The following is a 58,838-nucleotide window of genomic DNA, read 5'->3' as shown; positions in this document are numbered from 1 at the left end:
TCAGTTCTCCAAGTCAATCCCGATATAACTCGCTGTGTTTCCCCTGTAGTAACACACTCTGCACTGGGTCATGATTGTTGGCCTCTTCATCTCTCCTCCTCCTCATCCTCCTCCTCCTCTGTCCAGACAGGCCCAGACCTGCACATGGACCTGTTGGTGAGCAGCAGGTGCTTGGGAGAGGTTTTATCTTTGCAGCATTAAAACAGCAACAGCAACAAATCACACTCATAGATTCATACTTGAGGATGCAAATTCTTTCACACATTTTAACAGAATTAGTACCAATAAAGATACGTAATGCATACTGGACTTAAATGAGATTTATTCAGATAATGATATTTATAAACAAAAAAATAAGTGTTATTAAGTGGCAACAAGTCAGATATGAAGATGAGGATTGGACAGATATGTATTGCTTTGACTCAGGGTGGAGGTTGTAACATTGAGCCCTGCTCTGTAACCTTCAGCTGTATTCAAATCCTGTTGGTCAGTGATCCTCGACAGCACTTAGCTCATAGACCTGCTCTCAGATGCAGTGTTCGGGGTCTCACTGCCTGCAGATGGTCACAGACCAGTGGTCACAGCAGCAGCAGCAGCAGCAGGAGCAGCAGCATCATTTCACACTTGTGTTCCTCGAAGGTCGCATCCTTGCGTTGGCATTAGAGTCATCATTCACTGTGACCCCGGAAGGTCATCTCCGTGGTTAGTGTGATGTCAGTGTGCTGCAGACATCAGGCATACTGTGTGGTGGGGGGGTCCTCGTTTGATTCAGGAACTGATCGATCACAGAGATTACTTAACTGACTTAGATGTGTTGACCTGACACCTTCGCCTTTCAGATCCCGGTCCTTCAGAGTCAGAGTGGGGTATACGATCACGCTCTTTTTTATTTTGACAGATTTTCAGAGCTGTGATGGCCGAGTGGTTAAGGCGTTGGACTCGAAATCCAATGGGGTTTCCCCGCGCAGGTTCAAATCCTGCTCACAGCGAAAACCTTCAAATGTGGAAGAATAGCTATGTACACGAGTAGTGAGGTAGATGTGAAGTCTGACCCTGGTCAGTCAGAGTAGCTTTATGATATTTGGGAGTTGTATCAGGGAGAGGATCTAGGATTTCAAATCTCAAATCCTCCCCACAACGAGCAAGTCTGTCAGATGGCCTGTATCAAATTCATATTCTCAACATGCATCTCAATATTGCTGCTCTTTCCTGAAATGATACAAGCTGTAGTGAGTGTTCATCAGTCCTGATTTATATTTGAACAGCATCTACTGTGGATCTTTACTGGTTGGTATCATCTCAGTTGGTGCTGCAGGAACCAGGTGTGATGGGACATCTGGTTTAATGCCGGAACCCACTGTCTGACTGACGACTGACTGAAACCATCACACATTCCCCAAACTGACCTATTGGACCTGACATTTTTATCTTATGCAGCACGGTCCTTCAAATTCAACACAACTTAGTTTGTCCCCAGAGGGCAATCCTATAAGGCACAAAGAGCATGTTAAGACAACAAGTAAAAACAAGAAAGAAAACAACAATGACATCAGTGCAATATCCATGGACAGTTTAAAATCAGTGCAGTATACTAATTATATAAATAAAATGTATAAACTAAGACTATAAAGAAAGAGTAGTCTATGTGACTGATTGTAAGAACGTAGATAAATACTGAATGATTAAAGTGGTCGCGGTGCATTGAGGTAAGTAATACAGACATACATTCTGTACAGTTAAAGTGAATGAAGAATATATGTAGAGGACCAGGAAGCAGCAGATGAATCACAACTGTAGCATATGAATAAATATATATATACAGTTTCAGATGGGTTATTTTTTCCCTTATCAACCTCAGAATTGCCCAGATTTTTACCAAGTACAGTTACAGCCAGATCATTGTACTGTATTCAGAGCTGTGATGGCCGAGTGGTTAAGGCGTTGGACTTGAAATCCAATGGGGATTCCCCGCGCAGGTTCAAATCCTGCTCACAGCGACAATGTCTGCATCAGACAGTCTTTATTATGAATCAGACTCTGAAGTCAGCTGTTATTTGGTAGGAAAATAATGTGTATTACACGACTTGAGATAAACACAGGGTGGATACATACAGTCGAATATGAATGTTAAACACAGCGTAAGTTTGACAAGAGGTTGAACATCAATGTTGCAACTGTTTGGTTTCTCTGTTGTAAATTCCGTGCTACAAAGATAACCTTGAGATAACCTATGTAGTGATTTGGTGCTATTTCAATACATTTTTAACTGAGGAGCACTACATTAAAACAAGATCCCACCTGTCTTATCCGACCCGCCCGGACCAGTTGTAACGTCTATATAAGAACAAGAAGGCTCTTCCCATCCATTCTGAAAAATTCTTCATGATACATGAACCTACTTTAAATACTTTGACCATTTCCTCTCTTCATTTGTTGTCTTTATATATCTAAATATATAAATATATATATATATATATATACACACACAGGTAAGGAGTTATACTGGTAATGAGAGAAACAAGGGGGAGGCTCTGACTTGACAAGATATATTTATGTATGGATATTCAAATAATATGAATAATAACACTAATACCTTTATTTGTATGGCATTTTATAACCCAGGTTACAAAGGTCTTCATAGAACTCACTGGCAAAAAATGAGCTAAAATAAAAGGTATTCAATTCAGTTCAGTTTTAAGCGCCAAAGCATGAACCTATTATGGTGCAGACCTTAAAATATATAATGAAACGCAAAAGTTCCCACATACACATTTACTTGGTGGAAAGTAGTTTTAAATATAAATTATATATAGTTGAGATTCGTTTTTTCACTTCTTGCAGTCGTCCAGCAGATGGTGCAATTGCCGTCTCGCGTTAGCTTGATTAGACCCCGCCCCATTCCGCAGAGGTAATTAAAAGCTGCGTCGACATGTGGTGAGAACAGTTGAACAGTTGACGACCATCAAGTCCATCGTGATGACAGAATGAGTCATTACTTGAGCGTAAGTCACACTTTTCCTCTGAATCAGCGTTTATGTGGTGGGATGATCATTAAAATTTCAATCTTTAACCCACAATTATTGTTCTTTGGATATTATTTTTTTTATCTACAAATTTACAGATGTGTGGGAACCCCAGTTCAGTATAAGATTTAATTAACTCTTAAAAAATAAATAAAGGTTGGTATATTGTCCAATTAGACTAAATACAGTGTCTTTTTGCCTTTTTGTAGATTTATGCGTTTCTGCACCTACCATTAAATGTATAATTTTCAGTCTACCAACCTACAACTTTTTAATATTTGACTTATATTCACGGTCTATTGGTCTGAGCTCAAGGTGTTGAAAAATAAGAATGAATGACATGCCACCAGCCAAATTCCCAGCAGTTTCTTTTTATTTTGTAAATTTTTACATATGGAAACAATGAGAGCAATGCAGTTCAACCACCCACGGCCAAGGGCCTGGTCATATCTGGAAAGCAGCTTCACGGTTACTATGGCAACACGCTGTCCCACCTGAATAACTACACACCAGTCAAAAAGGATCTACTGGTGTGCCATCAGCAGCATAAACCCCTGATTTCACAGGTTATCAGTGAACTGTTACCTTTCTTGACGATGACCAAGTTGAGAACGCTGAGGTTTGGCGTCTGAAGAACCGATGAAGTTCACAGCGAAAAATTTAAACATTTTAGCAGGTATTTTTTGAATATTTTATCTCCAAATTTCCAGGATGTGTGAGATGAGATCTGACTAACTCTTTATACAAAAATAAAACAGAGGGTGCACTATTTTCCAGTTGTTTAAATAGTGTCTTTTAACTTTTTTGTAGATTAATGCGTTTCTGCACCTACCATTAAATGTATCATTTTCAGTCTGCCAACTTACCTTCAATATTAATATTCACCGTCTATTGGTCTGAACTCAAGGTGTTGAAAAATGAGAATAAATGACATAACAGCCAAATTTTCAGCAATTTCTCCTTTTATTTTTGGAAATTTTTACATATTTTGGAAATGAGAGAGCAATGCAGTTCAACCACCCACGGTCAAGGGCCTGGTCATATCTGGAAAGCAGCTTCACAGTTACTCTGGCAACACGCTGTCCCACCTTAATGACTACAGACCAGTCATAAAGGATCTACTGGTGTGCCATCAGCCACACTAACACCTGGTTTCACAGGCAACACGTTACCTTTCTTGACGATGACCCCGTTGAGGTTGGCGTCCGAAGAACCGATGTTTCTGAAATTTCCAGGATGTGTGGGAATCCCAATGTCGTATGAGATCTCGCTAACTCTCGATACAAAAACACATTGAGATTGGGAGATTGTTAAATTACTTCAAATACGCTGTCTTTTTGCTCTAGTATAGATTTGTGCATTTCGGCTCCTACCATACAGTAAATGTATCATTTTCAGTCTAGACTAAGTGGTCTATTGGTCTGAACTCACGGTGTTGAAAGGTGAGAATGAATCACAGGACAGCCAAATTTTCAGCAAAACATTGTTTTATTTGTCTGTGTGATTTCACTTCTGGCTGGACTCTGACTTGGATGTGGATGCCCTCAGAGAAGAAAGACGGCGCCTCTTGGCAATCTGTTCTTGGCGCTTCTCCTTGGCCTCCTGTTCACAGGAACAAACGTGTGTAAGCAAAAGGTTTCAACACAGAAGTTGTTTGCACCCAAACAATATAAAAATATTCCAAGCATAACTAAACATTTGAATTATAAAAGAAATTAACCGTGCAAGATTTAAAACCAGTCTCTCACAAAATGTGATTTAGATTTAGTGCAGTAGTTGCAATGTTGTGTAAACAATAATTTCAGTTTCTTATCAGAGCATTTCAGCTTCAAGTTCTGGCAGCGTCGAACATGAATTCCAGCTGGACTCAGTAGAACAGATGTTTTTTTGAAGAAATATTTACTAGATCTGTTTGTGTTTTCACTGATATTTACATAGTGGATACAAGCAGTGCTAATAAATTAACAGTGACATACCTTCATCCTCTTGGCCAGCAGCTTGGCGTACTCGGATGCCTCCTCCTTGTTTTTCTGGGTGCGCTGTCTCTTGAGGGAAATGCGGCGACGCTTGTGCTGCAGCACACGAGGTGTCACCAGCCTCTGGATCCTGGGAGCCTTAGTTCTGGGCTTCTTGCCTGAAGAGGATATGGAACATGCAGTTAATCAATGGTGCAGTAAATGCCTGGTGTGGTGATGGGGTTTGGGCAAAATGGAAGAATGTTCACACATCTCTCCAACAGCTGAAGTGATCTTACTAACACAGGCAATGTGAAATACAGAATGTCACTGTTTAATTTTTATTTTATCCAATAACACTGAACTTGTTTCCACAAACTTTGGCCATCATAAAATCTGGTCAGCAGTGACAATTTAACTTAACACATAAGTACAGGAAGACTTCCTATTAACAAAGCGTCCAGTGTTCTATCAGTTTGCACGACCATGAATATCCCCAAGGGAGAAAACATTTGTCACCACTGTACATAATATTAGTACAGGGCTTTTATCACACTAACCATGTATTGTCATAAATGACTAGAGTTTATTTAATATGAATGAATGCTAAGAAGTTGGGGTGCAGTATAAGTAGGTTTAACGACCTTGGATTGTATCAACATGCAAAAACTGATTCAAGTATTTTGGACTTCGTAATAAAAAGGTCAAAACACCTACAATTTATAAATGCAAGATTTATATTTTAAACTTAAAAATTGTATACAACTTCAAAAAAGGCAAACACTTTCTATTACCATTACCACACATTGCTCACTTTTTTACATCCTTCAGTTCAATTTGGTCTCTTTTTAAAATTGCATCCTCTGGTCAAAACACTCTACGTGGCACAAAATGGCCACAAGCTTCAGTTATAGTCCAATCCAGAATCGTACGGTCTAACATCAGTGATCCAAAAGTATTACACTTGTAGGTAGAATTAGAACAACCACCGAACTCTTACCTTCTTTGGAAAGGGGTCTCCTCACAACATACTGCCTCACATCATCCTCCTTAGCCAGGTTGAAGAGCTTGCGGATCTTGCTGGCCCTTTTAGGACCCAGACGGCGAGGGACAGTGCTGTCGGTCAGACCGGGAATCTCCTTCTCACCTGAGAACAAGCAGGTGAAGGGCACGTTGAGTCCATCACGTTGATAACAGACAAGATAACTGCTAATTTTACCGTTGACAGCTCGAGTATGTATTAATAATAAGTGTAATGTTCACTTTAGATTATCAACTGTAAACTTAATACTCATAATACTTTGCTATGCTTTTGGAAACAATGAGAGAGCAATGCAGTACAACCACCCACGGTCAAGGGCCTGGTCGTATCTGGAAAGCAGCTTCACAGTTACTCTGGCAACACGCTGTCCCACCTTAATGACTACAGACCAGTCATAAAGGATCTACTGGTGTGCCATCAGCCGCACAAACACCTGGTTTCACAGGTTTACAGTGAACTCTTACCTTTCCTGACGATGACCAAGTTGAGAACGCTGAGGTTGGCATCAACGATGCAACCACGGACAGACTTGCGCTTACGCTCGCCAGTCCTGCGGGGACGGTAGCAGGAGTGGCCCTTGCTGAGCAGCAGGCGCACACGGCCATGGGTCAGCACACCCTGCTTCATGGGGAAGCCCTGCTTGTCGTTGCCTCCGCTGATGCGAACCATGTAACCCTGAAAAAGTACAGAAAACATATTCTTAATTCTCCACTTTTGCAATTTGGCTGACCTGGACACAAACGCTGATTTCAGACAAGCACTGAACTCTGTATTATCTGGAGGGGCTGAAAGTAAAAACGTAAATGTCTAGTAAAATCTCTGGAGAATCTGAGTGAGCATATTGATAATGTTTCTAACACACACGGATGCAAAAACGGATTTGTTCCCGAGTACTGTATTCAACACCAATGAAGATCAGTTTTGAGGATTAAGGTCAAGGTGTTTTAAGCTAAATCACGTGAATTCTGCAGCAAAATGTATACCTAATGTCTGCCTCCTTCATGCTCTACCCGGGAACCACCTCAGATTGATTTTCCCATGTCTAAAAGACAAACCCAATTTGGCAGAGATGTCTGAAAATGGCCGCAGACTCTGAGAAAACCTACCAAATTAACAATATAGGTTTATGTCAAGATACAGGCTGGGAAGTAAAAATCCAGTTAAATGATCAAATATCAATTATTATTAAGTGACTAAAAGAAACATGAAATTGACAGCACTGCAACTTTGACCGAGTTGCCCTAAAATTACAGGAACGGTGGTTTGATTCCCAGCTCCACCTGGTAAAATCCAGAGAGTTGACTGCAGAGATTACTCAGGTTTGTTTTTGAAAAAGACGCATTCACAACAGCATCAAATCCATAGTATTTCTCAGGTGGGAGATGGAGCAGCGGGCAGAGAGTGACGTACTGTGCTGCAGAGATCACACGATTCTCCTAACACGCACCCCAGTGTCAGCTCTAATCACCACAAACTCTTGGCATCTTCCATTATTTAGGGTCTTCCCAGTCATCTCCAGTTCACCACTTTTTGAACCAGATATATTTGTTTTCTTTTAGCATCTGTCACATGTTAGAATCTCCATCAACTTGCTCACAGTGAATCACACATCGACCCTTCCTAGGTTTCTACAGACATTAAACAAGGAGGCCAGGTAGAGAAAGTCAGCAGAGAGGGTAGAGCGTCTTACTCTGACACGAGGGTTCACTCACGCACTTCCTCTGGAGAAAATACTGAGGCACTGCAGAGTTCAGTGCAGTTCTTAAAGCAGCTTAGATTTGAACGTACAAGGGTAACTAGACATCTAATGACAGGAGGAAGGCAATCGAAAGAGCCATGCTGTTGTGATCAGTCAGATAAAAAGTCGACTGGTCACATCTGGAGCAGCTCCACCGGTTTCTTCAGCAATTTCTCCTTTTAGTTAGTTAATTTTTACATATTTTGGAAATGAGAGAGCAATGCAGTTCAACCACCCACGGGCAAGGGCCTGGTCGTATCTGGAAAGCAGCTTCACAGTTACTCTGGCAACACGCTGTCCCACCTTGTTGACTACTGTGCAGTCAGAAGGGTCTACTGGTGTGCCATGCTGGGTTACACAGGTACAAGATGATGTGCAGCTACACATCTGTGAAGCTTCTCACTGATGCAGATACCATGAACCTGGACAACATCTGACTCTTCCCAGGTCTGACTGGCAGTTTGAAGACCACCATGCACCAGTGCTCACCTTCCACTCATCTCCCAGGGGGTCAGCAGCCACCTCGGTAGCCATACGCTTCTCGTAGAAGGTACGAAGCTTGCGCTCATCGTCCACTTCGATCAGCTTCTGGCAGCCAGTAGCGGGGAAAGAGATGTTCAGCTGGAGAGGAAGAGAGATAAATCAGAGGAGGTGAGGTTATTGGAAACAAACTTCCATTAAACTAAAGCTCCACGTCGGCCATGACAGGTCACCATGCAGGTGGCTAAAGTTAGCAGAGTTAAACGTGTAATTACAGGAAGTTAAAGTGGAGCTAGTGGCTGATTTGTGAGTAAAATAAAACCTACAATGTATTGATACATATGCATGACGTATGGGTTAGTTTGAATCAAAGGAGGGATATACAGGCTAGCGGAGGCCTGCTAGCTCCTCTACCGGCTACTAGCTAAAAGCCGGCTAACGTTAGCTCTTACGTCTGCTAATAATAATACAAGTTTGCCGACATATTACAACTCAACCGCGGAGACTTGATCTGCTGTTCAGCCCCTGAGCTCAGAGTTATCGCGGTAAAGTGAGACTTGAGCTCCGGGCACATTTCTCTCCGCGCTCCGCCATGTTTTCCACCGCTCGCTCGCGTTAGCCCTCATCTCAATCAAAGCTCATCCTCGGTGCCACAGCCCGGGCTGCTCCATCACACGGATCCGATTCAGAGCTCACAAGCACGGCTTTAATCACACGGGAATATTTCAGATAAAGTAGCAGTGGGTAGATAAATAGAGATGGAGAAACGCTGTACCTTCATGTTGCCAAACCGACCCTACAACGGTCCGCCACGAAAAAGAGGCCGGATATCCGCCCCGAGCTCTCACATAGGCCCGACGAGTTCTCGCGATAACTGGCTACTTGTAGTTTTCTGCTCATACTCGAGATGAAGGTTATAGGATAAATTATAAAGCTCTAAAAATGAGTGAATGAACGATTATTGTCTGTGTATTATTATTCATAAAAGCAGGAAGAATATTGAGATTTTTTATGCATGTGCCAAATTATCAGGTTAATTAGATATATAGACAGATGATAGATAGAGAGATAGATAGATAGATAGATATACAGATAGATATACAGATAGATATACAGATAGATAGATAGATAGATAGATAGATAGATAGATAGATAGATAGATAGATAGATAGATAGATAGATAGATAGATAGATAGATAGATAGATAGATAGATAGATAGATAGATAGATAGATAGATAGATAGTAAAAGTATGACTGCTAATAGGAAAATATTAAATGTTCCTTACCACTATGGGGAGATTTGCGAATATGGATTGTCAAAAAATAGACCCTGGTAAATGTAATAAATAAGTAAACCAGCAATATAAGAGCAAGGAAGTATGAAATGTAAATATAATATAAATTATATACAGAATTTAAACAGAATTTATACGGTAGAATGTTATTGTCACATTAGCCATTAGATTCCACGGAGAGGAGTGAGTATTAAATAGATAATAAATATAGTTAAAAAGTCAATAACAAAGACAGAAAGTCTCCAATCTTTCCTTTCAACACTTTGTAATTGATGTGTGAATCATACGGAAGAGTAGAAGTCATGATGGCGCCTCCCTGTGGAGAGATGGCCGCACAGCAGCTGGTCCAGTAGGAGCTCTGTCTCCAAACAGCTGATCTCAGACTCTGTCCTCGTGTGAACATTCGCTGAGTCTAACTGTCACTTTACTTCTTGTTCTTCTAGACATTTGTTTAAGAAGATGTTTAACTACTGGAGGAAATCTTTGTGTGTTGTTTTTTTTTGTTTGTTTGTATTGTTTTGTATTGGAAAAAGGGGTTCACTCTGCTCAAAGTCTGAGAAATAGAATGTGTTGAACTGATTAGTCTTTTGTTGTTTATCCCTGAAAGTGGTATCATCTTGTTTGTTAGTGGATCTCTGGAATCGATTGTATTATTCAGACTTTGTCTTTTTCTCACTACTTTATATTGTAATTCCTGGTGTTTACTGACAGAAATGTTTGGTTATTCAACATGACAAGTTTATTTGTGGTTGTAGTTCATTCAATGTTAAAGAAAAGTTTCTACAGCATCTTCACATGTTGAAAAATAGTCACTGAATCACTAAGGGTCATGTTTTATACTGAAGTATCATGAAGTACATGTTGTGGGACTAGGCCGACAGGCTGCTGTCACAACCAAGGATTTTGAACTCAATGAGGATTTTAAGGTCAATGAGGATTGAACAACCATTGTTGAAGAAGTGAACTCTTGTATTTTCCATGAAGCAATAAATTAAATGTTTTAAGTGACTGTCGTTGACAATGTTTGTATTTCCAGAGTCCAAAGTCCATTTCGAGATAAAATGTGTGATGAATTACAAGTTGTGGATTCTGATAGATCATTATTTTTAATGTTTTGAATGTATCCGTGTTGATTCAGGCTGATGAAATGATTGATGTAATGATTCAATATCTTTCTAAATGAAAAATATGAAACCTTGTCTCCTTGTTCTCATTCTTCAGGTATGTGACTCCAGAGCTGCACAATCCAGATTTTCTACTGTGCCATTTTTATACATAATTATTATTATTGTAACTTTTTACTTAATGATGCTGTTTTCATTGCTTCTGTCGAATTATGTGCGGTTCTGAATCTTTTATTGTACGGGTGATATAGTGCTTAAATACAACAGTTAACTCTCCCTGTCAAATGTCAGCAAGGGTTCATTGAAATAATTAATGTGATGCCATAAAAATAAAATGCAATTAAACTGAGTGCTTGGAATGTGTTTATTACAACAACAACACCACTGGCGCAACATGGCTGTATACTGTGGCCGGTCTCTCAGGCCTCCCCCGTAAGTATGATAAATAATGCACTATAAAAAAGGATTTATATATCTTTCATCACAGTTGCGGAAAGGGCTCACATAAAAAAATGTGCCCAAAGACTAAATAGATAAATATTGCATAAGCAAAACTCACTTTTACACAATTTGACGATTGTTTGTATTATCTCAAAACCTAAACCAAGTAGATTCCAAACTTCCAGCATACAAATGACATACTAAATCATTATTTTAAGATAATTACTCACTTTAACACATATTGACTATTGTTTGTATTATCTCAAAGCCTAAACCAAGTAGATTCCAAACTTCCAGAATACAAATGACATACTAAATCATTATTTTAAGATAATAACTCACTTTAACACATTTTGACTATTGTTTGTATTATCTCAAAACCTAAACCAAGTAGATTCCAAACTTCCAGCATACAAATGACATACTAAATCATTATTTTAAGATAATAACTCCTTCGTTTTGAGAAACGTTTCTCCCTATAATGACTTTGAGGATCTTTACTTCCCTCCTCACAGTGGTGGACACGGTCTTCCATACATTCAACAAGACGTTATATAAAGAGAACTAATCTACAACGTGACATCAGCGGCAGCGTGGACACGTGTGTGTGTGCTGGGAACACGGAAGCGGGGAACCATCTCGCTGTGGCTGTGCACTCTTTGCTCAGCTGACAGAGCGGAGCGTCACGGTAACGACTCCCGGAGACTGTCCGGAGACACGGCTGCTGCACTGAGCTGCTCAGCCTCGGTCCCTGCGGAGCTTCGCGTTGTCCAGTGCACGATACGTGTCGGCTCTTGCACCATCAGGTTTATCCGGAGCTCCACCACCAGCAGCTCCCACAGACAGACAGACACTGGGAGGATTCTCTCCGGTGCTTTTTTTTAATTTGCTCATCTCCACGGCGGACGGAGGACCGCTGTCTCCAGTGCACGGTCCCTCCGACACAACTCGTCCGGACATGAGTACCGTTAATCTGATTTTCTGGGACCAGTTGCAGGCTGGCAGCTCCGACGTGGACTGGTGCGAAGGAAATTACCTGATTTACCCGAGCATCGCTGAGTTTTACAACACGGTCGGTTCTGACAAGACAAAGCCAACGATGTTTGTGTTGTTGTTGTTGTTGTGTTTTGACAGTTTTGTTTACAGCTTCTTTGTTTTCCTTTGTGCCGCACTGCTGCCTCGCTGTTATTCACAGACGAGCTTTAATAAGGCTCACTGACTAAAACATGTTATGATGCTTCTCAGATTCAGAATCACACTGTTCGCATCAGGTTACACATTTTTCCTTTTCTGCATTTCAGCTGCACACACACTCACGCACACACGCACACGCACGCGCACACACTGGTCAACTCTTCTGACCAGCATGTTGTCACGTGTGAGCAACATGTATGAGATGTGTTTATGTTTTTTCTGCTCATTGCTTTCCTTTGTTTATCATTTCAGATCAGCAACATTTTGTTTTTTGTTTTGCCGCCCATACTAATGTGCTTGTTCCGCCAATATGCAACACATTTCAACAGTGGGATTTACCTCATATGGATTCTGCTTGTTGTGGTCGGTAAGTGGACTGACTGTGTTTATTGTGTGGTGACCTATCGATCTTATAGTGTGCAACTGTATCCTGTACTCCTTCTGCTTCATTTCCAATGAGTAGCTATTAAATGTATTTGTTCTGGTTTACAGAAACATTTAATAACATATATGGTACCGAACTATCATATGCAAGCGTACACTCATGAAGTTCAACCAATCTGCTCAACTTAATGACACAACTAAGCCCGAAATTCTCCTTTTGCAAAGTTTCTTATGTTAAAGGTTCCTTGTGTAGGATTTAGTGAAACCTAGGGGTGAAGTTGCATATTGCAGCTGAATACCACTCGCCTCACCCTCCCCTTCCAAAGAGAACCCGTGGCGGCCTGCAGTTATCATAAAACCTCAAAAGGTGTTTAGTTTGTCTAGTTTGGGATACTGTCAAAAACATGCCTCCGTAAAGACGACCCGCTCCTGATGTAAATATACAGTATTTAAATATAAAGGGTCCATTGTTTGGTAAAGAAAACAAGTTGTACAATTTAGATGAACCACACGATAGAAAATATCACTAGGATTATTTTATATTCAATTTCTGCCAATAGATCCTTTCACCACAATCTCATTGAGAATAAATATATTTACTAGAACCTGACAGATAAGGATTTCAGGGGAATGATGCCAATACCAACAATAGGGAGTAAACAAATTCCAATACAGAAATATAGGCAGATGTTATTTTAAAAAAGTCTGTATATATATATATATACATATATAGGTGTTCTGGCTGCAGGCTATGCAGTCATATATAAACTAACTTTAACGAGGAGCTTTTACAGCCCTTATACTCTAACCAAAATGTTTTCAGCGCTGAATGTAAATATTTGTGGTATGCAACAAGATCAGTAAGACTTCAAATGGACGTGAACAAACCTGAACTTGTTTTATTCCTTCTCAGTGTGATAACAGTTCTTGGGCCTAGATGTTAAACAGGATTTGAAAGCAGACATGTGTGGGCCCACGCAACATAAAGTTACAAAGACTGGGTTCAACTCAATACTCTATTTGACATCTCAGCTACAGATCAAGTGCCTGCGACCAAGTCAGCATGCAAATTCTGTTCAGCTGCCGCTCAGTATTTTGCCAACATCCACCAAGGTCAGCTCTCAGGAGCAGTTGAAAAGGATTAGCATTTAACTGATTAAGCCACACTTAAACTGCCACAGACACTTAAACTGAGGATGTGTGTGGGCACATTAATAAAACATTTGAGATTAGATGCACTATGTTCCATCAGTACTCGTGGATGAGTCCGTTATGCAAATTCTATTCAACTGCGGCTGAGTCCCCCCCCCCCCCCCAACATTCACTGAGGTCACGTCTCAGGAGCAGGGGGACGTGTGTCAGGTTATCTTTGCTGACTCTGTGTTTTCCAAACAGTGCCAGGGGAATAAGGCAGTGTAATCTCGCTGTGCTGCTGTTTATTTACATCTGAGCTGCGAAAACCTCCATCAGGCTGATGCATGATCCAACCGTACTTCAACACAAGAAAACCTGCACATGCCCAGACATGTTGAAAGGCTGAAAATAATGATTATTTAATTAAATAATGATTATTATTATCGGATTTGGTAATGACTTCTTAGGAATCCTTGCAGAATTTTAGTATAAATATTGCTCGATATATATATAATATATATATATATATATATATATTTTTTTTTTACTCTAAATCTGCCATCAAAAACTTGTGTAGCTTGGGAGCGCAAAGACATTTGTGTTTTTACATAAACATATTTACATGCGAGAAGTCAGGACAAATGATCTTTGTCATTCAAGTAACAAAAAGTTATAGTAAATACTTCTGTATACTTCTGTCTGGGATAAGAAGTGGAAATGTGTGACTATGCTGTAGTGGAGCCTGTTATGAAAACAGATACTGCTGATAGTAAGACGACTGTTGGACAGTGATAAGAGAGAGGCAGTGACGGCTCTGTCCCTCCACAGCATTTTTCACAGTTATACTAATGCTAAGGTCCAAGTGACTAGTTGAGATAAGTTGTTTACTTTGTGTCTCTTAGTTTTAAACAGCAGACATTTCTCAGGATTCACTCTGAGCTGCTTTTGTTCAGAGGATGACCCGCTGCCCGTGAACTCAGTTTTCTTCCTTAAACATTTAATCTCCATGATGTACGTTGTTTTAAAGCTGTACTCTGTTGAACTACTTTGGTTTACAGATGACATTTATAAAATCTCCACTGGATTGGTTACTTTCCCATTAGATTAGTGGAATTAGAAACATTTCAGCTGCAACTTGGGTAAAAACACAAAGGTTAATAAAGGTCATAGAGGTTTTTCGGTTACCTTTTCAAAGGATGTTGTTAAATCTCATTTATCAAGGCTCATTAACACACTGAACAACTGTCATTGTTCTGATTAACGCTTGTTTGTTTCTGCGTCCCTTTCCCCCAGGTATTGGATCGACATATTTTCACGCCACCCTCAGCTTCCTGGGCCAGATGCTGGACGAGCTGGCCATCTTATGGGTGCTCATGTGCGCCATTGGCATGTGGTTCCCCAAGAGATACCTACCTCGGATGTTCAGGAGGGATCGGTATGTCGAGTCGTATGATCTTGCCTCAAAATAACCATCTTTAGAAGCTTGACACTGGCATTTAAGTGTGTAAACGTGTCATCAGAGGAGGGAGAATTCAAGGACAATGTCTGTCTTCACCAATTCGTGTGCTAATGTGTTGTATATTTACTCTCAAACTTAGCACAACAGCAGCTGATTTACACGGATTAAAGCGAATTCAGATGACTGCTGGAAAATTTTGCTTAGAACTCTGATGCCGAATTTCACGTCATATTCTTCCACATTTGACCTTCAATTCACTGTCACCTTTAATATCAGTTTGAGCAGATCCACTGGGATTGGGTTGAGCAGGTTGATCTGCAGGAGTTCCTTGTTGGCCTCCACTTTGTCATATGATGTGTCCACTGCTGTGACTCTGCTGTTTAATAATAGGCCTGTCTAAGATAGCTGACACCAGAAAAAGCTGCATCACATGTCTTTACTTCTCTTTCCATTGTCGCGCCCATGTCTGCTCTCTCACTTCAGACAGTCACTGAAATGTTCCACAGTCTCTTGTAGCTGCAGTGATTCTCGTCTATTATCTGGATGAGTGTGTCAAAGGGCTTTTTGAGTCAACACTCCTTCTGTTGCACAATGCTCTTCATATCAATGTTGATAGAAGTGCAAAACTGCTGCAGATTCAGATTTCTTTTGCTTCTCCATCTAGGTCAAGGTTCAAGGTGGTCATCGGCATCTTGTCAGGGATCACCACAGGGTTGGCCTTCGTCAAACCTGTCATCAACTCGGTGTCACTCATGACTCTGGGCATCCCCTGCACTGCACTGCTCATCACTGAGCTGAGAAGGTTGGTGAAACAACCTCCATCAAATATACCACCTATCCTTCAAGGGCCACAGGGGGTTGGAGCCTATGTTGGTGAAAATGTTTTTTTAACAGCAGAAGAGGGTTTGAGATGGTGAGGGTTTAATCCGGATCAGGGACATCATATAACAGAGTGGTCATCATCTCTAATTTTACATGGTTTACAATGACTTAAATGATTTTTAATGTTTTTGTAAGTTTATGGTTACAAAGTTTGTTGATTAAGTACTTCCTAGTTTCAAATAAATATTTTAGTGAATAGATATACACATAATGTAATAAATATCAGTTACCTGAACATCTGAGAGTGCATCATAAATGTTATGCTTTCTTTCACTTATATCTACATACATGGAGATGTGTTTAAGCAGCAGTATTATTCATGCACTTTAGAATGAGTGGGATATTTCAGATTAAGCTGATGTAACTATTGTAATAGTCTTTTATTCAAATACAGTTGGTTATTTAAAAAAACATTTTCAGATCCTCCAGTGTTCTCCATTATGACACAGACGTATGACCTTGACTCCTCATTGTGACCAGGTCATATTTATCAAGTTCATAACAGTTCAGTCAGTTCAGTTCACAAAAGTTAAATTACAACTAAACTCTATGTAAGAGTGAAACCCTATTTGATTTGGTTAGACTTAACATTTAAAGCACAACAGCAGCAAGTTTCTGAGTCTGTTTTTTCAAGTTGTCTAATCAGCCCAAACATCGGCTGCTCTTGATGTATTTGTTACTCTAACATGCGTCAACATGTAAATGTGTCTACGGAATATTAACGGTCATTTGGGGGCTTTTGCACTGACATGGCCTAATGACATGCCCTCTGTCCCAAGCTAATTATAGGGCTGCAGGAATGTGCCTGAAAACACATAAGACATTCCTGCCTATGATTGTGTTTGTGAGCGTGTGTGCGTCCAACACTCTCCTCCATCCCGGCAATGCGTAGCCATGCTCTGTTGTTTCCGTTTCCCACAACCCTTACTCACCACCACCGGTCTTCTAACCTGAAGTCATCCATTGTTTGACCTGCTAGTGACTCTTGACGTTGCTGCCGGTGCCACTTGGCTATTGTTGTTTTTGTTCTGCTAAGTGGGAGAGAATTCCTGTGGCCCTGGCTGATGGACTTTTGCCATCAGAGCGGACCGGCTATTCTGTTTCTGTTTGCTTTTTCTCTTACTGTTGGCCCCTGTTCAAGGTTCTTCCAGCTGGACAAAAACAACTTGTGTTTCGGACATCCATCAGAAATATTACATTCAACTGAAGTGTTGAAGCAATTAAACCAGTCAATGCTCGGCTGCAATAGATGAGTTATTCATAAAGGAAAAATATGAAACAAAACCAAGTCATTATGTCTGAAAAAAGTTTTGTAAACATGACAGCAAAGTTTATTTTTACATTGGCATGCATGACCTTGGGTTTTCATGAAGCTGCCGTGGGTTCAGCTCTGACCTCCTGTGTGTCCTTCCCCATTCTCTTCCATTTGCACGCTTGTTCTCCTGTCAGATAAGATGAAATAGCTGAGAAGATATCTCTAGAATATTTTATAGCAACCAATGAAATAACTATTGCATTCTTTGCATAATTTACCCTCTGCAGTTTTGCATGGCTCCTAAAAGGCTAATAAACTAATAACCTCAAAGTACAACCAAATAAAAAAATGCTGTATTTATAATCTTGTCTAATTTGACTTACAGTTATCCATTCATATTTACACACGTCTTCATGTGTACATTCTGGCAAATATACATGCTTTCTTTTAAAATATTATTTATATTCATACTACCTATTAATATCCTCAGGTTTAATATAAAAAAACAACCCTTTTCTGTATTTTTAAGTGTTTAAAAGGTGATATCAGTTTTCAACTTTGAAAAGACCCAATTTTTACTTAAGTTGAAACTCAAAATAGGCACCTGATGGCCTTTTGTAATTATAAAAGGTCAAATTTGTTCAGTTTTGGTTTTTACCACAAAGGAAATTGTCTTAGACCTTGTGGCTTGTTACAGCAGTTCGTTGAGTGACGTTAGCCTAACCAACGGAAATGGGTACCGCAACTATGTCACTTAAGTTTTAACAAGGTATAATTACACTGTAAAAGTTTTCCTCTAGCTTCTCATCTGCATTTTTTATTTCACCATCACAAGGTATCACTTCACTTTCTGACACAACATATAAATTTGCCAGTAAAGAGCTGCTGCGTCTTCAGTTTCTTTGATAAGTTTGAGACACAGATTTTATGGAGCTTCTTCCTGTCCGTTCCCCAGAGGGAGGGAAGCGTCTTAGCAGATCTCCACCCAAAGACGGCGGGCAGACAGACACAGACAGGCAGGCAGACTCACAGGCAGACAGGCAGACACAGAGAGACAGGCGGACAGACTTGCAGGCAGGGGGACAGACAGACTGACCTTTCCTTTACTTATCTTCATCTTTACTGGTCAAACTCTCCATCACATTCTCTCACTAACACTGTGTCCAAGGAGACGTCCCGGCTTTGTGTCATGGTTCTTATCTCACATGCTGATGTTTGAGCTGAAATCGTCTCAGTATTCCAAATATGCAGCTGTGAAGAGATCGTTCTGTCAGCAGGAAGAGGTGTTGGCTGAACTGTGTAAATGGAAAGTCAGTAAATAAGGTCAGACTGATGCTAAGCCAGGTCTCGCTCCCTTGTGACCATAGAACACCTCCAACACTTGACGTAGATTATAACAATAGTGATAACGACTCAATAGTTTGTTTGCCTCTGGGAGGACATCATCTATTTTTTGCACTTCCTGTTGCTGTGGAGAAGCTATGACACCCATCTTTCTAACCCGGACCAGTTATGTAAGGAAGCCGCCTGTTTTGTTCATTAACTGACTTGACTCGACCTTAAGTGAGACCATGTAAGAAGAGGAAGATCATTATAGCACATTTACTAGCCTAGCATAGCACTAGTAGCAGCATGTTTTAGACAGTATATGCACAAATGTGAGGTACATTGAACCAATATGTTTTGATTAAGGGATCCAACAGTAAAGCTACAACCCCCCTTTTATTTAAACGTAGATTCAAGCAGGACATTTTGCACATTAACTGTTCTGTACATTTAACTGAAGTATGAAGCATGTCCAAGACAGGGCCTCTGTTGTTCGTAAAAAACCACAACAACCCCGAGCTATAGCAGTCTACATGGACATCATTGGCTAGAGTGGATTTACAGCAGTCTGTGACATTGACGTGACCAATGTACTGTTCCCTTCCCCCTGTGTGATATAAGTTTAGTAAAGGTCTGTGGCAGCTACTTGTAGTTAGCCAGTTGTCTGTGGGCCCAGTGAGCTCCTCTCGATGGAAAGACAGACTTCAACTCCAGGCCGCTGAAGATCAAATCTTTTTTTATCAGTCGTATCACATAGTCGACGTGTTTTCCAGCTGGATGCACTGGAATCAGTTTACACATTTACACAGTCTTCAGTCTCATGCAGTGAGATGCTCACAGTCTCCCCGAGACGCAGCTGTACTTGCATGCAGAGCTGAGGTGGATAAAACACAAGAGAGAGGACCACTTTGGATCAGATTTATTTTTGCTTCCATTCACATATGCCGGGATCAGTCCGGCTTGTGTGGGATCACAATATCTCTTTGCTCGTAGCGAAAAACTCAGATATTCGATTGTCTTTTTCCAAGCTTTGTCTGAGAGGAGGTCCACACAGTCGGACTTAAAAACCTTTGCTTGAAAGTATCATACTTTAAGATTTCCCCGGTTTCTGCAGCAGAGCGACGATTATTCTTGTTTGTCTGAATCTTCTTGTGCTGTAAGTGCTTTCTGGAAAGAGTTTGTGCAGTCTCCACATTCTTCTCCCCTTGAAACAATGGTGACCCAAATTAAAGGCTGCTGAAATGCTATGACTTCATCAAATGCTCTGTCTTAAGGGGACAAACTGCGTCACGGTGACTATTCCTCTGCTGCATCATCACTCAGTTTAGTCCCTGTCTTTGTTTTGGCATTCGGCGTTTGTCTCAGCTGTGCCCCTGTGTGTAAGGAGGACAGGACTAAGAATAGTCTATCAGCAGCACCCAGGATTAGCTCATGTATCTCCAGGTCAGAGTGGCGTCTACTTGGAGATATTTTGGAGGTGACACAAATACTTGTTACTCACAAATTGTTCAGGTCCCCAAAAAGAAAGAGTCGATAATCTCATCTAAAGATAAATGTGCTACATGTACAACCCAACACACTGGTATGGACAGCTCAGGTGGAAATAACAAAAGCTCCCTCGATGTACAGTGGTCAACACAGTCAGTAAACACATTTGCTCTTCATGAGAAGCGTATAGAAAGTGTATTTTGAAAGAGACCATCCCCACCCTATATGAATATGTTGGGAAGGCTCCCAACGCAACAACAATTTTAAACACAACATTTATTTAAATTCTCAAAAGACAATATTGATTATATTAGATATTATTATTTCTGTTATAGGTTAGAGGTATAAAATTGATCAATTGTATATTTTACGTATGTTAAGCAATTTAGCTACTTAAAGTCGTTCAGCATGAACTTCTATTTTAAATGCAGTTTATAAAGTGTGAATTTCTGTCCGTCTGATCTGATCTGATCTAATTGCAAACCAGCTGTGGAGCATTTAAGAGTGTAAGAGCCACATCGTAGTAACTGGAGAGATACATATGTATTTAGTATCAGTTTTGTTTTTTCAACATGTTTATATTTAAATGTTGTGTTATTGTAAAAACACTCCAAAATATGTTTGAATCTTCAGTTCAATATGTCACGGGTATGGTGAGGACCCAAATGCAGCACAGGCAGACGAGATCTTAATTGGTAATGAACTTTATTTTTCACTGCAGTCTTAAACAGTTCTTAACAGTGGCAGGGTGAAAAGTCTTTGTTCCCAGTGATCTTCAGCGAGATCTGGCAAGGAGTGAGTCTGGTGTTGCTGAGTTGAGGCAAGGTCCACAGCAGGAGGATTACCTAGATGCAGACAGGTTCAGTGGTGAGCTGTGTAGCAGGCCGGAGCAGGTAGCAAGCAGGTAGCAAGCAGGTAGCAGGCAGATAGCAGGCAGATAGCAGGTAGCAGGCCGGAGCAGGCAGGTAGCAGGCAGATAACAGGTAGCAGGCCGGAGAGAGAAATGCTGGAGGTCAGGCATTTACGCAAGACAATCTGGCACTGAAGCAGAGACAGGAGCAGGCTTATATGCAGCCAGGGCTGTCACAGGTGTGGAGAGTTGGCCTGATGAGGGGGCGTGGCTAACAGGTAGAGTGGAGCAGAGACAGAGGAGTGGAAAAATACCAGCAGACAGGAGATGAGCAGACTGTGACACAATACACAGATTATACATTTTTAAAGGTCTGCATCCACAAGATTAATAACTTCTGTGTTTGCTGATGGTGCTTTTTGATGATATAATAATGCAGCAGTATATGCAAGTCTGCTCTTTTTTTCTGCAGTGTGTGTGCGTGCGTGTGTGTGTGTGTGTGTGTTTTCAGAGTTGTACAATGTTCTCAGTGTTCTCCCCTGCGTCCCTGCAGGTGTGAAAACCCTCGTGTGTTCAAGCTGGGCTTGATCTCAGGGATGTGGTGGACGCTGGCTCTGCTCTGCTGGATCAGTGACAGGATCTTCTGTGAAATGTGGTCATCTGTCAACTTCCCCTACTTACACTGTGCTTGGTAAGCTCACTGCCAACTCACCACTGCTTGAATGCACTCTTGTGACCATAAAAGGGAAATTAATATTAATTTTAATTTTAGAAATTTCATTTACTTGAAAACCTGAATAATATTTATTAATATTTGACAACTATGTTTCAAGAATATTTCAGAAATGAGTTTGTGAGGTTGATGCTGTAGAACCATATTTATTAAAAAAAAATTCAGAAATACTACAAATAGTAAGGATTTTATGAGAAAAATGCTAGATATTGTTTTAGTTAAAAAAAAATTAAAACATGTTAAAAGACATATAGCGAAATGAATGAAATAAGCAGTAAGACTATTTCCACCTTTGTACTGCAGTCTACCTGTGACACACTAAGTGTTACATTTGTCTTCAGCGTTAGTTCACAGTTTAAATGTCTGATTTATTCCCATGTTACCATTGTGTAGCGTAGTAGTAGTCGTAGTTTGTGTGTTTCATGAGCGCAGGGAATGAATTGGAAGATACGTCATTTAGAGGAACAGAGGTGAGTCCCCAGGGTTAAACAAAAGGACTAAACCCAGACTAAAAATAACCTGATGAGAAGTAGATTGTTTCTGTTGGCACTTTTCATGTTACACCTGCAGACACGGATATATTTAGCAAATCATTTCTCACACAGTCTCATGCGAACTCCTCTGGCTCTTTCAGGCACATCCTCATATGTCTGGCCTCCTACCTGGGTTGCGTTTGCTTCGCCTACTTTGACGTCGCGACCGAGGCCCCGGAGCGAGGCCCCGTCATCATGTTCTGGCCCAATGAGAAGTGGGCCTACATCGGCGTGCCCTACGTCTCCCTGCTCTCTGTCCACAAGAAGGCTGCCGTCAAGGAGACATAAAGTGAATCTGCAGCTCAGCGGGTTGTGCTCCCACACTTCTCCCCAGGATGTCTTCAAAACAGCAAGACGACTCGATGCATCCACCGCGTCCGTGAGTGGTGCTGACATCCACCGGCGCTCTGGTGACTGGATGATGAAGGTGATTCACACGTAGGCCAACTGAGAGGATTCATCTTATCCTTGTTCCTTCCCTGGTCCGGTCTTCATTACACAGCAGTGTTTATGCAACTCAAAGAGCAACAGGTGTCACAAAATAGCTGTTTTCAGACACAAACTCCGGAGGATGTCCGCACAATTGGTTTCGGACTTTCTCCAGAGGTTTCCTTTCACACATGAACAACGCAGCAGGATTCACAACTCCAACAGAAAGACGTAACATATTAACTCCGCTGCAGAGATCACACATTTTTGTTTAGAGCACAACAACACCGTCGTCGACCCTTATCACCAAAAAGCTCTCTTGACATCTTCGACCTCGTCTTCTGTGTATGTGCCGCCAATTTTTCATCCTGAGATATTTTGTCTTCTTTTTGTTTTTTTAATTTTGGCATCTGTCGGGTGTTATAAACGTCATCAACACATCGGCTCATTTGCACATTCTCTAGCATTTTGACCAGGGGACTGGCCAGAGAAACTCCAGAGCACAGTCCTCTCACTCTGACATATAGCCCCTCTGGAGAATGTCTGGAGATTACCCGGAGTTCAGTGCATGTCTGAAAGCAGCTAACGAATCCAACATGACACACAGTCACTTTCTACACAACACAATATCAAAGCCAAGAAACCTTTACAGTGTTCGACATGCATTCTCAGGCTCTGCAGGAGACATTTTGTACATTTTTATATATTAACTCACAAAACCTCTTTATAAAGTGTTATTTTGCCTTTATGAACATAAATATAGCATCTCATAGGTGCAGTCAGGCCATTAGGGAACCATAATCACAAACAATGTAACACTGGATTCAGTAACTGTGATAAATGCATAATGCATTAAAACTCACGGCGTCAACAGGCTAGTTCTGAAGATGTTACTGAAGTGTTATGAGAAGGTTATTCACACAGAGCCATGTGTATTTCTAATACATAATGGCTTCATGCTGTTGAACCTGCCCTTTGTGTCGACTGGCATTTCCATGGAAAAACTCAGAAACACAAAAGGCTTCTCTCTAGTCTGGGTGTGTTTTTCTTCCAGCATGCCACAGTGATTGTTTGCGATAGTATATGAGAAATGTTTAATATATTCCTGTGTATAAATATTTTATTAACAATGTAATATCGAATTATTTTCCTATGAAAAGCATATTGTATAAGTATTACTCAATCAATAGGTACCCCATGATATTGGCCAAATCTAAAAGAACCAGAATGTGAAATCAGAATGTATTCAAAAAAAATAATTGACAAATCAAGTAAAAACTCTTATTTTGCACAAGATGAAAAATGATTTTCAAAGTCTCTGGGTAAATTGCATTTAAGAACATGGTCATTACAGATATTTACTCAAAGATGAACTTGCTAGTGTACAAATGTGAATGTGGATTTTTTTTTCACCCAGACATCTCATCTCTTCCACTGCTCTTCAGGGTTCCAGGCTCAGTGTTTTTAGACATTTTGCTAAATGTCATTGAAACTATGTAAATTGTGCAAAAAAGCCTTAATCAATCGGAATAATGGATTACTGGCAAGTGAAGGTTTGTGATGTACCGTTTCATCTACAAGGGGAAATACAGTGCATTGGTTACATTAAAGCACTTCATTTGTAAAGCACTCACGTAACTTAGATTTTAAAAAGTGCTCTATGAATAAATGTATTATTATTAAGTAGTACATGTAGCTTATTGTAGGTCAAATTTAAAAGTTAAGCTTTTATTACCTCTGACACTAAAACTCTAACATTGCCCTTGGATTAAAAAGTGAATAGAGTCTTTATGTGGAATTATAAAAGGGAAATATGTTTGGATTATTCAAAGCAAAACAAGGCTCACTTCACCTCAAACCATTGTTGTACGTGTTGTTCTTAAAAAAACTGCCTCAAGCTGTTAAACTAATATTGTTTCACTCCTGTCGCCCTGCTGAGGCTTCTGGGAGTTCAGACCACTGAGATAATGCGTCCTTACATGAAGGGTTATTATTACACTTTACAAAGAAAACTAACATTTTCCTTTTTTTCTCAAGTGAAGTATTTCGTGAAGTCCAAAGCAACTTATATTTTTGTAAGTGAAGTGCAGCCAAAATCAAAGCACTGGCCTAAATGGTGAATTATTTTAATATTGTACTATTGCTACCTTTGTATTGTCAACCATTGTAACAGTGTTCCTTTTTTTACTTTGTATCTTTTGGACAATATTGACAATGTGAACTAAGTAGTTTGTATTGTCAACCATTGTAACAGTGTTCCTTTTTTTACTTTGTATCTTTTGGACAATATTGACAATGTGAACTAAGTAGTTGTGCTGCCTGAGAATAGTCCTTGTTGGTGTTTTTTTTTTGTATGCTAATATAAACAAGTTGAGAATTAAGTGAGAAAAGACTTGGTGGGAACCGAGGTGTCTGTTTAATGGTGCCCACTGCATTGTGATGTTTGTCTTGGCATGAGGTATGATCACGCTCACCTAACAATGAGGTGTCTTTTTTTATGGACTTGTGTGTAAATCTCTTCTTTTTTTTCTGCTTTTCTGCATTGACAGTACAGACAAACTGCACAAAATATTTATTTTCATAATTTATCCTGTTTTATAAACAAGTATTTGTAATAGACTAGAACATTAGTTATTATTTTGTTTTATGCAATAAACTTATATACTCAAACTGACTATTGGTGTTTTCTTTACAAATCCAACACAATATCAAAAATAATGATAATGCATGCTTCAATAATATTTACAATGAATTTTATGGCTTTTTGTATTGGTGTTTTCTTTACAAATCCAACACAATATCAAAAATAATGATAATGCATGCTTCAATAATATTTACAATGAATTTTATGGCTTTTTGTATTTGCATGTATTGTATTTATATGGAAGGACTCACTATGGTGCAGCTGACAGTTTTTGCCACTAGGGCGCAACGTTTTCAGCTCTGAGAGCCAGAAACACAATGAACAGTAAGAGTATGTGAACACTGCCCTACACAGCAGAATTTTTTATTTATTTTACACATTGACACCATCGTGATTAATATAAAAGCAGAATACACATTAAATCACTTCTTTACTTATATTACTATTTATAAGTTTAAAAGCGATGTTATCAAACAACTAAAATATATAATCATGCTTAAAATAATCAATAAAAATATATACCCATGATATAATCCAATGTTTAGTTTGGCCGTGGACACAGCAGTGAGGAATATAAAAGCAGACGTAAACATTAAATCACTTCCTTATTTATATTTTATCTGAGGCTCATTGAAAATAGATTACAGAAGTAAAAAGATGTTATTTCAATACTAAAATATGAACAGAGAATAGACAGCTTAGACCAGATTGTGAAAGGTTACGAAATTTATTATGTATGTAATACTCAAATTAATGAATAGAAATGTAGAACTTCAGGTCTTTATTCACAAGAAATGTTATTTTGTTTCATAAAATGAAACAAAATAACATTTTATGTTACAGTTGTAGTCTATTGTTTTTTCATAATCTAATAGATATTATATCAAACAAATATTTAATATTGTATTTTGTATAATGCATTCATTATGTATGCAATATATGGAATACATAATAAATATGGGCTATAAATATGGTCTATTACACACGTTGGCTATTCTTTTTTTCTCATATCAGCTTAATTAATTAGTGCTCTATGAATAAATTATAGTCTAATTAATTATATATCATGACGTTGTTTTATTTCCAGATTATTTGCGGTCGCTGTGCTTGAGGAAGTCCCGCCTCCGCTGACCACCAGAGACCCCCGATTGGCTCCCCGCACGCGTCGATCAGCGAACAGCCATGTCTGTATTATGGCTCAGATGCGGGAGAGGAGACCTTCGGCTTGACTCGGTTTGACTTCGGGGGGATTTATCTCACGGTTCTACCTCTGGAGAGCAGAGCCGGGATCAGCTGGTGCATCCTCGGAGGAGCTCGGGCCGCGCTGCCTCTTCATCAGCGGAGATTCAGGATGAGGAAGATGAGGGGGATGATGTTTGTTGTCAGACGCTGAGACGGACCTGGAGCTGCTGCTGCTGCTGGCTTTCTGTCGAGCCCTTTAGAAATAAAGAGGGTGTTTCTTCCAGGAGGAGAACAGGCTCCGAGGATCATAGATGCGATTCATTTCCCCCTGAGGTTGGACGATCACAACACAAAGGCGTTCAGATGATGTCAGGCAAGCATTTCAAGGCTCAGGAGGTGAGCTGCTGCATCAAGTACTTCATCTTCGGATTCAACATCATATTCTGGGTGAGTCCGGCCTGCATGTGAATCCTCAGCTGCTCTTTCTGAAATGACAGCTTTTTGTTCTCCATCTGCAGCAGCTTGGAGTTCTAATCCCCTGACATCCCTGGGTGTTATTATGATGTTTTTTCCTTTCTGCTGCTGTGTGATCACGGATGCTTCCCTCCCCTGCTCCTGATGTGCACTTGCTCCGTGTATCAGCTGCCTTTGTTTTTTTTTCTCGCCCCCCTGTTGTTTGTGTTGTCAGCAGCATCAGGGGTTTCAGTGAAGCTCTGATGAAGGGCTGCGTGGTTTCCTCTGGAAGTGAGATAGCATCATCTGTTCATGGGAGGACATCTCAGTGGGTCACTGGTGTTTGGGTGGAGGCACAGCAGAGGCAGAGCAGTAATTATCATCCTGAGGAAACGAGAAAGAGAAGGCAAACATCTCCTGTGGTTTGGAAAACACCAGTGACCTCATGAGGAATTTCTGGAAGGCCCATTTTGAACCAGGCGGGCTTCTTCTGTAATATACTGAGGAGCAGAGGTGGTGTCAGACATGATGGTTTAGGAATGTCGTACATTAAAGATACAGACTGGATATCAGGGCAACTCAAGATACACAATACACGATACATGACCGTAACCAGGTTTAAGTTACAGCACTAATATGGATAAGGGATGGTAATGGCTGCAAATAGCCCTGTACATTATATAAATAACAACTGTTCTATCAATTCTGTGTAAATTGTTAAACAACAGTAAGATATACAAAATGTATGTTGTGATGTAGAACAAAGATAAGTAGCAAACACCAGAAAAATGTTTTTAAATAGATTATGAAAATAGAGTAATAAATTACAAATTTATGATCAGCTAATTGTTGTTCAGTTCACATGTTGTGCTTTAATTTGTTCTCTTGCCTTGAGATAACGTGATTTACAGCGAAACAAATCAAATTTAATTGAAACGAATTGAAAAGTCAACATCCAGCCAGTAGAGTAATGCCCCCACTGCCCTGAATCCTGACTTGAGTTGTGGATTTGAACTCTTACACTGGAGATGGAAACTCGTACTAATCCGCTCGGGCCGTTTAAAGATGCTCTCTAATGTGGGAGTCTCCAGCTGGCTGCTGACTGAGCTGAGAAATATTTAGTAATGGAGCCGAGCCAGGAAACTCTCTCTGTGGTTTCTCTGTGTCCGTGCTTCTGTGTCATGACTACATGTTGCAGTCACAGAAAAATAATCCCCCTCTCTCTCTTTCCCTCTCTCTCTTCTTGCTCTCCGTCAGTTCCTTGGAGTGGCATTTCTGGGCATTGGCTTGTGGGCATGGAGCGAGAAGGTGAGTTTTAGGAACACTGTGAATCTCTCCTCTCAAAGACATGTGCAAATACTTAAATCCAGGAACTAAGTGGTGTCATTTACCTTCACCACTGGTCATTACACCCGTTTGTCTGCATAGAATGGAAGCAGTGGCTGAATAAGAAAGGAATGTCATAATTTCCGGTGGGACAACCCATTGAACAATAGGCTCTGAATGGATCTGATGCATTTCACAGATTCATTCATTGTGTATAGTCTCAGTTGTGGTTTTGTAACAAGAGGACACACAGTCCAGGGAAAGTCTTGGATTTCACTGAAGACTTTCCAAAAAGAGCCCGTCTGATTTATCAGTTAGCCAATTACAGTTGGCCGAGCTGAGCCATTCACAGACACACTTGTATAAGAGAGTTTTTTTTCTGGATATGCACCACTGAAAACTTTTATTTAACAGAATGAAAAATTCAGAAAGAATTTGCATTTATATTTTATGTAACAAAAGTCAAATAATGTATTTTATAGTATGTTCATACATTTATATATATTTTGGTTGTGTGTGTTATCATTTAAACTGTAATGTATTAACCCTCAATCTTTATCAGAAGGGTTTGATAACAATATTTTCTTTATACCTGCTAATTGGAATGGGAATATTTTAAGCCCTAATATTGGCACCAGCTCCCAAAAAAACGTCCGGCTCTACTTTTAAAGATTTCCAAATTTCCAAAGATAGTAAAAAATGACATTCCCAATTTCCTGAAGCCAGAGAATAAGTTTTGAAATATCTTGTTTTGAATGAATCCAGAACCCAAAGAGATGCAATATACTCTCACATAAAACAAAAAAAGCCAAAACCCTCACACCTGAAAAGCTGGAACAGAGAATTTTACATTTCATCACTTTAGTTCCAGCTAACATGCATTCATGCCAAGAGTTAGATAAGAAGATAAACATTGCTAAGCTTGACTTAACGTAGCACAAACAGCTTGGCTCTGTCCAAAGGTAACACAATCCACCTATCAGCACTTTTAGAGTTCACCTATTCCTAACACAAACTGATGTGAAATGGAAGGTGCTATGTGCTGGGGTCTCATTTCGCCAGGAGCTAACCAGGAAGCTATCAGTTTAAAATCATAAATCTTAATTTCAACACTTGGTTTTAATGTGGATTAAACAAACGAGCTACAGTGTATGGATTAAATGCCTTTAGCGAGGCTGGTAGACGGATTTAGTTTAATCTGGACAGATCCAGGCTAGATGTTTTTCCCCGTTTCTGGCATTTGTGATAAGCTAAGCTAACTGGTTCCTTTTATATATTAACTGTACAGATGTGATAGTAGTTTCCGATTTATTCTATTTAACAACCTGCCTTCGCTAACAAGATCGGATTCAAATGTGATTTCTAACCATTTCTCTTTCAATGACGTGACCCTTCTCTCCATTCACTCTTTTACTTCCTCACCAGGGAGTTCTCTCCAACATCTCATCCATCACGGATCTGGGGGGTTTCGACCCCGTGTGGCTCTTCATCGTGGTGGGTGGCGTGATGTTCATCCTGGGATTCGCCGGTTGCATTGGGGCGCTGCGGGAAAACTCCTTCCTCCTCAAGTTTGTATGTTCCCTCAAGCCTTCGTCAGAGACGTTTAAATCCTCCATTGGTGTCATAATATTATTAGTGGAATTCAGGGAGCTGTGAATGTTTGTGTATTTTCAGTTCTCCGTGTTCCTGGGTATCATCTTCTTCCTGGAGCTGACTGCAGGAGTCCTGGCCTTTGTCTTCAAAGACTGGATCAAGGACCAGCTCAACTTTTTCATTAACAACAACATACGCGCGTACAGGGACGACATCGACCTGCAGAACCTGATAGACTTCACCCAGGAATATGTGAGCACGATCTTTCCTCATCCTGAGTATTAATTTCACCTCAGTGTTGTTTTTAACCTTGTGAGAATCATAAACATGAGGGTTTTTTTGTCTGTTTAAACTCGCAGTGGGAGTGTTGTGGAGCTTTTGGAGCCGATGATTGGAATTTGAACATATACTTCAACTGCACTGATACGAACCCGAGTCGAGAGAAATGTGGAGTGCCCTTTTCCTGTTGCACCAAAGATCCAGCGGTATGTTTCCTCAAAAAACACAACTCCAGCCAAAGTTATTAAGATCACAAATTTGCCTCAAGGGGATTTACAATCTGTGCAGCATTATGACACAATCTGTGCTCAGACCCTCATCAAACAAAGAAAATTCAAAGTCTGTCAGGTCCCGTCCAACTCCTGGGAGGCTGGACTGGGTTCAGTTGGGGTTTATTCAGGCTGGCTGAGCTATCTACTTGATGTGTTGCACTGCACGATTTCTACTGACTTTATACTAGGGGGCCATGTGGAGAAAGAGTGGCTAACTCTACTCTAACTAAGACAAATACTCAGACAAAAAATACAGAGGATCTGCTGAGTCCAGTGAATGTCTGAAAGCAGCTATACAAGAGCATTCATACGTCTAGGAGAAGGAAACAAACACAAAGAGGGGGACACAGAGAGAGATAAGGAGGAGGCTGATCCTGGAGGATGAAGATCCAGATCCAAAACATCTGGAATGAGGCACTGAAAGCCAGGAGAGGGAGAGAGGTCTCAGGACGGCCGACGGTCCAGCACCAGAGAACATGAGAGAAAAGAGACGAGAGACAGACAAACGCCAGGGGAGAGGGAGGGGGAGAGGGAGAGAGAGGGAGAGAGAGAAAGAGATATTGGATGTTTATGTGTTTGACGGAATAAATAACAGATGTTTAGAGAGATGCAGTGGTTATTAGAAAGTTTACAGTAATCTCGTCTGTAGTACTTGTACTACACTAGTATTAATGGATTCATGAGACTGAGACTGGCAGGGGAATGATGACAGGGGGCCAGGCCTTAAATAATAAAAGATTTAACTGGGAGTCCATCTAATTCACAACCAGTTAATACCCTTTTATGGTAAAACACTAGAGTTTAATTTGGTGTTCTTGTTTCTTTTAGGTAGAATGTAATCTCTCTAGGTCTTGGTTTAACATGTTGAAACGTTTACGCTGTCTGCAGTTGGGGCGGACATTGTGAAAGTCCTCCCTGTGACAGATAGCCTGGTTATCAGCGTCCACCAGCAGCCTGACTGACGTTGTCGGCTGTCATGGCTGACTTCCAGCAGGATGTCAGGGCCTCAGTGTTTAGCCCTCTCTGACTCTGCCAGCGCAGCAGAGCGGCTGGGAGGAGTTCACTTAAATCGTGGCACTTTTTTTTGGGCAGAAAACTGCTGCGCCACTGTAAAAAGCAGAAACAGCAGCAGAACATTTACCACAAAAGTCTGTTTTCATCTGCTGACATAAGGACGTGCCGTTCCAACGAGGTCATCCTCTTTCAGACAAACACCTCCTGAGGATTTGCAGGAAACAGGAAATGAAGATAACACCACGTTCCCAGATTTTAAAACACGAAGTGAACACTGACTCCTGTATCTGTCAAACATTAGAACCACCACAGCATCTTCACACCACAGACAAGTTTCATTATAACAAATCAGTGTTTTGTTGTTAGTCATGTCACTTGTTGCTGTAGGCAGTTTATGTAAAGCCAATTGATTTTCCATACATATAATTCTGCTACATAACTAACATAAAGCATTGAATTAAGGTGATGAGGCCACATGACGTCACAGGCAAATTATAAGACGGTTGATAAGACAAAGCTGAAGCTGGAATTTTTCTATATTTTTTTCCTTTTATTAAATGCCATACAAACAGTTAACAAATAAAATGACCAAAACCATCAGTAAGAAAATCTATGTAACCTGTACTTTGACATTTTAGTTTGGTCCATGTCCTAGCCATTAACATAGAGGAGAGATTTATGACCATACTGCAACCAGCCACCAGGTGGCGATCAAGATGCTTCAGCTTCTCTTTTGAGGGGCCATCATGCCGTCCATATACAGTGTGATCTTGACCCTGACAGAAAATGGCAAAATCATTATTACACAATCAAAAGGAAATCCTTGTTGAAACCAAGCAGCATCAACTCACTCAGCTCACTTTATTTTTCTGTAAATATCTTGACTTGAACTGTCTTCTCTTCACAGGAGGACGTCATCAACACTCAGTGTGGATACGACATCCGAGCAAAAGCGGTGAGACCCTCCCCTTGCTGCTCTCACTTATTCTACCTCAGTGAAGTTTGTATGTCTAGATGAGGTCATGAGGTTCCCCACCCCAGGAACAATATACCTCTTTCACTGTGTCTCGCCCCAAACTCCCCACTCCCCCTAAAACACAGCAGCTGGCCCTCCATCAGTACACTGGCTCCTGTGGTATTACTCATGCTGCAGTAATGCAATGGGAATTCAAACGCCCTCCCCCCGCAGAATTAGCTTTGGCCGTACTCCACAGAAGCATAATGTAAGGGAAAGGCTGTGTTTGTTTTCTTGACTTTGAAAAAAGGCAGAGTCCGAGCAGAAAAACAGTGAGTGGAGTGTGTATGTGTTAGCAACCAGGTAATGAAAATAAGAATAATGTTGTACCATTTGAAAAAAGCTTCATAAAAATGTTGTTTGCTGTACAGTCATTCTAAGATTTCAAACTTTTCAAGGACTAATACAAGTAAAAGCCCAAACATTTCATCTGCATGTGATTATCAGGCTGTGATATTGGTCTGACCCGTGTGTTCTGTTCTTCCAGGACTCTGAGCAGCGAACTTTCATTTATATAAAAGGCTGCGTCCCTCAGTTTGAGAAGTGGCTTCAAGACAACCTGACGGTGGTGGCAGGCATCTTTATTGGGATTGCATTACTGCAGGTGAGGAACAGTGTCAGCAGTTTGCTCTGACATCTGATCTCTGTCGACTTCTCATCAATCTGACATGTCGGTTTGTTTCTTCGGTCTCAGATTTTCGGCATCTGTTTGGCGCAGAATCTCGTGAGTGACATTGACGCCGTGAGAGAGAGTTGGTGAGTATCCACAGTTCTTTAATTCAATTCAGGGAAATACGTACTTGGACTGAGTTGCAATTGTGAGACTGATGTAGTTCAGGTTGTGGCCTAGCCTAGGGTCCATACACCTAGCAAGAAATCTCCATTAAAAGCAACACTATGTAACTTTTACCCTGTGACAGCGCCCCCTGCAGCCACACGTGGTGATATATTCTGTTGGGCTCTGTGTCCGGGCACTCGAGTGGCTTTTATGTCGAGAATAAACAAAGTCTGTCAATGGGTTAACCAGATCTCTGACTGCGTAAAGTCCAACTCTTAGAACTTAAACTAGGGCTGGGTGATAATACAATATCAATAATTATCACAATATAATTCTCATCAGTAGTAATATAACAAAAGTCCAGTATCTAACCTGTGAAGTCCATTGTGCAACCACTGTGAGGAGGGATAACCCTAAACCACAAAGAAGAGTTAAAACCACAGCATATACTCAGGAGCAAAAATTTGCCTTTAAACTAAAAAATAAATAATAATGTGACATTTATTCTGATGATTGTATCAATAGCGACTGATTTGAACATTTTATCTTGAGCCATAACTGAAACTCGACTGAATGTAGAAGAGCTGCAGCAAAATCTGTTTAGGGCTCTTCTTACTATAAAAGTTTCTCTGAGTATTGTAGATAAACACTTGGTTTTTGATGACCTATAAGTCTTTTAAACTAATGTACTGTTCAGCCTCCTCTTGAACAGGAGATGGTTCCCTCTCATTAATGTTACATAGAGCAAGTAAATGATGTGCAGGGTGGGGAGTGTGAATGAAAGAGGCTCAATTCTCCTCTGTAAACCATCAAACTAATTTTAAAGCTGCTATTTTAAAAGAAGAAGTTGCATAGTGTTGCTTAAATCTTAGTAACCCCCAAAAGAGCTGTAACCAAGTTCTGTATCTGTGCATTTTATTTCTCGATTGTTCTTAAATCTGCCCACTTGCTTTGTGCAGTTTGTTCACCTAAGACCTCCGCAGAGGCACCAAAGGCAAGACGGATGTACCAGGTTCGTACTATTCTGTTCCATCATTAACATTTCAGATCCCATCCCTCCTCTGCAGATTGTCTTTATACTGAAAGTTTGTTTCTTCTGCAGGACTCAGCAGTTTGGACAACAGCACTGAACGGTCAATCAATCAGTTGATGTGTCCGGCAAAGACGAGTCTCTTTCACGTGTACATAGTAGAGTTATTTTTAGAGTTATCCGTGGCCTGTATTTGAATGAAGAACCACCTCTGAAATGTGCTGTAGCTCTTTATGCAGTATAAATGCAGTATTGGCAGGTGTGACGACACAGTGTGGGAGACCAGCCTGTGATGATGAGGGAACTTGGAGACGGGACATGAAGGTATATTCGTCATTTTCTCTGAGGTAGCACTTCATTTATAAAAGGCTCGTGGTTTTATACGTCTCACAGCTGCAGGTTTTAAACACTGCATGTTAGGGTTGTGTACAGAGCTGAAGTGATTCTGGAAATGCACTGCATGCCTTTTGTCTACTTGTAGGACATTGGCTCTCCTAACTTTATTTCATTAATGTAAAGTCACAATATATTTGTCACTAGAATCGGCTGGTTAGCACTTTGTTGAATGTTTAATTAGGGAAATCTACTTAAAAGCTACGGAGAGTTTACTTTAAAATGTATTTGCATATTTGGGTTGATGACATACAGATATATACAGATTTGTGAGGCTGAGGTAGAAATACGAAGGGAAATCATGGATGTCGTAGGTTTGTAAAATTGCAGTTTGTATGAGTTTGGCAGTGACGTCAAATCTTTAAATATAGTGATAGAAACCAGAAGATGCGGCATGTAAATAATAATAACAAGAAAAAAAAACTCAGCCTTATGCACTTTAATCTTCATATGAAGTGATGATGCTCATTGCAGCCACTCAGCTTATGTCACACGACTGACTGTTATTTTAGTCACACAGCTGCCACTGGAGGGGGCACTTTCCTTAAAAAAATACAACTTTGAAACTGCATCTGTAACTTTATGGTGCTTCACATTTGTCAGGTTCCTCTTGTCCAAAAGCAGCCTGACAGAAAAAAAATGTTTCAGCACATTTTAAGTGTTGTGCCGTTCCTTGCACATTTACCTTTATCCCTTTTATCGGTGTTTATTCTTTCATTTTTAAATTGCTGTTGATTTGTTTCTTTGATGAAATCTGCCTAAATGATGATGTACTTTTTGTCGTCACCCCCACCCCCCTTTTTTGATCTGTAAATGTTCACTGGAAAATAAGGAAAACAAGCAAATTCCAAGGCTCACAAAGAAAAGACGTGCTGGGAGCTCCTGATGATCGTAGAAATACTTTATAAATACATCTTATCGTACTTGAAATCAGAGCACACAGACGCTCGCACCAGCATCATTTTTATCTGCAATATTGGAACCTAAGATACAGTTTATATGCTTTGATTTTTACAGATTGTAATCTACAGTATAACAGAACTAGACGTGTTCCCATACCAGCATCTGAAAAGCCTCTGAGGCCGAAAATGCTGGGTCAGGCATCGGCGAATACGCAGATCTATGTACCGATGCCACGTCTTTAAAATATATTAGTTTCCCCAAGTTAAAAGTGCTAATTTCTATTCCCCCGAAATATAAATAGCTTGAATCTGAAGTCTTGCAGTTTAACAGTGTGACAATTCGGCGAGTATTTTAGTTTGCTCTGGCCAACGCTACACTACTGGATTTCATTTAGTGTTTGCTGCCCAGTCGCACAACTTTTAACAGCACCATGTCTCATATGCAAGAGTTCAGTTTTGAGCTATTTAAAGAAAATGATATCTGTTATGCCCTGATTTATATATGTGTGTTCTTTTACAGTTAACAACTTCTCTAAACAGGACAGCCGGGGCATGGAAGTAAAAGCAGCCTTTTCTAGTATTAACTGAAGGTTACACAGCTTTCCCTGAACCTACACAAAGGATGTTAAACAGTATATTTCTGCAGTATGAAATCTTCTGATCAATGTACAAAACAGCCTCATGTCAAACATCTTTATTTCCCCACTAAAGAGCTTGATATGATTGTTGGTGTTTACTGATCTCACTCTTTCTTACCACTCAGTGCCATACTTGTACCTTCTACATACTCCTGATGATTTTGTTTCATGTGTACTCCCAACACTTGTAAATGGACTGTGACAAGTTGTAAATATATATCTTAAATAAATGTGTTTCTTTCTACATTTTTGTCCGTGTGGCAATGTGATGTTTGTTGTTGCTCTCTCTCACACTTATGCGTGTCACATTAACTTTTTCTAATAGTTCTAAAAATAATAAAGCCTTTTACCCAGAGGCCCAAGGGATCAGGGGGCTGCCTGGATCATTCAGTAATGATAACAGGACAAACAGTGGAGGGTTTACTGTGGACAGAAGTCACTCACGTCCACACAAACACACCCAAACCAAGGAGGTCCCTCATCCCTTTAAATCCAGTTACACACAAACATATCATCCACATCCTCTCACCTCCACCACAACAACAAGCTGTCTTTAAAGATGGACGGCATGGCAGCTCCCTGACAGGGAAGCCAAATGGTCTTGACTGCCACCTGGTGGCTGGCTGCACATTTGCAAAGATGTTTCTGTCATTTTAGGTAGTTCACAGTAATGTACATTTTTTCCTTTAAGGTTGGTTGATTAGTTTATTAGTTATGTTTGGTTTTAATTTGTAATTTGATGCTATAAAACGGGGTGAACTGTGTATTGGTCGGACCTTGCTGCTGCAGCTTCATCCCCCGATCGCTACTGAGCAGACTCTGACTCCAAATACACAAGATGGCAGCATTTGTATTCAATATGTTTCTGCTTCGTGTCCGGATCGTGGGAGGAAGTGGAGACGTGTCATCAGTGTGTAGTTTATGTACGGTAGACGGTCGCATCCCATCCACGTACACACACTCTTTTCTTTCCACACATCAGAGGTAATTAGCTATTTAAAGTAGATAGGCAGCTCTGATAAGTGTGTGTTTGCTGTGTTATCAGCAGCTGGTTACAAACCTCTGATCTGACCTTTGACCAGATACCTCAGAGTCACTCGCAGCTCTTCTCTACACTGCATAGAAAAACAACATCAGACTCACTGCTGCTGATACAATCAACCTTTCTCTCAAACACTTTCATTCACTCTGCAGTTGTTGTTGCAGGCGACATGATTGTGGTTTGATATATAACCCATGTAATGAATTAATGTGTGTGCAGGTGTTTCATCCAGATGTTAGATGTATTCAAACCACACACTACAGTTTATTTCATTGATCATCACAAAACCAGAGACGTTGCTATAGTAACGTTGTGTCTTTCACACAGTAGAAGTCCGCTGAGCTCTGAAACATTTAGACTCCCTGTCCCGAGAGTTGTTACTGTCCTCCACTGGCTCCCGCTTAGTTTGAGAACTGATTGTTGCCATATGAAGTTAATATTGCTCCATCTTAGAATTGTGACCTCCTAAGCTACATGTTGCTTCATCGAAACTTGTGACTGGAGGTCATTATGAGAGAATGGTTCCCTGGGGATGGACAAAGCGCCCCTTGGCTGAAAGCTCCCTCTGAGTTCATTGTGTGGTCATGTTCTGTCGTTGTGTAGCTGTTATGTGTCTCTTCGTGTTCATCTTATGTCTCTATGTGGTCCTTTTGCATTCCTTTAATCATCTTGTGTGACTTTATGATCATTTTTTATGTAGTTACATTATTTTACATTGTTTTGTAACCATTGTAATTGTTTTGGTCATGACACACTTCCTGTGGAGGATGATTAGTGTTCAGGGGAGAAGCTCAGCAGCAGCTCCATGACGTCTGGCTGAAGTTGGACACTGACATCAGAAGTGTTATCAACGGACAGAGCAGCTTCCTGACAGCTGGAGACATATCCATCTTCAGGACAGTGAGAGTCATCGGATAAGCAGAGTAGAGCTGATCCTCTGTCTGTTTTCTGATTCACCCACAGAGGCTGCACACCAGTAAATACAGAGGGAGAGAGTCAATGTCGGCAGACAAACACTGACACCTACTGGCTGGATTTAGTTTAGCTTCATACTGTTATTGACTCCTTTCTTGAGTTCTGTGATAAATCAAAACTTTGATAATAACAGTAGTACAATTCATTTATATAACACCTATACCCAAGGCAACTTTTACAAAGTAGGAGAATGAACATTAACAATGAAACAAACCATCGACAGAAAGTAATGGTAGAAACTAAAAAACTAAAACCCATTGTTATAAAGTAGCCTACCATTATAATGTCAAGAGGCAGCTGCCTTAGGACGGAACAGTTTAACAGCACATAAATATGAAGTGCTTTATACAAGGTTTAAAATGAATCATGACATAATGAGATACATGGATTGGTGCTCACCTCCACCGAGGAAGAAATGAAAGTTCAGTGAAAACAGTGCAGTGTGAGAAACCGGTGAGAATCACAACATTGAGTGAGAGTTTGATCTATTCTATCTGAACAAAGACAGTTGTGAGGGTGTGAAGAGGTTTTCTTGTCCTAGTGATGAAAAATGATTAATGGTAAAGTGAGGGAAACTTAATGGGTCCTTTCAGGTGATTGGACCTTTGATCAACCTTCATCCACCCATTCACATGTTAATGAGAGGAACTACTGGAATAACAGCTGGAGGTTGCATTCTCCATCTCCCATAGCTCAAACATTTTGTTTGTGAGCTCATATAACAAATGAACAAAACGTCTATTCATTTTCTGGGACAGAGACTGAAATCTGCGAAACCTTAGGTCCTCCTCAGCTGCTGCAATATGAGCTGGAGGGCTGGTTCCACAGTGAGACTGCCCACTTCCTCCACCAAGACTCAGTGACACAGTACTGACTGTTCATCCTGAGGAGGAATTAGGTGAAAGGTGCTAAACATGAGGACGTCTCTCCGCCACCTCCTGGTAAATATACACGTTTCCTCATGAATTCTATCGAAAACATCATTTGTTACCTATTGTTTGCTGACATTTGCATCTGGAAACGTTAACATCTAAACAAGTCTCACTTATTGATGAGCTGAATGATCAGGTAATCCCATTACATTGATCAATCAGTCAATCACAGCCGGCCCCCTGTATTAAAAGAGGGCACCTGGCTGCTTCTGCCAATAGCAGAGGTCCCTGTGGAATCAGTGCGGCCCCAGGTTAATGATTCCCTGGTTATCTCGTACTTAGTACTTGAGCGTGGAGTTTGGAGTCTGCCCTCGTCTGCGATAAAACCCAACAGGAGAAGATCGGACCTGCTTTGCCTTTCTTTTTTTGGCCCACTGCTGCTACTGACACTGACTCTTCTCCTCTGTGTGTGTGTGACGGTTTTGATCCATCTGGCTGCAGACAGAGGACACACGATGTTACCTCTTGTTGTGTTCTTGCTTTGTACAGCTGTCTCAGCTTCTGCCAAAGGTGAGTGGATGACATATTGGGACTTTCGTTATTTATTTTTCTCTGTGTGCTTATTTACTTTGTATGTTTGGAGGTGAGCGGATACTCTGAGTTAATCTCTCATAAAGAAGCTAGAAAGTAATCTAGGTCAAAAATATTTATGCTGCAAAACAGCAGTAAAACAGTCAAGTTAAATAGTGAAAGAGAAAAGTGTGTGGTATGTAGTAAGTAGTTTAGCCTCTTGAAATATCTCATTGGGTTTTTGACCGAAGACAACCTGATCCAGATTTATTCATTCATTCATTTATTTGTTGGAATCAGCTCCACGTCCCCCAGTGACCGGTGAAGAAATCATAAACTGACACGTCAGTCTGTCTTCCCTCGTGGGCTTAATGTCATATCTGACCAAGAGCCGGTCGTTAATAGGTTCAGAGGAGAGATTTTTATCTGCACCACACTGTGAACACACCCAGTGATTGAATCACCTCAGTAGTACATCCTGGGAGGTTCTTTCTGAAAAATAACTGAAAAGAGGATGAGAAACAGAGTGGTGTGTTAAGTGGGGTTCAAATTTTGAAGAATACAAAATGTTTTTACGAAGCTCCGAACGCAGAAGGTAGGAGATTTGTGTTGCTGTGTGAGTTATTTGAAGAGCGTAAACCTCTACTGGTCTCCTTCAATTCTATCAGGCAGCAGCAACTTTCACACACTCAGTTTCATATCAGTTCCCTAAATCTGCCTTTTTTAAATAACTAGATCCATGAATAATCCCCTGTGAAAATTGTGAAAACGCCCTATCGTACAATGTGAAAGAAGGTTATAAAACAAATCCTGGCTTCGACCCCTGATCCGGATCTGCAACCAAAAGTTTACTACTCTAAGTTTGACTTTCTGCTGCTCAGTGTGATTCTCACTTCAGCCTCATTTAAGTTTCCTATTTTTGTCTGACATATGATTCCAAATATTTATCCTACAGTTTACAAGGAGAAAGAGGCGAGACAAGACATTCAGCAAGTCATACTTGAGACTTAAGGGAGATATAGAGAGCCATTAATACATTTAGCAAGGCATCTCCCTTAAGTCTCCATGTATCTCCCTTAAGTCTCAGGTATGACTCACTAAATGTCCTTGTCTCACCTCTTTCTCCCTGTGAATTTCAGGAGAACAATATGAGAATCAAGTAGGACAAAATTTTAATTAAACTGAATTAAAATATGAGGATACAGCTAGAGACTAAAATTAAGACGTTTTAAGGTTCTGACGTGAAATGAAACCAAACATTTTCTCTGAGGAAACCCATTAAATATTACTTAACAGACTCAGTGATTATTTTGGCAATCAATGGTAATAAATAAATAGATATAACGATTCAGCACAGTTAGACCTTCAGTGTCTCCACACTTCAATAAGATAACAGCCGAGAGTCTCTCTGCAGATGACTCTGATCTCCTCCCCTCATGTGTGTGGCCTGTGTTTCTTCAGGTGGTGCTGCAGGACCCCGGCTCAACAACAACCAGCTGTACAAATTCAGCTACATCACAGAGGTGCTGGTGGACAAGGCCCGGGGGTCGAGAGAGGGCAGCACCGGGCACAGGATTGCATGTGATGTGGACGCCATCCTGGTGTGGAGGGACCCGAGCAACAAGGACGACCAGCTGATCCAACTGACGGTAGGGAGAGAGACAACAGGATGTTGAACTGATTGTGTGTTGAAATGGCAGAAAAAAAAAAGAACTGGAGGCTTTGAATGATGAGATGAATCTCTGTTGAATAGATCTCCAATGTGAGGCTGGAGCCTTTGTCCCATCGATCTGCAAAGAAGAACGTCCTCCATGGATCAACAGTTGAAAGCGTTATGGGGGAAACTAAACTGGCCGCTCTGACAAAACCTTTCATGTTGCATCTTAGGAATGGAAAGGTGAGTTAAGAGACTTTATTTTCATACATTTTATGAATTGTATACCTGCAAAAGTCAAAATCCTTAGTATTTAAACAAAAGACATTGATGTAACCTAAGCTACACCTGGTATCATCTGGACAAGCTCTTATTGTTGAGAAGGTTTCTCTTATTTTAGCATACTATCAAAGTAATTGGCCTTTTACCATTAGGGGGAAGATTGTTGGCAAACACTAATGTGGTCTGTATTCACTCCAAATAGTACTTCCTGAGTAATATATGTAATGTAATATTCACCCTAACCCTAGCCCATAATATTCAACTTATTCCACTTAACCTCAACACGAACCTGTAATTAGTGTCAGAAAAAATATAAAGAATATAAAGAAACTGCTCAGAAGACCTGTGATTTTACAGATTATGTTTTATTTGGATTGTCAACCAATTAAGAGTCTTATTCATATGAGGGATATTTAGTTTAGGTGACCTTAGAAGTTCAGAATCCAATTGTAGGTGTTGTCTTCAGTGAATTATTGCGTTTCACTTTTGCTGCGTGATGATGCTGGCAGGGGAAATCCCAGGTGTGTGTGTGTGTGTGTGTTTGTTTGTGTGTGTGTGTGTGCAAAGGTCAGCAGGTTCAGAAGGTCATTGCATGAATGTGTGTGTGGGTGCAAAGGTCAGCAGGTCCAGAAGGTCATTGAATGAATGAACAAACCTGATTTCCGGAGTCGCTCCCACCTGGTGGATAAGATTCATGTTAGTTGTGAGACTCATCCTCTGTTCTCATGTCATGTCACTCAATCATAAATTAGCAATACGCTGGTTGTAAGATTTGCCATTTAAAACCTCGGGAGAAGAATGCTATGATGGTAACTGCTGCTGAGGAAACAGTTTCCAAGAGAACAAATGCAAATGTTTTGTACTGCAACCTACAGTGGAGTTTAAAGACCTGACAACATCAAACTGAACATATTGCATCTTTCTACTCGCTGGAGGGAAATGGTCTGGGCCTGAGAAGAACCCATTTAAATTTGGTGCAGATGTAAATTAAGGATCTGGGAAGTTTCAATTTCTTTAACTATGTTTTGTGACAACATGAATCATTTACAAATTTCAGACCACCTTCTTTTTCATTATGTTTATTATTTGGCCCTGATGGAGGTATGAGCTCTACTGAGTATCATTCTACTTTTAACAAAAGTTGAATCTGTAGTTTCTTATCTCCATATGAGAAACAGTATTCTAATTTCCCTGAGGAAAAGCAGCACTTACAAGTTGGCTTAGATTTCACCTATTAGGCTAAATGTTGGTCTAATGTGGAGTTAAGTTTGGACGAAGGAGCCGTTGTTGTGTGTGTGTGTGAAACCTGATAGATCAGTGTCTCCCCTGGTGTTGTTGGTTATTTATAACAGTGGCAGGCTGTGGCAGATACACAGAGCAGCAGTAGACAACCTATTTCGGCTGCTCCTATCTGATGTTGTGGTTGAGCGCCACAGATAAATTACATACTGTATAGGCGACGGTGTGGGATGATGTAATCCGCCACTTTTCTCCACTCATGACCAGGACACAAGTCGATTATTCAACCAAAGTGAAATGTCATGGGAGAACTTTGTGGTGTGATGTGATGTGAATATGTTGTTTTTTAGACAAGGCCTTAAAATCAAATAAAATGTTCTAAAAGAAGTTCACAGGTCAGTGCTGTGTACTCATGTTTTTTCATTAAGAAGATACTTTTACTGATATAGCAGCATGACCCATGATATATTTTAGCCTGTCATTATCATTAGTCACATCATTATCATTGTTGGCCTTTTACGTCGGCAGATATGTAGAAAAGGTGTATTTAAGGTCATTTAAAGAGAAAGTTAAGTTTACCTTTTAACTTCACTCACTACAATTGTATCATACATGTTTATTTATATTATACATTTATGCTGAAAACAACAATGGTTGATAAATCATTACAAGATTTTTCTTCAAACTATTAAATATCATCGCCCGTCGCCATAATCCAGTAATAGTCAGAATCTAGTTTATGTTTGGGATTTATTCCATCTCTAAAAGCAATGTGCTAATACCAAAGTATTTCTGCCGTGTTTTTGATCTGCACTTCAAAGAATATATGTTATTTTTATATGTAATGATCTGTAAATAGGACCTGATGTCATGTGTCATGTGCACAAGTGTGCAGGGAAAGCTGACACCCCGACAGCCTTTGTGGGTCGCAGCACGTAGGTACAGGGCTGCATCAATAGCTGCTTTACCTACAGTGCATGTAAAATGTCCACAGTTGAAGCATAACATTCTTTTTAACATATTTCTTTGTTTTCACACATCTGCTCTAGACTAAAGCATTTTATTCCTACTGGGCTGAGCCTGCCACCATCAAAAACCTGAAGAGAGGGCTGGCCAGCTTACTGCAACTGCAGCTCAGTACTGGCAAGGTCATCGAGGTAAATTGCACGACAATTCTCCCGTCGCATTCATGTGCTTATTTTATATCGGAAGATATGCAACATCTTGGCTTGTGTCTTTGAACAGAACGATGTGTCTGGACGGTGCACAGTCGAGTACAAGGCAGCTCAAGGTCAAGTGACGAGAACCAAGAACCTGGAGACGTGTAAGACGGCAGAGACGGGATTCACCACACACAGTCAGGTGAGTCAGCGTCCACAACTCAGACTGTATATAAAAAAGGACAAAATGAAGCCAAAATATCCCAGATACGAACGCTGCCATCTTGAAAAATCATTTGTCTTCGGACCTCATCCCCTATTTACTCCATCGGGACCTTGTGTCAAGGTCTCGCTGATACACAAGCTCGAGCAACTGCAAGTCAATCTGAACTGACAATCATGACATTTTATAATATCAGAAAGCTAATTATAACCAAACTGAGATAAGAACTATCCAAAATGACAGAAAAATGCATTTGATAGAATTTAATGTGAAGTGCATTTTGACTTTTCATTGGGTCAATGTCCTATCCACTATCATGGTGAAGGCAAGGTTTATAACCTATACTGCATTCAGCCACAAGGGGGCAATCGAGACACTTTGGCTTCACTTTTGGGGAGCCGTGATGTCTTCCATCTTTATATAGAGTCTCTGATCAGACAATCAGACACTAAATTGTGCTAAAATATTAATGTTGCTGACTCGCTCATCATGTGTCTACATGTCCCCCTTCAGGTCTTGGGTGTTAACAGGAAGTCCAGCTCTGTCACAGTGTTCACTCTTGAGGATGGTTTCATCCGCTCTGCCGCGGCTGAAGAAATCCACTTCCTGGGCGTTAACGTTCGCAGAGCTGTGGCAGCGAGAGTCGTGTCCAGGTAAATACCTTTCCAGCAAATCAATCTGCTGTTCTGTGTCTCATATGAGCAGACTGTACATTTAAATGTTCTTGTTTTACAGGCAAACCCTCACACTGACAGGCACGGGGGCTGGACCTCTGGAAGCTGCTGGGAAAGACGCCGCCGGGGTCGTCAAGTCGATCGATGACAAACTGGCAGCTGTTGGTATCGTGGCTGAGAAGTTCACAGCCCAGTGCAAGGGTTGTCCATCAGTGAGTTCACACCTTCACTTTCAGACTTAAAAATAGATTTAGGAGCTCCTTCTTGCAACTCTGCATATGTAAGAATAATTCTGGCAAATCTATGTCTTATTTTTTTCGTTTTGTTCAAGACATGAAGGCACAAAGAGGAAAATTCAGGTTTTAAACAAGGTGCTTTGAGTTTGGCTCAACCAAATAGTTTTTTAAAAACCTGTCTCACTGTCTTATCCCTAGTCTTTGTTGACATGGTGGTTACTATTTATGAATTCTTACAACTCATTATAAGTTGCGGGATATGAAGTCTTTAAATATTTTTTCTTCTGCAGTTTCAATAAGATTTCTGCAGAACATTATTCAATCAATAAAATGTAAATTTAATTTCCTTTTGAGTTTTCTCTGAATATTATTACATATAACTCTTAAAAAGCACCATTCATTAATGGATACTGTATATAACTGAACTGTTATTAGTGACTGAAGACGATCTCTCTTCTAATCCCCTCTCTGGGTCTGTCCTCCTAGCTTTTCGAACATTGGCAGACTGAGCAGAAGCAACTGGAGCCAGCGAGCCTGTCCAAATCCATGGCTCCACGGAGCTTCCTGGCCCTCATCCAGAGCATTCGGAAGGCGTCCAAGGACGAGATCCTCAAAGTCCTGAAGAGTGCCAGCAAGACATCTCTGTAAAGCAGCCCCTCCTCTTTTCCTACATCATTTACCTCCTGTTGACACCACGGCTCTGCTGGTCCTTTGAATGACTGTAACTCTGAAGCTTTGCAATGTCAGGATCTAAGAGGTTTGACTCATTATTACTCTGTGTCATGTCGCCCTGCTGCTGCCAGACCTCAGGTGGTGGATGCTGTGACATCCTCCCAAACTACTGCGTCTCTCGATGCCATGCTTCAATTCCTCAACTTCACCGACTCCAAAGGTTTGGTCCTGCAGGAGAGATTTCTCTATGCATGCGGCTTCGCTTCACATCCCAATGAGAGGATGCTCCAGGCTCTGCTGGTGAGTGGCATGTCGTTGTCAGTAGTTAATGACATGAACATTTTATATTTTATTATTTTGTGTCTTTTTTAGTTTGTTGCCTTGTTTTGCACTTCAGAACTACTCAACATATATACTTTTTTGCCAAAAATAATAGTAATGTTTGAAACATGTATAGAAAAATTTGTTTGAGAATGATATTCTTATAAATTATATGCCAGCAGTGTCTTATTATCAAAATTGTTTATTTTCAGGAAATTTCCAAGGGAAAGATTGGCAGCCCTGACATTAAAGAGTCGGTGGTGATCATTATGGGAGCCCTGGTCCACAAACTGTGTAAGAAAGGAGAGTGCAACCTACCGGTAAGTGGAAGATAAGCTCTGAGAAGATACAAATACAAGTTCATTTAACACATGAAACCTCAGTGGATCCACGAGCTGACTGACAACCTTCTGCTGTACGTTTACCTCTCAGACCGTGGTGCAGGTGAAGAGGCTGATTCTGGACGGCCCTGACAGCACGCAGGTGGCCTCCGAGGTGCAGATGTACCTGCTGGCTCTGAAAAACTCTCTGCTCCCCGAGGCTATTCCCATCTTCACCAAATATGCAGAGTCGGAGGTCGGAGCCTACAGCACCATCGCCCTCACCTCCCTGCAGAGATACAAAGTCGAGCTCATGACCGATGAGGTACGCAGCAGCAAACATTTAGTTTGATCTGATGTGTGTTGATGTGAACGATATGTGGATTTAATTAGCGTGGAACAGAACCTGAATCCATGTATTTCCCTGTCACCTTAAGGTGAAACACACAGTGAACAGGGTTTACCACCAGAATCGACGGATCTACGAGAAGAACGTGCGAGCTGCTGCTGCGGACGTCATCCTCAGTAGCAACCCGTCCTACACCGAGGTCAAGAACCTGCTCCTGTCCATCGGGAACCTGCCTCATGAAATGAACAAGTACATGTTGTCTAAGATCCAGGACATTCTCCGCTTCGAGATGCCTGCAAGGTGAGTTGAGGGAAATCCAGTGGAGTAACTTTTTGATAGAAAGTGGGTAAAAACTGACATTGATTTTCAAAAACTGCATTCTGCCTTTTTCAGCAAAATAATACGCCAAGCTATGAAGGACATGAATTCCCATAACTACAACCGGTTCGCTAAAGTTGGGTCATCATCTTCTTACTCAGGATTCATGGCACGTAAGTAATCAACCCTTTTCTCTAAACCTTAGACTATAAACAAAGATGGGCGTCACAGTTCCTAAAAGTGAAGCCAAACCATCTTGAGCGCCCCCTAGTGGCTGGCTGCATTATACCTTTAACATGTTTCAGCACATTAGACTGATCATGTAGAACTGTTCCTCCAGGTTTTTGTGCAATAAGACTTGTAAAATTGCAGCTACATGGATGCTAAGTGAGTACTTTCAATGATTAACTTGAGCACACGAATGAACCAGAATTCCATTCTCTTGCAGAATCTGCTGACGTGACGTCCACATACAGTTTGGACATCCTGTACTCAGGCTCTGGGATCCTGAGGAGAAGCAACATGAATATTTATGGTGCCAGTAAAGGAGCAATGCTACATGGACTGCAGGTGAAGAAATAACAGAAATGATTAGATATGAATCATTGTGCGATAAAATTTAAATTTCTGGTTGTGTAAGTGAAAGCTCCTAATAGGATATATGGATATTCTTCTAGGTGGCAATTGAGGCACAGGGTCTGGAGTCGCTGATCGCTGCCACCCCCGACGAGGGAGAAGGAGACCTGGAGTCGTTCGCCGGAATGTCGGCGCTGCTGTTCGATGTCCAGCTGAGGCCCGTCACATTCTTCAAGGGCTACAGTGACCTCATGTCAAAAATGTTCTCCATGACCGGTGAACCCATGAACGTAGTGAAGGGTCTCATCCTGCTGACTGACCACTCTGAGGTAACGAGTCACGACCGAGAAACAAGTGAACTCTGGTGGTGGGAATCATGAGTCAACATACAATATAAACATATATGAGGATTGCACTGACTATTGCTCAGTTTGACTTTTTTTTCTTCTCCTCTCCGTTCCTTCAGGTCATTCAGTTGCAGTCTGGTCTCAAGGCCAGTGCAGAGTTTCAAGGAGGGTTAGCCATCGATATCTCTGGAGGCATGGAGATCAGTCTGTGGTACAGAGAGTCCAAGACCAGCGTCAACAACAGGTACGTCCCAGAGACGATACACTCTGCAGCTGCAGCAGGTGCTTTTGTCCGTGGGGCCAAACTTAGTCGCCTGAGAACCTATAACATACTGTTCTGTGCTACATACTGTCTGTGGGTCACAGAGTGAAAAACAAGTGCTGAACGATAGATTATCTCACTGGGTGCATTTGTGAAGAACTATATGTACAGGGTGATCTAACAGAGGGCAAAGGCCTTTGTGATAGACAGATAATTCTTAGAAAACTAACCTTTGTGACTGCTGCGAATAGATTCCTGCGGATGGCGGATTCATGTGAACTTTAGAGAGGCTATTAGTGCCGTCTGATTCATTTCTTCCACCGGCACGTTGGACATGCTCCAATATGGTGCCTCACACCTGTCTCATTTCTACGTTTGTGTGGACATGACATCAACTCTGTCCAGCTCCCTATTTTAAAACTTTACAGTCAATGGCAGCTGAAAGCAGCGCACGTCATTACACCAGTGCCTCTTGACTTGCTGCATCTGGTGATGAAAGCAGGTTTGAACCACACTGCTGCAGGTTTTTTTAAACATTCATATATGGTGAGATTTTCTTAGCACTTTGTTATATTCTTCATATTCTTTCACTTAAATACTGAGAATTTACTTTGCTAACTGGAAAATGCAAAAAAAAGTTTTTTCAGCCTGTATATTCCACTGGCAATGCATGAACATTTGAATCGATTACCAGACATAGCACCATCTAATTACACTTGCATTATTGATGCATTAAATGGTCAGCCCTGTGTGTAAACTTCCATCAAGATTGACTTGCAAAACATGGAAATTAAGGAATTTAGAAATCCAGGTAAAGGTGATTCTAGGAGATTACATCACAAAAATAAAAAACATACAAAACATATTTTTAGACCGGCATCACAGGAAATGATTAAGTGATTTAAGAAATTTTTCTGCACTTCATAACTGTCCAGAGTCACATGGGTTTCAGAGGGTCTTGGGTTTGCACCTCAGAACGATCTGACCCGTGTGTGCAGGGGAATGGCAGAGGCAGGTGAATGGATCAGCATAGTTGTACCTCTTCCACTCTGATAATAGACTGGCAGGCTATCTATAGACGCAGAACAAACCACACTGGCATCACTGCCCAGGCATGTCTCCATGAGCAAAGTTACAGAGGTTGGATTTTCAACTGGTCTGGCACAGACTTGGAACCTAAGGTGAAGTTGGCACACGGTGGTTAAACTCTCTGCTTGTTTGGTGTTCGAGCTTTTGAGCCACTGGAGCACAAACATGGCCTCAAACAAGGAAATCAAGGGGCCAGTGTCAGAGAAAAGAGTAACTTACAGCTAAAACAAAAATGTAACATCTGGTGTCCGGCAGCACTGACAAAAAAAGTAAAATAAGGCTCACAATCCATGGTTTGTTGACAACTGTTGTTGATTGAGCACTGAGAAGGGAATGAGATTAACAGACCTCTGTAACCCGTCAGTTGTTTTAGATCTTACAAGGAAATGATAAGCCTGAGTAAAGAGAGGTAGGACTGCTACATTTAGCACCAACAACTTAGCTCTGCTGACGGATGAATTAAACTTTTCACAGTCAAGATTTGTCTTTGTGGAACCGGCCCAATGTGTATTTTAACTTGACTTTCCCCTTCTTGTGGTTTCAGAGGAGCGCTCGTGGTCACTGGTAATGTTACAGTGGACATGGACTTCATGAGAGCAGGTGTGGAGGTCGGCTTTGAAACAGAGGCCTCGCTGGATTTCATCACCACTGTCCAGTTCTCTGAATATCCCTTCTTGGTGTGCATGCAGATGGACAAAACTACCTTCCCCTTCAGGTACTGTACAACCCTCTCACCATACAAAAGATTAATTGGGTTTTTCAATATTGAATCAACAAAACCTAACTTGTGATTCTTAATGTTCTGCTTTCAGTGAACACCTCACCAGATATGAAAGCCTGTCATCAGGTAAGAACGTGATGACGCGTAAGAGCAAGAAGCAGCTGCTCCCCGGCTCTGAATTCCCTCTTCACCAGGAGAACTCGAACATGTGCAAGAAGATTTTTGACTCCAGCTGGTAGAGACAGCATGAGCTGTACATGTGTCCAGGAGCCAATGTTCACTCAGAGAGGATTCATTCCATTCAGACAGCATAGCACACCTCAGCCTCGAGCAGTGAATGACTGCTAGAGGAGAAATTGGTGAATGTTTTTTTCATTACAACACATGCTGTGTTTACATTCTTGTGAGTATTTAAGTGATTTTAATTTGACATTTTTTTTTAAATCAGGAATTCTTCTTTATATGGATTTCTTTGAAAATGTATTTATGACAGGCACATACCCGAGGTTTTACTTGATGTGTAACACTCAGCACGAATGGTACCAATGTAATTTTCCCCCAGCACAGCTACAGAGAAGATGTACAGTGCATGTAAATATCACACTGGAGATAATGAATTAACTTCCCCATGAACAGAAATTCTCCTTTTAGTAAACATTCCTTTGTTTTTTAATTAAATGTATTTAATGTGGAGGAGCAGTTCAGTGTTTTATATATGGATTCATCATCCATCCATCCATCTATCCATCCATCCATCCATCCATCATCCATCCATCCAGCCATCCTCCCTTCCTTCCCCTTTTTTGGCAGATGAAAATGATATCTATAAAACAATGAATCCATCAACACTTGAAACTATTTTTTTGTACATTGCTGCAACAGCTGAGCTTGTGTTTCCATATTTAGGGATCAGTTTGTTTGATTTGTAATCGACTGACAATAAACATGAACTGGAAACACTTGGAAATACCTTTGACTCTTGGCTCATGGATTTAGCAAAACAGTTACAAATGTTGTTCCTTTTGTCTAAAGGGGCATTCCACATATTTTCCTTGTCAAAGTCATGATGAGTGCTGCTTAGAACATGAGTAGATTATTGTACATAATATATTTATTTAAGGTACGTTGTTTTGTGGCTTACAATCCACAAATGGATATTTGAAAATATTGTGTTAAATTACATTTTGAATATATTTTATGATCACAAACCTTAAGAGAGCATCTGCCATGATGTCACATAAAAGCAGAAAAGCAATTAATAGCAGAAAAGCAAAAAATATACCAGTGGATAGATCCGATTTGATCCTATTACTTTCCACCACTGCTTTTAGTTTGTGACCAGCAAAACAAATCATTGGCCTCAAGTGTGCTCTGCTTTAGTGCCAGTTAGCGTTGTTCGTATCCTAAGAAGATGAACTATTATCATGAATTCGTTAAATATAGTATAATGTCTGCTACACATTAGTATATTAACTTTGTTAGCATGAGCGTATTAGCATGCTAATATTATAAGCTAAAGGCATTGCAGGCCTCAGCGAGATGTGGCTCTAGACTCATTTGGGCTTATGGAAAATCTGTGTTTTCTTCTATGGTTTCAAGTGCAGAAGAAGATGAGATATTTCAACCAAAATGTACCTAAGATTTTATCACACACAAATTTTAAAAGGTACGTTTTTCGTTGTACTCCATGTTTTAGAGATTCTGTCAGCAGCATTAGCTTCACTAGTAAACAAGTGTTTATTGGTAGTTTGGGGTGCATAAGACAAAATGTTCCTGAGTGTCCTAAGTGCATCTTGTTGATCCAGGTGAGGCAATCAATCTTGACTGTTCTTGTGTCACAGCGGTGACATCAGAGCCTCTGCTGGCATTCAAACACAACAACTGGGCCTTAATGTAGATTCTTTAGAAACCACCGAGAGCAGCTGGGGCCAAACCAGTGTCTGCCAGTCTCGCTGCATCCAAGGCAACCGAATCAACACAGCAGCAAACTGTCAGGTTAAACTTAAGCCCCCAGCCCGGGTGATGTTTCAGTGTCACCAGTAAGCTAACCTCGCAGGCAGGCAGATGCCAAATGTGTACTTCTGCTGGCATAAATCTGTTTGATTGCCTTTGACCCGTGTCATTAACTTTTCCGTGTTTTTTGTGGTGAAACCTTATCGGCCATGTGTCAAACCTCAGACAGCCACAATAATTAGGTCAGGGTGATTGAAGGGAAGACGATGCAAAGATAGATACACATTAAACCACAGAATGAAAAATATGTGCGAATGCTCAGAAACAGTCTGTCAATCAATGTAGGAAAAGTGTTTGAAAGGGAATATCCACCGGTGTTTAAGTATTAAGGGATGGACACAGGCATGGTTGTATATATTGGTCAATGTACCCACAGCTTTATCTTTATTGAGGAAAATTGCAACATAATTTGATAATATTTTATATTCTTTCTTTGGGTAAATTTGATCAATTTATCCTCAATCAATGACACTATTTCTTTTCAACCACACATTTAGAGGATTAATAAGTTACTATATTAGATTCATTAATAACAAAAAAGAAAATCATTCACATTTCAAACATCAGTTATAAACCTTTAATAACATGATTAGTGGGCCTCCATGTTGTGAAAAAAAACAATCCCATCTTCTGTTTGATCAACTTATTGGTTTGAAGATTAAAAAATATTTTATTAACATTTATCAATCAATTTATAAATTAATTAATCAATCATTCAAGTTGGCAACTTCCCAAATATAAATATATGAATCTTCTGTGTAATTCTACCAATACAAAGTGTAAAAATTGAAGTGATTTAAAATCATGGAAACAAACATGTTGAGTAGCTTGCGTTTTGAATTTATTGCAAACATATGTAGGCTTGTCAGTCTACATTACACACATTCATCATAGCCATTACTCTCGAGTGAGTAAGTGCAAACACAGCACTTACTCCTGCTTTCAAGGTACCGAGCGGTTCATCCTGACCTCTGTCTTTTTCGGGGGGGCAACCATGCGACACGGTTGGCATCAGACATAAAACACAGCACAATGTCACTTTGACTGTGAAGCCACGAAGCCATTTCATTCAAATATGTGCCCCCTTTTTACTTCAAACCTTTACAATCTTTATGCACTTGCCTCGAACCATCTCACTTCCACTTATCCATCTTTCTTTGTACAAAAGCAAGCATTGACACAGTCCGTTTCTCATATTTAACCTCAAAGTCAGCAGGCTTGTTGAAGGACACCTGGAAGAATGTTTTAACACATGATATCATCTATATTACAGTGCATCTTTCAGAAACCATTACAAATGTTTCACTTTACAATAAGTCGACATAGTGCTCCTGCTGTCACCAAGGTTTACAGCCATCCCCTGGTGTCAGAGCGGGTGACTCAAGAGTGACGATCCAAGTGCATTAAGTACATTATTATTCACAGATAAAGGTCATAAAAGAAACTAATAATGATCAGAAGAATTCTTTTTGTGAATTTTAAGTTCAGGACAACATTAGAATAGCTGGTTTATTGGAGCTTACAAATCAAAATATATTTGTGACTGACGTTGTTGTTCACAGGGTTTTAAAATGATATGTAAATCTGTAAAAATAAATAATCTGAAATTAGTAAAATATGTTAATTATCTGTCACCTTTGGCAACTTTCTGTTCAAACACATAGTTTAAAAACTCTGTGGCAGGAGGTAGACTATCATATTTCTCAATTAGCTTAAAAGTTGTTGTTTTTTGGATTCGTAGGCAAAATGTATTAGTTTTAAACAACGGATCTTATTATTTCAAAATAAATAACGTTTTATGTGCACTGTGCTTACCGGCCATGAAGGCAACTTCATTTAAAATAATAGTTAAAATATAATTATTAAGAATGACAATATGTCATTAACTAAATGTACAAATTTTGAATTACATTTCACCGCAAAATGCATTAAATGTTGCAACAGCAATTTACGAACCAATCTACTGCTCAATCAACAACAAATCTTCCAAATCACTGCATGAATTCATAATCAACTTACAGGGTGTTTTTTTTAATAAAGTCTGTTTTCACAGAGGCATAATAACATATGTATTTTACATGATTAAGGTACACAGACTGACCAGCAGCTCCAAATACCTTTAGTTTTGAAACATGCTAAAAATAGCAATCTATGTTTTTGCATTATTCCCACATGGGGATCCTATTAAAACTGAGTCAAGTAAAGCAAAATGGCCTACATGCCCCAATGTATATTCAAAAGGAAACAGAACTATATAGTGCAGAAAGCAATAAAACATTTTTTTTTAAATTCTTATCTGGGTGTCATCGGTTCATGTATAATAAAACAAAAACCTCACTTTATGCATATTTACGCCAAAGGTCAAGTAGTTTAAACAAGGGAAAAGGACACAGTACATGTACAGTCTGTATGCTGCTGTCTACAGTGAAGTAACATGACTCCTTGTTGTGCGATCACAGAATGCTGAAATGCCACACATAACTCACACCCACACCCACAGACACACATTCACGCTCCCATCTCATTACACAAAAGTGTAAAATAAACTAAGACCAGTAGAGGAAGTTATCCCCTAAATGTCGGAGCTGGTTCTGACTCATTAGGCCCAACGCTACTTAATGACCTAAGTACACTGTTAAACCAGAGTCCCAGCTCTGCTACATCTGAGCAACACACTCGGTGTGTTTTTCTCTTCACTGTAACATACAAAATGTGTGCATTTTGAATTAAACAAACAACTCACACAGCATATCAGTCATGCAGGTATCAGCAGCTTTTTGTGAGTCAAGACCCAAAGGAAACATGTACTTTTAGTAGAACTTGAGCCACCAGCTCTTACAAACATGGAAATGTCATCGTGAAAAAATAGTGATGGGGTAGTAACATGATACACATTAATGTAATATATTTATAATTTGGCTACTGTTAACTTGGAAAACTCTATAGTATGTTTTTTTGAAATCCATAAATCATTTCAAATCCTCCTCTGACTGTAGTTACTATGAAAGAAAATATAATGTAATTCAACATTACTGCATATATTTGGTTCAGTGCAGACATATGGTCCCTGTCCTTGAGAAATCTGTGTAAAATACACATTGTATGATGTCAGTATTGTGATAAATTACCTTATTGTGTGGGTTAATGTAAGGTTATGTAACTTGCAGTGAATACAGTGAATTCCCCTTTCCCCCCCTCAGAACCAGGAATTCATGATGAGCACCGGCACTTTGCTGTTAAAACTTTAAGAAGCAAGTTAAAAATGTCCTTCTCTATAAGGCCATGTTGTCCATCTTTTTTAAGAGACAAGCAGGAGGCAACAAACATGTCTCCTGGCAATGTCTCCTTGAGCAAGGTTGCATGTTACAACTTAATTAATCATTGGTAAGAGGAAAGTTAACTGTAACAGACGACTTTGTTTCCTTTTGAATAGACATGTTGCAGGGCCCAAACAGCATTTCAGCAGAGATAGGTTTTCTACACAGCAGAATGGAAAGTATTTCAAAGCTGATTCATAAAGCAACATGGCAGAGCATCAGCCAGAGGATGTGGCTGAATCCATGTACCATACAAAGTGCTGCAATGCATAGAGAATACAGTAATGTCTGCCGACAAAACAAAAGGGGGGGTATAACTTGTTGTTGGAAGTTGTCCTGGGGAGTGGATCGCGTTGGTGGAGTGACGGGGGGGGGGGGCAAGCCTGCACCTGTGGTGATTGAATCCAGATTCTTTCCAGGAGATGTCTAAAAATAAAAAGAAGAAATAAAAGTTGTTCAATATTCAAGTTGATGATGCAAAGGAAAACAAAATGAGTCTGTAGCTGGAATTGTATATTTAGTTTTCGTCCAGTTAATGTAAGAGGGCGTCGCCATGAGCCATTAAAGTGCAGTGACTTTTCACTTTGCGGTTCCTGGTTGTGAACCAGCTGACCAGATTCAGCCAGCTCACTTCTGGGGGCACGCTACTCGATTTGTTTACGTAGGAGTGCTGGAGGTCGGCAGAGCTCTCCACCTCCTTCTCCCTGTTTAGGAAAAAGCTGAGGGGGAGGGGGCTATAAAAAGTTGACCCCATCTCAGCCCTGCAGACTCGCCTCCGAGCCCGAGCTGCAGCAGCATCTGATCTCTCCGAGCAGCTGTCCTCTCCCTGCATCAGCACAACAAATACTTTACATTGCCTGACCTTTTCCTCCTGCATCACTATCCCAGCGATGCCCCCGAGTCCCTCCGCCCGAAAACCCCCCCGCCACTACCCCCCACGAACTACACACGCACACACACACATACCCTGTGTTCCCCTTTCACACCACTACTCAACCCCATGCTAGGCCCCTGCCTGCCACTCACCCAGCTGATATGTATCCCTCATGCTCATGCCGTTGTATTATTGCTCTGACACATTAGCTGTGAATGGACTGTGACAAGTTGTAAGTGTGTATCTATAGGTGTATGAGAGACTGAAAGTCAATTAACAGTTTGATGAAGAGAAGGGTTTCTTTTTCTATGTTTCTATCTTTCAGGAGTTCTTATTGCCGAAAAACTCCTTTATAACCAGTGGGTTACGGCAATTATCGACTGGAGGCTTCACCACACACCAGCCTCAAATTGATAACTGGAAATTGAAGTGTTTATTTCTTTTAGCTGCCGTGAGACTTTTGAAGGAAATGGACACCTGATTAATGTCTGTAGTTACACCTGCTGTTTCTTGCTATGATATGCCAAAATGTCATGCCATAAAAATTTTTTTTTATTAAAGTTACTCTATGTAAGTTTCCTCTGCCGCAGAACGTGGTTTCTTGCCAGGAGCGTGTTTTGTGGATGATCTCTTGCCAAGAGCTTCAGCCATCGTTGCATTTACAAGAGCCAAGTTTATAATACACCCCTCTAAGAAGTGCTAATTCTTCCGGGCAGACGGAACGCTACAGTTGCTCGCAACCGTTAATTACAAGACGGGCTGGCGAGGTCGGGGCGATAGCCGGTTAGCTTGCTGACTTCAGCAGGAGCAAAGATGTAGAAGTAATGGAAATAGAAGCCGCAAAAGCATTACCTTTGATGCTGCCTATCACAAACAAATGGAGTTTGTTTTTTGATAGCTTGCTAATTGGCTGTGAACCGATAGTCGCCACAAGGCAAAGTTTGATGGGGCTAAATGTTGTAACTAGTGAATGAAGAGATACTGGGTTTGTTTTAATAGTCTACATTTGTAATATGTATATACATACAGTGTACAATGTAGAAGATACCATTTATTTGTCCTAAATGAGAAGTTAAGAAGTGGAGCTTCTTTCCTGATTGGACCTTGAGATGTGTTAGCATGTTGCTTGTTTGGGATCTGCTTCTTGTTTGCTGACACAATTAAGTCTCCACAACTCATCGCAGCTAACCTGAAGCTATCAACAAAAAGTGAACAGGCCAAATAAGGTTAAATCGGTTTGGTAAACCTATTTTGTTTTAGACTGGTTCAGTGTGACATTAAATGTGCAGTGGAAAGAAAATATCCATTAGCTAAAATGTCAGGTTTAGGCTGAAGTGTGATAGACGTTCACCCATCAGATTGAGTTAGACACCATCGTAAATTTGTTTGACCGTGTTGTTTTTGTTCTTTTTTGTTAAACTATTATTTACTGTTTCCCAGTGTTTCATTTTCTTTTTTATTGCTATGTAAATGCATTTTTGAGTTGTCTAAGCCATCCATCTATGAACAACACCCACATGGATGTCGTCAAAAATATCTGATTAGTCATAGTTGTTGTTATTTTTTTAAACGAACATTGTTATAGTAAAAATATTGAATGTAATATTTTCGTATGGACTTCCAGCTGTTGGCCGAGCATTTCATGTGAGTACTTTAAAAAAGAAATTTAGAAAATTGGATCCAACACATTAAATTGTGAGAAAGTCTCACGAAATGTCACGAACGAGGAACAGACACATTAAAGAGGTGTAACGTTACCTGGGCAATTAAAGCCTTTTATGACACCGATTATGGAATAACTTGACAGAGGTGTCACTGACTGGAATAGTTTCCCGTGACACTTTTCAGGCATGAGAATAAACCGTGTAAACAAACTCGCCTCACGCTATCAAAATAGCCCGACGGTGTGTAATGCAGAGAAAAGGGATCTCAACCAACTTGGTGTGAGCCGCGGCTGAACATCCAATCTCCCAGCGAGACCGGCCTGAGCTCAGTGGAGTAAGGTTACCTGTCAAGAAGCTCCAGCATGTCTATTAACACTGACATACCACTGCTGCAGCGTCCACGCCAGACTTCTGATTTAGCAGCTTTTACAACACAAAAAGTAACAACAAAAAAGCTCATGTAAAGGTTTCTGGAGTATATCAGTACCTTTGTGCAGCTATTTGTGTCTATTCCAAAACTGGATTGTAGAAAATCTGGATTGTGTGCTGCATTGTCCGCCTCATATTAATTTCATTGAGGGTTTAGATGCAAATGTAACTTGGTTTCATACCTTAAAATTGTTCTTAATACAACTTAAGTTACTCATACTGTACTTGATTAACATTCGATGCTATCAAACTACTTTTTCCATTTCTAAAGGTGATACTTAAACAACTGCAACTTGAATTACGATGGCTTACACAACTGAATATCTTTCTCTAGTTCGACAGTGCATTTGTCTG

General features: G+C 40.4%; 4 protein-coding genes and 2 non-coding genes across 6 annotated transcripts; 5 read left to right on the top strand and 1 right to left on the bottom strand.

The window, feature by feature from the left end:
* Positions 1–907: 907 nt before the first annotated feature.
* Positions 908–989, top strand: trnas-cga (transfer RNA serine (anticodon CGA)). Its single transcript has one exon. It is a non-coding gene; the product is annotated as a tRNA-Ser (tRNA).
* Positions 990–1,915: 926 nt separating this feature from the next.
* Positions 1,916–1,997, top strand: trnas-uga (transfer RNA serine (anticodon UGA)). Its single transcript has one exon. It is a non-coding gene; the product is annotated as a tRNA-Ser (tRNA).
* A 2,495-nt stretch (positions 1,998–4,492) lies between these two features.
* Positions 4,493–9,067, bottom strand: rps6 (ribosomal protein S6). Its single transcript, XM_061089352.1, has 6 exons — positions 9,014–9,067; positions 8,248–8,379; positions 6,485–6,695; positions 5,979–6,125; positions 5,000–5,157; positions 4,493–4,625 (listed from the first exon to the last, which is right to left on the bottom strand). The coding sequence occupies exons 1-6, from the start codon at positions 9,017–9,019 to the stop codon at positions 4,530–4,532; spliced, it is 750 nt and encodes a 249-aa protein (XP_060945335.1). The 5' UTR covers positions 9,020–9,067; the 3' UTR covers positions 4,493–4,529.
* A 2,789-nt stretch (positions 9,068–11,856) lies between these two features.
* Positions 11,857–25,436, top strand: acer2 (alkaline ceramidase 2). The gene is made up of 6 exons (XM_061094673.1): positions 11,857–12,171; positions 12,546–12,660; positions 15,105–15,246; positions 15,935–16,072; positions 21,625–21,762; positions 22,439–25,436. Exons 1-6 carry the CDS (start codon positions 12,058–12,060, stop codon positions 22,623–22,625), a joined length of 834 nt encoding a protein of 277 aa, XP_060950656.1. The 5' UTR covers positions 11,857–12,057; the 3' UTR covers positions 22,626–25,436.
* A 1,144-nt stretch (positions 25,437–26,580) lies between these two features.
* LOC133027606 (tetraspanin-5) lies at positions 26,581–36,529 on the top strand. The gene is made up of 10 exons (XM_061094660.1): positions 26,581–27,039; positions 28,303–28,353; positions 29,797–29,943; positions 30,046–30,216; positions 30,324–30,449; positions 32,437–32,484; positions 33,032–33,148; positions 33,239–33,300; positions 34,282–34,334; positions 34,425–36,529. The coding sequence occupies exons 1-9, from the start codon at positions 26,956–26,958 to the stop codon at positions 34,292–34,294; spliced, it is 819 nt and encodes a 272-aa protein (XP_060950643.1). The 5' UTR covers positions 26,581–26,955; the 3' UTR covers positions 34,295–34,334; positions 34,425–36,529.
* Positions 36,530–39,534: 3,005 nt separating this feature from the next.
* On the top strand, positions 39,535–51,156 carry mttp (microsomal triglyceride transfer protein). The gene is made up of 18 exons (XM_061083583.1): positions 39,535–39,744; positions 41,206–41,393; positions 41,498–41,641; positions 43,969–44,076; positions 44,165–44,281; positions 44,816–44,955; positions 45,038–45,188; positions 45,699–45,856; positions 46,016–46,184; positions 46,418–46,525; positions 46,638–46,850; positions 46,963–47,174; positions 47,268–47,365; positions 47,641–47,762; positions 47,870–48,097; positions 48,235–48,359; positions 50,011–50,181; positions 50,279–51,156. Exons 1-18 carry the CDS (start codon positions 39,690–39,692, stop codon positions 50,424–50,426), a joined length of 2,655 nt encoding a protein of 884 aa, XP_060939566.1. The 5' UTR covers positions 39,535–39,689; the 3' UTR covers positions 50,427–51,156.
* Positions 51,157–58,838: the final 7,682 nt, after the last annotated feature.

Source organism: Limanda limanda, chromosome 2 (assembly GCF_963576545.1).
Source record: "Limanda limanda chromosome 2, fLimLim1.1, whole genome shotgun sequence".
Classification (NCBI taxonomy): domain Eukaryota; kingdom Metazoa; phylum Chordata; class Actinopteri; order Pleuronectiformes; family Pleuronectidae; genus Limanda; species Limanda limanda.
This window is presented reverse-complemented; position numbering and strand designations above follow the sequence as displayed.

Bases quoted from the DNA above. Each gene is read 5' to 3' on its own strand.
- rps6 (XM_061089352.1), bottom strand. The intron at 5,158-5,978 runs GTAAGAGTTCGG...TATCCTCTTCAG, and splicing joins GAGACCCCTTTCCAAAGAAG to GCAAGAAGCCCAGAACTAAG. The intron at 4,626-4,999 runs GTATGTCACTGT...TCCTGTGAACAG, and splicing joins TGCTGGCCAAGAGGATGAAG to GAGGCCAAGGAGAAGCGCCA.
- acer2 (XM_061094673.1), top strand. From the start codon at position 12,058: ATGAGTACCGTTAATCTGATTTTCTGGGACCAGTTGCAGGCTGGCAGC. The intron at 12,661-15,104 runs GTAAGTGGACTG...CCTTTCCCCCAG, and splicing joins GATTCTGCTTGTTGTGGTCG to GTATTGGATCGACATATTTT. The intron at 15,247-15,934 runs GTATGTCGAGTC...TTCTCCATCTAG, and splicing joins CGGATGTTCAGGAGGGATCG to GTCAAGGTTCAAGGTGGTCA.
- LOC133027606 (XM_061094660.1), top strand. From the start codon at position 26,956: ATGATGTCAGGCAAGCATTTCAAGGCTCAGGAGGTGAGCTGCTGCATC. The intron at 28,354-29,796 runs GTGAGTTTTAGG...CTTCCTCACCAG, and splicing joins TGTGGGCATGGAGCGAGAAG to GGAGTTCTCTCCAACATCTC. The intron at 32,485-33,031 runs GTGAGACCCTCC...CTGTTCTTCCAG, and splicing joins ACGACATCCGAGCAAAAGCG to GACTCTGAGCAGCGAACTTT.
- mttp (XM_061083583.1), top strand. From the start codon at position 39,690: ATGTTACCTCTTGTTGTGTTCTTGCTTTGTACAGCTGTCTCAGCTTCT. The intron at 44,956-45,037 runs GTAAATACCTTT...CTTGTTTTACAG, and splicing joins GCAGCGAGAGTCGTGTCCAG to GCAAACCCTCACACTGACAG. The intron at 46,851-46,962 runs GTACGCAGCAGC...TGTCACCTTAAG, and splicing joins TCGAGCTCATGACCGATGAG to GTGAAACACACAGTGAACAG.